The sequence below is a fragment of the Astatotilapia calliptera genome, chromosome 14 (genome assembly GCF_964374335.1).
Source record: "Astatotilapia calliptera chromosome 14, fAstCal68.1, whole genome shotgun sequence".
Lineage (NCBI taxonomy): Eukaryota > Metazoa > Chordata > Actinopteri > Cichliformes > Cichlidae > Astatotilapia > Astatotilapia calliptera.
Window position 1 is genome coordinate 29,584,357 of NC_137435.1, and position 72,089 is coordinate 29,656,445.

The 72,089-nt window shown below is 40.0% G+C and overlaps 1 protein-coding gene and 4 pseudogenes across 6 annotated transcripts; 2 read left to right on the plus strand and 3 right to left on the minus strand.

Annotated features, from left to right (window-relative positions):
* Positions 1-1,624: 1,624 nt before the first annotated feature.
* LOC145419981 (spastin pseudogene) lies at positions 1,625-3,241 on the minus strand (annotated as a pseudogene). The gene has a single exon (XR_013901256.1). The product of XR_013901256.1 is annotated as a spastin pseudogene (transcript).
* A 3,619-nt stretch (positions 3,242-6,860) lies between these two features.
* On the plus strand, positions 6,861-16,638 carry LOC145420126 (uncharacterized). 2 transcript variants are annotated; one of them, XM_080288916.1, is made up of 3 exons: positions 6,861-7,469; positions 13,650-13,790; positions 13,933-16,638. In XM_080288916.1, exon 3 carries the CDS (start codon positions 13,978-13,980, stop codon positions 14,767-14,769), a length of 792 nt encoding a protein of 263 aa, XP_080145042.1. In that variant the 5' UTR covers positions 6,861-7,469; positions 13,650-13,790; positions 13,933-13,977; the 3' UTR covers positions 14,770-16,638. The 2 variants fall into 2 exon arrangements, with proteins under 2 accessions (XP_080145042.1, XP_080145041.1); XM_080288915.1 differs by lacking the exon at positions 6,861-7,469 and adding an exon at positions 10,153-10,242.
* Positions 16,639-19,178: 2,540 nt separating this feature from the next.
* On the plus strand, positions 19,179-49,084 carry LOC145419933 (polypeptide N-acetylgalactosaminyltransferase 17-like; annotated as a pseudogene). The gene is made up of 10 exons (XR_013901191.1): positions 19,179-19,195; positions 20,248-20,406; positions 23,925-24,099; positions 37,543-37,740; positions 38,240-38,357; positions 42,102-42,287; positions 42,457-42,594; positions 42,939-43,034; positions 46,531-46,692; positions 47,682-49,084. The product of XR_013901191.1 is annotated as a polypeptide N-acetylgalactosaminyltransferase 17-like (transcript).
* Positions 49,085-55,450: 6,366 nt separating this feature from the next.
* On the minus strand, positions 55,451-60,260 carry LOC145420128 (spastin pseudogene; annotated as a pseudogene). The gene has a single exon (XR_013901426.1). The product of XR_013901426.1 is annotated as a spastin pseudogene (transcript).
* A 6,207-nt stretch (positions 60,261-66,467) lies between these two features.
* Positions 66,468-71,643, minus strand: LOC145420127 (spastin pseudogene; annotated as a pseudogene). The gene has a single exon (XR_013901425.1). The product of XR_013901425.1 is annotated as a spastin pseudogene (transcript).
* Positions 71,644-72,089: the final 446 nt, after the last annotated feature.

Here is a 72,089-nt window from a genome sequence, read left to right on the forward strand (position 1 = left end):
TAACATCAGTGGGGAAGTAGACGATATCAGATTATCACCTGGTGACTGCACACACACTTCAGCCTCTGGCAATAGGAGACTGGCATGGTGACGTAATCGGCCTTAAAATGCGGCCTTTAAGGCTGCAGACCCTGAATTGGGATACAGCCTCTGAATCGCTGCATCTTGTAGCTGTGTCGTCTTAAATTGGTCATGTGATTTTGACGCGCCGGCGCGTCCGGCAACCCCAGAGGTTTAACTTAATATTTAAGTGTCTCTTGGTTTTAGACTAGTTGTTTAGTCTAATTTGATGTTTTAAACCAGAAAAGGAAGAAGAGGGCTTAGAATTACAGGTAAGAACTGCTCAGTGGTATGTGATAAACTGTAAATGTAAAGCTTACAGGTCAGTCCTCATGTTTTTAAATCAGATTTTGAGTCTATACATGGCACATTATGCTTTTGCATGTTGTGAAATGTGCTGCAAAACAAACTGAGGTAAACTAACTGGTTTACTGTGATGGATTTAAAGTGCGTGTGACTGGTGCGCAGTGGCTGTGGTGCTCACGGTCAGAGTTCAGTCACAAAGAGGGTAACAGAGATGAATTTAAAGTTAAGGTGATGGTGCTTAGATTCATTCACAGACTGAAACCTTCACACCAACTTTATCCTGTGTCTCTTAGTTTTAGACTAGTTGTTTAGTCTATTTTGATGTTTTAAACCATATCACAGGGTTTTTACTTCACCATTTACGGGGTTTTAACAAGCAAACAAAAGACAGATCGTGATGTTTGAAAATGTTTTGGAAATATTCTTTAAAGATTAGATGTAAAATACGCAGAGGACAAATTCAATTGGTTTATTAGTTTATTACATAAGTTGAAAAAAAGTTAAACAAGTAAATAAAGAAACAACGTAAAAGAAAAGTAAACAAAACAAATCGGTAAATAAAGGAAAATGGTAATAAGAAGGGAAAAAAAAAGAAAAGAGAAAACCCCAACAATCCCCTCTGAGCAAGCACTAGGCGACAGTGGGGAAGAAAAACTGCCTTTAAACGGGCAGAAACTTCCGGCAGAACCAGGCTCACGAGGGGCAGTCAACTGCCGGGACTGGTTGGGGTGAAAAAAGATGAAGGAGAGAGGGAAGAAGTGTTAGGAGAGAAGGGGAGAGGAGAGGTGAAAATTAAGATGGAACAGAGGTGGAGGGAGACGAGGTGACGTCAGCAGTAGAAAAAATAGAAAGAGTAGAAAAAGCAGGAGTGTCCCTCCTCCAGAAGAAGCGGAAACGTTTTTTCTTCTTTTCCATGAGCTTTTCCACGACCACTTTTTTCTCTAGGATGAGGGTTCTCAACTGATCGGTTGTTTCTTCAACTTCCTTCTCAAGTTTCTGGCATCTTTGCTCCATTTCTTTTAATAGATTGCACTTGTCTGTATTTTGCTGTTGTTTTTCCTTGTGCATCTTTTCTAACTGCTCATTTCTTCTTGTGATTTCTTGAAGCTTACGCTGCAGGTCTTCATTTATTTTCTCTTGTTGCTGCTTTTGTGCAAGCATTTCAGCGTTTTCACACTTCAAGTTGTCTGAGTTCAACAACATCTCATTAATGACCTCTGAGTGTTTTTTCGCCATTTCATTGATCCTCTTTGAACATCGTTTTTCCAATACTTCTCCTTCCAGTTCAGGTGTTCTGTCCTTCATTGTATTAATTTGTTCAGTTGTAGATTTCTTCTCTCCAAGTCCTGGAGAATACGTTTTTTTTCTTTTTCCTGTTGCTCTTTCTCTTGAAGAAGCTCTTTATTTTTGCACTCTGTTTCATCCAGCCTGACTGGATTTGGATTTATTGAAGAAGGACCACCAAAATCTTTGTTCTATTTGGTGTACATGTTAAGAGTTGCTGGACTAACAGTTGGTTTGATTTGCTTCAGAGAATCCTCAAAGTCTTTTATCTTAATGTTGCGCACCTCAGCAGCAGCTATAACACGGACTTGTTCTGGTGCCAACTCTCTTATTGGGCCAAGTGCAGCATCTTTGGCTAATGCTGTCAAATCGCTCCCTGAATATCCTTCAGTCACTTTTGCAAGACAGGACAGTTCGTCTTGGCTCAGTGGACTCCCGTGCGTTCCCAAAAGATTTTTCAGCAGCGTAAATCTTGTCTTCTCATCGGGTAAGGTCACATATACTCTTTTTGCAAAGCGCCTTAATATTGCTTCATCGAGCTCCTGGGGCCTGTTCGTTGCTCCCATTACAAGTACTCTGTCATCCTTTCCTGACTGCAACCCGTCAAACTCAATGAGGAACTCAGTTTTTAAACGGCGAGAGGCGTCGTGCTCCCCCTCCCTCCTTTGACAGAGCAAGCTGTCCACTTCATCGATGAAGATTACTGAGGGCTGTCTCTCTCTTGCAACTGCAAAGAGTGCTCGTACGAGCTTCTCGCCTTCTCCCACATATTTGGAGGTCAAACTAGCAGCACTGATGTTGAAGAATGTTGCATTAGACTCTGCAGCAACTGCTTTGGCGAGCATGGTCTTCCCATTTCCTGGTGGGCCAAATAAAAGCAAGCCACGTGCAGGAGCTCTCAGACCAGTAAAGAGATCAGGTCTTAAGGCAGGAAGGATGACAATTTCTTGAAGTGCTTGCTTTGCCAGATCCTGCCCTGCGATGTCATCAAATGACACAGTCGCTCCACTGTATACAATTTCATTTGTAATTAAGCTGACCAGTTTACTGTCCACATTCTTTTTCATATCCCTCTTCGGGGGCTGTTTCACAGCTGCCGGTCTTCCATTCTGAGTTTTTCCCACCCGAGCGGTTTTCTTTGCATCAGTTATTCTTAATGGAGGTCTTACAGAAGTGGAGGGTCTGATGGTGGTGGAAACACCTGCGGGTTGACTTTTAGGAACTGACTTTGGCTTACTTGCAATTGTTTTGGTCGACATTTCTCTTGCGCGACTTCCCCCCTGTTCACAGTCATAACACGGTAAACTAGTCATAAACGAAAACGTTTAGGCTATTTATCGCATTTAAAGGTCTTTCTTTGGGACAACGTCACAGAACACAGAAACGTCACAGGGCTTTGGAGCGTGATGTTACAGAGGTTTACAAATACTTTCAAATATAGCTCTGGTCGAACGTTTGAAGGCTGCGAACAAACTGACTAAAACTTGCTGCTCCTGACCCCTATTTATAGAAAAACTTCAAAGGCTCAAAGGCATGTGCTTGTGACATCATCACATGTCCTTGTGACATCATCACATGTCCTTGTGACATCATCACTCTTCATGAATCAGATTGTCACATGACATTTTAGAATGGGGATGTTTTTTTTTAAACCGTTTTCAAATTTAACCCTCTGTGGTCCAGGGTATAATTGGCCGTTCTTGACTATTTTTGATTTTACCTCTATATTTCACCTTTAAAATACGTTTTTCTTGCCTTATTTGGCACCATTATTTTCAGCACAACCTCAAATATCTGAAATTTGAGTTATTGTTTTCATTTTGGTATACTATATTAGCACAGTTGATCTAAATTAATAACACAATAAATTGTGTGTGCATCTCCTGTTTTGTCATGGTTGTATGTCCCGGTTCGTGACAGGCTGCATGAGCTCATCTGGTGGGAGTGTAGTACTGTAGTATTTCAGGCATAAAAACGTGGTTTTCACAGACCTTGTCACAGGGTCTGAGTCTAAGATTCAAATTGTAAACACACAAACACTCAGGCTTGCTGCAAACCTTAGCTGATCCCCCGTGGGCTTAATTTACTGCCATTGTTTACGCACCATTGTAATTGCTTCTCTAGTTTGGCATTACACTTTAATTATGGAATGTAATTATATTTTGTCTATTTTTAGTTGTGGCATTGTGTTGTAATTAATGAAGGGCCTGCACACTCCAATATCAATTTACAATTTAAATTCTCCACAGCATGTTTAACTACATTATGTTGTGCCTTTCCAGAATCCCAGATTTACTTACACATCTCCCTTTATGATACATTAGTACTACATTTGACCTAAACCTTTTCCATCCTTTTTCCAAACTCTCATTCATTTTTTACCTGATAACCAAAAACTGTGATAGTGAAAGGCTGAAATATTTCTAGGGGTATGAGATTTCTGTGTGTTTTCTGTAGGTGAGCAGCTGCGAGAAGTTTGGCTACGGGGTGATGGTGACACAGGTGGCAGCAACTGCTCCGGGAGTTGTGGCTCTGCACAGTTCAGGTACTATTGCAGTTATTTGGACACAACAAACACTTGTCAGCTGTGATGCTTAAGGCTTATATTATAAGTTGTTGTTGTTGTTTTTGTGTTGTCGGTATAAAGGAGACTTAAGGCAGCTTAGGGAGAAATGTATTTGTCAAACCGTTTTTGTTTGGGTAAGAAAGAGTAAGAAGAGGCGTTCTTTTTTGATAAATGGATTCACATATCAGTTGTATACTGATACTAGGTTTATCCATATGCAAAAGGCTCCAGGAAATACCGTACTCTTGTCAAAAGAGGTCAAAAAATGAAGCTAGTGAACAAATATTTTAATCCTGCATTCTTTCTATTGGCTAGAAGGGGCGACTCAACTGGTTATGGGAAAAGAAGTCTGATTACTTATCAGCCCTTCGCTTATAACAGCACCGCTGCGTTCTGAAACCTATTCTCTCCTATGACTTTACCCACGCAAGAACAGTTCCCTGCTGTGTTGAGCAGCGCTGGCTGTGGAGCACTCATGTGTTCCATGATGTGACATATGTTTGTGCCATCGATAAAAAGGCAGACTGACAGAAAGAAGGATGACCTCAAAAAGTGATATAGTCCAGACAGAGCTTACAAATGATGGGCCATTTGCTAAACCTGCAGCACACACTGCTTTCTATGTGAAAGAACCATTCTGTGAGAAAAACTCTACTGCTCATTTGATCTATGACCTCTGAAAAACAGTTCATGATTTCCATTACTATTCAATTATAAAAAAAAAAAAAAGTACATTCCCTGGGTTATACAGCACTGATATGCAAAGCTTAATTGTATATCTGTAACTCTAGAACTGCAGTATTTATAGTTTTCTTAGTTTAATATTTCAATTTCATATTCTTCTTCTAAGTATAAAATCCCTTTTGTTATATTTGTCTCATTAATTTAACTGAAATACACTGAAAATTGCTCACAAATTAAGGTTTATGTGTCAATACAAATGCAGGTTTTATTGCTGGGAGCTTCCCGTGATGCACTGACTATTTCTTCTTCCATGACACTAATGTTTTGTCTTTGCTTCATCATTTATGTACTGTACTGTATCCCCAGTTTTCCAGCGAGGGCTGCGTACATTTTGATTGCATTAACGTTTTTATCCAGCCTTTATGTGCAAGCTTGAGCTGCAAAATTCAAATGTAGTTACTGACAGGCCAAAGTGCAACAGGGAAGAGATTAAATGGGATCAAAGGGAGTGGCATTATAAATTCCTTCCTTCCTGAGATTCAAATCCTCCAATCAAAACGGTGCCAGCAATGCAAAGACAGATTTCTTTAAAAGATTGGACACAATAACAAAGTCAGTCGTTTATTTATTAAAGCACTGTTAATAATTTTAGTTGCTGCTATTTCAAATAAATGTTTGGTACAACAAATTTCTCCGTGTTCTGTCTCAGGCTTTATTCGGGCCCTGGTACTAGAGCTATGGTCTGTTCTTGAGTGCAGCAGTGACGACATCAGAGTGGTCCGTCCCAAACCAACTCCCATTGACCCCACAGATAGGAGTTGCATTAAGGTATTGTATGTATGTGCGTGCGTGTGTGTGTGAGAGAGAGAGGGAGAAGGAGAAACTTCCTGGAGCCCACAATGCCCCAATTTTTAGATATCTACATAATAGTACAGACACAGATCTCTTAGAAGTTTTGCTTTTCCATCATGTTTTTAGCTCACTGGTTACAAAGGTGTTTAAATTGATTAAAATTAAATTGATTCCAATTATTATTAACCCAGGACTCAGAATAGTGGTCCATGTGTTGCTGTGATACCAGCAGCCATGTAGAAAATTCACTTGTGAATATTCATATTTAAGAAACTGGCAATAGTGATTTTGTTAACAAGAAAGGCTTTTTGCTGATTGGTTTATGGGTGTCTGGGCAAATAAGCCTTACTTTCATAAGACTGCATTTTTAGTTATGTTTTTGGCAGAATTTCTCTCAGGAAAGCTTCAACAAGCTCCAGCGTGAGCCTGTCTGTGTGTGTCTGATGCTTGGCCTCTGACAGCAGCCAAGTCATCTCTCTCAGAGAGACTAGCCAAGTGAATACGGACAGCCAGTGATGTGTAAACTGTGTCCTGCCACAGGCGACTTTAAAGTCTGCCTTATCAGTGGGTTATACATATATGCTGAGGTCAAAGGAAAACTAAATATACACACACCAGCACTTTGGTGAATTAACTCGAGTCTTTGCTTTAATCTGTGCTAAGTACAGTAGGAGGTTTGGTAGTACATATGAAGATAAGTTCACACATGCACAGAAACATCAGAAGACACATGAAAGTATAGATATTTCTATTTTAGAAAAAAAAATCCATCGTATCTTGTTTTTTTCTTTACGTTTCTTTGAAGCTGTTTAATATAATCTAAGTTGTAGCTCGTTTGTGCAAGTGTCTCTCTTTTTTTCCTTTGATGCTTTTGATGATATGTTTTCCCTGTTCTACCAGACCCAGTGAAAAATGCAGGGAGCTTTCCTGTAGTTTAATATTCTTCAGGCTGCAATAGGTTTCTGCTCAACCACTCTGCTCAGAATATATGTCTTATTCAGTTTTGAGAGTGTGGTAAACCATGTTTTACCTTTGCAATCATAAATTCTTTTTTTACATTTTGTTTTGCTTTGAATACTACAGATATTATTTGTCATATTATCGGTAGTGTTTGTAGTTGAATAGTGTTATATTATTATTATGTGTTAGGATTTGATCAATCCATGACGTGCACAAATGCATTCACAATGGTCTTTAAAAGCAAATACATTTTTTCTCTCTAACAGCTGCTGTATTTACTTTCCTCTTCAGTCCTTCCTGTACTTGGTCAACCTCCTCTCCTCTTCCCAGTCGGTGTGGCAACTGCTGGGCCGACAGTCTTTGGCCAACAAAAGCGAATACACCCTGAGGGAGATGCCAACCTCCATACCTGTAAGTGTTTTTCTTCTTCTTCTTTTCCACACACTGCAGTTTTTTTTTGTCATCCATCTGAGGGCATGTTTGCACTTTTTATTTGGCCTCCAAACACCACCCACCCATTTGTTTTACTTCAAACGCATTCAAATAAACCCTCTCACACTGAGACTGATATACGTTCTCCACCTTACCCATTGTAAATTTCCACACAGTTTTCGTTTTGCACCCTATCCGGTGCATTCTTGTTCAAAGCCTCTCATTTTACTCCACAGGATTTGATTGACAGACTGATTGCCGTGAATTCGGATGGGAAGATTCATTCTCTCTTCCACTACGAAGAGAGTCACACATTCGGCCTAAGGTGGGATTCATTTTTTTTTTCATATTACTTAACATCAGTGGGGAAGTAGACGATATCAGATTATCACCTGGTGACTGCACACACACTTCAGCCTCTGGCAATAGGAGACTGGCATGGTGACGTAATCGGCCTTAAAATGCGGCCTTTAAGGCTGCAGACCCTGAATTGGGATACAGCCTCTGAATCGCTGCATCTTGTAGCTGTGTCGTCTTAAATTGGTCATGTGATTTTGACGCGCCGGCGCGTCCGGCAACCCCAGAGGTTTAACTTAATATTTAAGTGTCTCTTGGTTTTAGACTAGTTGTTTAGTCTAATTTGATGTTTTAAACCAGAAAAGGAAGAAGAGGGCTTAGAATTACAGGTAAGAACTGCTCAGTGGTATGTGATAAACTGTAAATGTAAAGCTTACAGGTCAGTCCTCATGTTTTTAAATTAGATTTTGAGTCTATACATGGCACATTATGCTTTTGCATGTTGTGAAATGTGCTGCAAAACAAACTGAGGTAAACTAACTGGTTTACTGTGATGGATTTAAAGTGCGTGTGACTGGTGCGCAGTGGCTGTGGTGCTCACGGTCAGAGTTCAGTCACAAAGAGGGTAACAGAGATGAATTTAAAGTTAAGGTGATGGTGCTTAGATTCATTCACAGACTGAAACCTTCACACCAACTTTATCCTGTGTCTCTTAGTTTTAGACTAGTTGTTTAGTCTATTTTGATGTTTTAAACCATATCACAGGGTTTTTACTCCACCATTTACGGGGTTTTAACAAGCAAACAAAAGACAGATCGTGATGTTTGAAAATGTTTTGGAAATATTCTTTAAAGATTAGATGTAAAATACGCAGAGGATAAATTCAATTGGTTTATTAGTTTATTACATAAGTTGAAAAAAAGTTAAACAAGTAAATAAAGAAACAACATAAAAGAAAAGTAAACAAAACAAATCGGTAAATAAAGGAAAATGGTAATAAGAAGGGAAAAAAAAAGAAAAGAGAAAACCCCAACAATCCCCTCTGAGCAAGCACTAGGCGACAGTGGGGAAGAAAAACTGCCTTTAAACGGGCAGAAACTTCCGGCAGAACCAGGCTCACGAGGGGCAGTCAACTGCCGGGACTGGTTGGGGTGAAAAAAGATGAAGGAGAGAGGGAAGAAGTGTTAGGAGAGAAGGGGAGAGGAGAGGTGAAAATTAAGATGGAACAGAGGTGGAGGGAGACGAGGTGACGTCAGCAGTAGAAAAAATAGAAAAAGTAGAAAAAGCAGGAGTGTCCCTCCTCCAGAAGAAGCGGAAACGTTTTTTCTTCTTTTCCATGAGCTTTTCCACGACCACTTTTTTCTCTAGGATGAGGGTTCTCAACTGATCGGTTGTTTCTTCAACTTCCTTCTCAAGTTTCTGGCATCTTTGCTCCATTTCTTTTAATAGATTGCACTTGTCTGTATTTTGCTGTTGTTTTTCCTTGTGCATCTTTTCTAACTGCTCATTTCTTCTTGTGATTTCTTGAAGCTTACGCTGCAGGTCTTCATTTATTTTCTCTTGTTGCTGCTTTTGTGCAAGCATTTCAGCGTTTTCACACTTCAAGTTGTCTGAGTCCTGGAGAATACGTTTTTTTTCTTCTTCCTGTTGCTCTTTCTCTTGAAGAAGCTCTTTTTTTTTGCACTCTGTTTCATCCAGCCTGACTTTCAGCACTTCGTATTTTTTCTTTATGCCTTTGAGTTGGTCCTGCATTTGTGTGACCCCTTCCTTTTTCTGTCCGAGGATTTGTGCAGTTTGTTCCATAGCTTCATCAAGCGTTCCTTGGAGCGCCTGATTCTTTTGCTCCATGTTTTGGAGATCCCTTTGCATCTCCCCAATAGTAGCATTCGCGCGTTGAAGCTGGGCAGACGTTTCTTTTAATTCAGCACTCTTTGTCTTGTTTTCCTTCATCAGGAACAAAATCTTCTGTCGTGCTTCACCAAACTTTCCTTCCCAGGCCTCACTAATAATTTTTGTGTAAGGCTGGCGTTGCTGTTGTTTTTCCAGCTCTTGATTTCGTGCTTCCAATTGTCTGCACTTCTCCTCCAGTTGAAGCTTCTCTTCTTCAATTTGTTTAATTTTTGCATGTAGGTCGGAGTTTTCCTGTAATGTCCTTTGGACTGATGAGGCACCAATGGATCGTGTCATATCAGGCTTCCCTCTTGAAGTGAGTGGCCGGCCAGACCTCGAAGGAGAGGCAGCAAGATTGTTTATTCTTTGTTGGCATTTTCGTGGATACATTTTTAATCCTGTGCACAGTGACTCTGAAGAGGTTTACAAATACTTTCAAATATAGCTCTGGTCGAACGTTTGAAGGCTGCGAACAAACTGACTAAAACTTGCTGCTCCTGACCCCTATTTATAGAAAAGGCTCAAAGGCATGTGCTTGTGACATCATCACATGTCCTTGTGACATCATCACATGTCCTTGTGACATCATCACTCTTCATGAATCAGATTGTCACATGACATTTTAGAATGCGCCCCCTGCCGCCATCACAGTAGGCCAGACAAAGGATACAGCTTCAGCTATGGTGGTACGTGTGTAGTCGGTTGCAATGTTAGATCTCACGATCGTGAAGGCAAGAAACTGGATTAATCTTTTAATCGTTTTCCATCCTGGCGGCAACGTGAGGGATCCCATGTATCCGATATCACCAAACAAAGATGCCAGGCATGGATTGCAGCGGTGAGACGAGCGGATATCGAGTTCCGTGCAATCCCCAGCTTTTTGTTGGTTTGCTCGCGGCATTTTCTCTCCGGTGAGTTCTAAAGTAATTCATATCACTATCCGATTGTTGAGTCTGACGTCACTAGCCGTGTCTGGGCCTAAACTCTGCTGCAGGTCCATATATCAAATGATCACTGTGGCATTACTGAGAGTTAAAACACTGTCTTAAGTCTTTCATCTTTAATAAAATTATCAGCGTTCTGCTCTACCAGGTGTAACAACTGAGTTAAACATCCAGGCATCCATGACAATGGAATTTATGACATATGAGTTAGAAGTTAGCAGCAAGTTAGCTCGCTAGCTTCTATCTAAATACAATATAGCATGTCCTGACTGCGGGGTTTTGGAAACAAATTAAAACGTACAGCTTTCTTATCACTTCCAACATAAATGAAGACAGAAAACTAAACAGCAGTGACAGTGGCTGCAAATTTTACCAGGGTTTTAGTCAAATGCCCCCCTGTGATTTTACCTGCACCCTGCGATTTGATTTTTAGTTATTTTAACAGCAAACTGAAGAAAAGCCTTGACTCCGTTGCTCCACTCACCACCAAAAAGATTAACGTAAAACATGCATCACCCTGGAGAAACGAAGAAGTCAAAAAACTCAAAAGAAATTGCAGGGCAGCAGAAAGGAGATGGAGGAAAAATAAAAATAATATCAACCATCAAATATTTTCCGAGCAATTTAAAATGTACAATAATACATTAAGGAAGTCAAGAAATTCATACTTCGCCAAAATAATCAGTATTAACAAAAATAATCCCAAGGTCCTCTTTTCCACCATAGATCATTTATTTAACCCTGATTTTAACAGCTCCCAAAGAACCCCCACAGACTCGCTCTGTGAGCAGTTTGCAGACCACTTCAGGGGAAAGATCAGCGCCATCAGATCTGATATTTTATCTAATCGCGATATGATTGTAAACACATCTGAGGGCTCGATTGTACCTGAGGAGACACTGGACAGCTTTGTCCTGGTTAATGCTGAGAACTTTCAGAAGGTTTTCTCCACAGTGAGACCCACCACATGTCTTTTAGATCCAATCCCCTCTTCACTCTTTAAAACACTTTATGGATTTTTTGAGGCTGAGCTTTTATACATGATGAATTGCTCTCTTCAGTTGGGTGTCTTCCCTGCTGCCTTTAAAACGGCGGTGGTGAGGCCCCTTCTGAAGAAGAGCAATTTGGATTGTAATGATTTTAATAACTACAGACCTGTATCCAACTTACCATTTTTAAGTAAAGTCTTAGAAAAACTTGTTTTTACTCAGATTACTGATTTTCTCAATGATAGACAGATCCTGGAGATATTCCAGTCTGGATTTAGGGTGAACCACAGCACAGAGACGGCTCTCCTAAAGGTTTTAAATGATCTTAGATGTAACTGGGACGCCCAAAAGCTCTCAGTCCTGGTGCTGCTGGATCTAAGCGCAGCCTTTGATACAGTAGACCACGCTATTCTTTTAAACAGACTAAAACACATGGTGGGCCTCTCTGGTGCTGTACACAACTGGTTCACTTCCTATCTCTCTGACAGATCTTTTATGGTGAGTATGGATACATGCTCCTCTAAGATCCATAAAATGACATGTGGTGTGCCTCAAGGGTCGGTTCTAGGCCCTGTACTTTTTAATTTGTATATGTTGCCTCTCGGCAGTGTCATCAGGAGGCATGGAGTGAACTTCCACAGTTACGCTGATGACACGCAGCTGTACATCTCCGTGTCTCCTGATGACACCAGACCAATGGATGCCCTTTTTAACTGTATCTTGGATATAAGATCTTGGATGGCAGAAAACTTTTTACAGCTTAACCAGGACAAAACTGAAGTTTTAATTGTCGGTCCTGAAGCTCAGAGAGAGAAACTCTTGTCTAAATTAGAGGCATTTTCACTATGTCCTTCGCTACAAGTGAAAAACCTGGGTGTTATTTTTGACTCTGAGCTTGGTTTTATCCCACATGTTAAACATGTAACCAAAATTGGATTTTATCATCTAAAAAATATAGCCAGAGTCCGCCCTATTCTCTCTCGGGCCAACACGGAGATGCTGATGCATGCTTTTATTGCCAGTCGCATTGATTACTGTAATGCCCTGCTCTCTGGTCTTCCTAAGAAGAATATTTCAACTTTACAACTCTTGCAAAACTCGGCAGCTCGTGTGCTGACGAAGACCAGAGGGCGGGCCCACATTACACCGGTTTTAGAATCGCTGCATTGGCTCCCCGTGTGTTTCAGGATCGATTTTAAAGTTCTTTTATTGGTTTTTAAATGTCTTAATGGTCTTGGGCCTTCTTATCTCTCAGATCTGCTTTTACCATACGAACCCTCGCGGACCCTGAGGTCCTCTGGTACTGGCCTTTTGATTGTCCCTAAAGTCAGGACACATACTCACGGAGAGGCAGCTTTTCAGTGGTATGGTCCTCGTCTGTGGAACAGCCTGCCGGAGGAGCTCAGGGCCGCAGAGAACGTACATGTTTTTAAGAACAGGCTCAAGACCCACCTTTTTAATTTAGCTTTTACTTAGCGTTTATTTATTTTTTATGCTTATTTATTCTATCCTGTTATTCTATTATTAATTTAGGATTTACCTAATATTTTTTGATTTTATTCTTATTCATTTTTTAATCTTCTTACTCTATTTATATTTATATTTATATTGTATCCTGTTCTTATTTATTTTATCATTTTACCCTGTATATATCGTATTGCGTCATATCTCCAGTGTTTCCTCGGAGGGCGCTCTCTGCACCGGGGCTGTTATTGACCGTGGCTGCTGGTCTCTGGGGTCCTCTCAGCCTGGTTGGGGGGCTCCTTGGCCTCCCTCCGGCTGTGTGCCCAGCCCGGAGGCTGCGGTCTGTGACCGGCTCCCGGTGCAGACGGCTCTCTGTTATAATGTTTCCTCACTTGGCTCATGCGAGCCCAGCCCAATTTTTACTCTTTAAGTGTGCGCGTGTGTGTATGTGTGTGTGTGGGTGGGGGTGGGGGGATATATGTGTATTGAGAGTGTGGGGAGTGAGTTGGAGGGTGGGGTGGGCTGCTTTTAACTATGTAAAGCACTTTGTGCTACATTTTTTCTGTATGAAAAGTGCTTTATAAATAAAGCTTGATTGATTGATTTGTAGGGTTACTGAAGTTGGGCTAGCTGGTATATAATGATGTGCTACGTGACCGCTAGTAACACAGCTATGTTAGCACAATATAAACACGCTAACTTTTTTTCCACTCGATAAAAGTTAACGTGAGTGTTCTCGGTGGTCAGGAACAAATGTAATCGCATGGCAGGATGCTGTAAAAGGACCAAACCAAAAGGCTTTTAGTGGGTTTTTTTTTCAATGCGCCGCGGTCATAGATAATGAGATAAAACATGCTAATGTGTGATGCTGCAGAACCACGTCATGTCGACTGAGTAGCTTTTGATTTGGCATTATTGCAGGCAAACCAGCATATGAAATGGATGTAACAAATCCAGACTGGGCACCAACACTGCACATGGGGCACGACGACAAACCTGTGTCAGACTCGGACCGGCACGCAAGGCGTATGCAACGGAAGCGAAAAAGAGCACCCATTGCAGGTAAACACCCCCCTCTGAAAACATACTAAATTGCTCTTATGGTACACTAATCCGCACATAACTTAAAGATGAATCACACACCTGTCATTGGAATATTGGTGTACATTAACCTTAAGTCTATGCACTATTTTTTATCTTACAGGCTTGATGATCGATGAAGGTCTGACAGAAGAACAACAACCATGTCATGGAGGCAGTGGACAGCAGTTGTGTGTCCAACACACAAGTGGAGGTTGACGTACCAGCTGCAAATGTGGACAGTGGTGATGGGAGTGACAGCGTCACGGAAGCTGAAGGGCAGACGAAGGACTGTGTGTGCAGTCAACAGGGCAGAGCAGAAATAAACCGGCTGTTGGAGGAGAACAGACTGCTTCGAGCACAGTTGCAAAAGACAGAGCTGAATGAAACTTTCTTAAAGGACGATACCGAAAAAGTAAGATATTACACTGGACTATATTGTTATGCTGTCTTAATGTCCCTCTTCAACACTGTCAAAGATTTCCTGCCAATACCGAAGAAACTGACAGGTTTCCAAATGCTCTTACTCACACTAATGCGTCTGAGACTTGATCTTCCAGTCCAGCATCTTTGTCATCTATTCCATGTGTCGCACAAAACACTGTCTTCTGTCTTCACCGATACCATTGATGTTTTGTATGCCCACTTAGGAGCACTGGTGCACTGGCCTGAGAGGCACTGTCTGCAGGCGACAATGCCTCCACAGTTTACTGAAACTTTTGGAAAACGAGTAGCAATCATTGTTGACTGTTTTGAGATTCGAACAGAAAGACCATCTAATTTAAAGGCACGCGCACAAACATACTCTCATTACAAGGGTACACAGACCATAAAATACCTCATCGGGATTACACCCCATGGAGCTATTTCTTTCATTTCCAGGGGATGGGGGGTCGTGCATAGAGCAGGGCGATATGGCCAAAAATATTTATCACGATATATATTTGAAAATTTGCGATAACGATATAACCGACGATATAATTGATGCGAGACAAAATACAACTCCACAACATTACTAGCGCAAAAAGACAACCTTCCATTTATTTTCACTTAAACAAGAAGCTGGTTTTTATGTACATTAAAGCTTTATAAAAATGTAACAGTGCAAATGCAAATTCCTTGCTGAAAGTTTAACCAAAAGGCATTTCCAGTAGAAATGGGCTGACATATCCTGAGCATAACCATGTATAATATCCACTGAAGTTAAAAAGAGGTGCTTTGCAACATTAAACTGCAGTGTGCAGTACGCATTTTTCGGACCATAAGGTGCACGGGATTATAAGGCACATTAAGCGAAACAAAGCAGTCAGATAAATCAAACTTTATTAAACTCATTCTTCTTGCTTCCTCCACTTCTGTACCATTGATTCATTAATGTTGAATTCTCTGGCAGCTGCTCTATTCCCATGTTGTTGCAGTATATTAATGACTAACCTGGTATTGTGGATAGATTATCTCAGTTGTTCTCCTGACTGAAGTTTGGTCCGTTTACAGCATCCTGCCATGCGATTGCATTTGTCTCTAACCATGAAGAACCTTCACGTTAACTTTTATAAGTGGAAAAGTGTTAGTGTTCGTCCTCCAGCTTCACTGTTTATGTTATGCTAACATAGCTGTGTCGCTAGCGATCACGTAGCACATCATTATATACCAGCTAGCCCAACTTCAGTAACCCTACAAACGTCACTGCTGTTTAGTTTCCTGTCTTCATTTATGTTGGAAGTGATAGCAGAGCTGTACGTTTTAATTTGTTCAGAAATCTCTCAGTCAGAACATGCTATATCATGCTTAGGTAACTAGCGAAACTAGCGAGCTAACTTCCGCTAGCTTCCTGCTAACTTCTAACTCCATTAAATGTAATAACTTTTTGTTTTCATGGAAGTTAAACTTTATAGTTACACCTGGTAAAGCAGCAATGCTGATCGTTTTACTAAAGATGAAAGAATTTAGACAGTTTTTAACTCTCAGTGATGCTGCAGTGTTGTTTGACCTGAAGCATACGGAGTTTAGGACCCAGATTACTCCCAGATTTAAGAGCATCTTAGTCCGACAAATACGACAATTAACGACGACCGCTTTCATGTTCTGCAAAAAAATGTGCTTTGTCGTGTATCTGACAGACAAACACCAAACCAGTTCCACATCACGGAAGTTGCACCATTTTTACAAACCAATTCTGGTTCATCTGTTTCACTCAACAATCGGCCATGTGCGTATGAAAACAAAGGCACTGCGCATGCGCGTTTTACTCCCATTCTATCGCGATATTTCATTTTCCTATCGTTGCCTAACATTATACCGGTATTACCGTGAATGGTATAATATGGCCCAGCCCTAGTCGTGCATCAGATAAACACATCATAGAGAGATGTGGCATTCTTCAAAAGCTGTTACCAGGGGACGTAGTATTGGCTGACAGAGGCTTTGACATCAGAGATGCTGTAGGAATGATGTGTGCGGAGGTCAAGATTCCAGCTTTCACAAAAGGCTACTGTCAACTTGATGCAAGGGACGTTGAACAAACGAGAGCAATTGCCCACCTGAGAATTCATGTTGAGCGAGTAATAGGTAGTTTGCGCAACAAGTTCAAAATGTTACACACAGTCTGATTACTCTTATCATGTGAGGCTGAAGACACAACACTTCTTGATAAGATCGTTAAGGTTTGCTGTGTTTTTGTTAATATGTGCCCCAGTGTTGTTGTCAAACCAGGGCCAAATGACACTTGCTCCTGTTGAGTATTCTTAAAGCTGTTCTTTTGGATGTACTGTACATTGTAAATAGTTGTACTTTGTGTGAAGTTGTTTTAATAAAACAAAAAAGAATAGTATATTTGTTTGTTTTTCTTTATTATAGATCTATTCACATGTACACAGCAATCACATAAAAATGAAATGCAAACTATTTACATCGCACCACACAGCTGTCATCAATCTTTAACCACAACATGAAACATTACAGGCTATTTAGAGCAGCACGTTGTTTCGAGAAGTATTTCCCAACAAGTTCAGGAAGGCACATTTTACGAAAGAAGTCTTGTGCTTTCTTTAAGCGCGGTTTCCAGAAATCCACAGCAGGGAAGACGCGAGTCACAGCAAGGTCTCTCTGTGTCCACACAACGAGGCCACAGTGGCTGGCGCCCGTAACAAAGACTCAGCGTCTCTGTTGTGTAAACACGCCAGTGATTGGGGTAATGTGGGTGACTGTGTAGTGTAGTTGGTGTAATAGTTTTCGACTCCACACAGTCACTGCTTTGCTGTGCTTCTGCAGCGTATCCAGTAATGGTGACAAATCCTCCAGCGTTGCAATAGGAAGCTGCTCTTAAGCGCAGAAAGAATTGTTTCCAGGGATTTCTATTTGTATCCAGCTTGGCGTGCAGGATCCTTTGTGTAATCTATGCTTACATATGTATTTTACACACAGACAATGTGAAAAATACAACACATTGCTATGGATTGATGCTGAAAGTGCTAATTGCACTAAAAAATTTAGCTGAAAAAAATAACACCAACTAAATAGATAAGCATGTCTGTTAACAAAAACCCCCAAACGCTTTACCCAACTGGGGTTTTTCAACTACCTCACTGACAGAATGAGCCCAGGTATTGCCAGTGCCACTGATGGAAATGAGCCACAGCAGCTCTTCAGCACCTACAAATGAGACCTGCCCACACCAACAAGCAAGAAGGGAGACCAGGTGGCGAGCATCGCCACACTTTCCAATCCAATAAACTACCATTGCAGTTAGTAGTAAGTGGTTGATTAGTGCAGCAACAACAAAAACACACTGAATGTCATTTTAAAATACACAAAATGTTTTATTTTACATTCTATCGAAGTTCCTGCTGGAAAGTGCTGTACTGTACAAGATGCTTCCCTCACCGCAAACTCAGGTTTACTGCTGGATAAATTTTATTTCCACATTAGTCAACTCAACAACCAAGACAGAGCACAATAGAGACAATAAGGGGGTGGCTGTAGCTCAGGCGGTAGAGCAGGTCATCTGCTGATCGGAAGATTGGTGGTTCGATTCCTGGCTTCCCCCAGTCTGCATGCCAAATATCCTTGGGCAAGATATTAACCCCAAATTGCTCTCCGATGCATCCATCGGAGTATGAATGTGTGTGAATGTTACTTAGAAAGCACCTAGAACAATGTGCTTGTGCGAATGGGTGTGAATGGGTGAATGCACAAGTTGTGTAAAGCGCTTTGAGTGCTCAGAAGAGTAGAAAAGCGCTATATAAGAACCAGTCCATTTACCAATATGTGCACTGGTCTAATGATGTTTATGGCTCCCAAAGTATCGAGTATTGAGGTCTATTGCACTGTTGACTATTTACAAAAGTATTGCACAAAAGGTATTGCACAGTGAGGTGAAGAGGCACTACAGCTTAGTTGTTCCCCCCTCCTTTGTCCTCCTGTTTCCCCTCCCTCTCCCCTCCAGAGAGGAGTTAAACAGTCTGATGGCGTGTGGGACAAAGGAGTTTTTAAGTCTGTTAGTTCTTGTCTTGGGGAGAAGCAACCTGTCACTGAACAGACTCTTCTGGTTGTTAATGGCCGTGTGCAGAGGATGCCTGGCATTGTCCATAATGTCCATCAGTTTCTTTAGTGTCCTTTTCTCTGCCACTGTCACCAGGGTGTCCAGCTTCATGCCGACCACAGAGCTAGCCTTCCTGATCAGTTTTTCCAGCCTGGATGAGTCCTTCTTTGCTGTGCTGCTCCCCCAGCACACCACAGCATAGCACTTTAAGAATCTAAAAGATAACAAAATCTGATAGGTAAAAATAACATTTTGAACCAACTAGGTGGTTCCCAAAAATCTGGCGTGCTGTGAGTCCTTAAAAAAATTGAGGAAACCGGAAAAGTAGCAGGACTAAATAACTCTGTACAGCAGATGAACTGTATCTGGAAATCATGTCCTTAAGATGTAGAAAAATATAAAGAAAAGCAAAGACTTGAAGTACCTGAGAGATGCACTGGCCCTTTAATGGATCCATCTGCTGTTTGCTGAAGCCTCATCAGAAACGGTCTCAGTGGAAGGCTGTCAGGAAGCCATTTTTAGTGAAGAGAAACAGGGAGAAAAGGCTGAGGTATGGTAAATTACACGAGAACTGGACTATATCAGTGGCAACAGGTCTTACAGCATTATGAATTCATATTTGACATTTTTGGTTCAAATAATTGTTGATATGACTCCAACAGAGGGTGTTTACATCCATCTGTAAAACACGATGAAGGCTCTGCCAGTGGTGTTGGGAATCTTGAGAAAGCTGATGGAAATATGAACCAGATATTAAGATTTTCATTAATCATGCAGTCCCAGCTGAAAAGCATCTAGTTGGAAAAGGCATATTTTTATTCATTACGACAATGATCCCAAACACACGGTGAATACAATAAACGTATACCTAGATCAGTCATGGATTGGCCTCCCCAGAGCCCAGACCTCAACATTTATTAAAGCAGTGTGTTCCGGAAAGAGAGAGTCCAGGCTATGTTCGATAGTAAAGGTGGCCATACCAAATATTGACTTTCAAGTACATTTTTGCCTTATGTACTGTATTTCCATTTATGTTTGCACGTTTCAGTGAATTGCTCTGCCTATTTCCCATTTTCCCAGCAGAATATAATGAAATGAGGATGCCTCAAGACTTTTGCAATATTGTATCAGAAGGAGAAAAAAGGTGACAAATGTCCCAGTTCTTCGTGGTTAATCTTGTTAATGTTGCCTTCTGTTTTCTAATGGTTTCCTGCCAAAAACCCTAAAAAAGTGTTCTCCAACCTCGTGAATTGAAAACACTGGATTTGTTATAGAATAACTTCTAATTAGCTATTATTTCACAGAGGAAATAAGATAATCGATAAAAGAAAAAAAGACGTGAAAAGGAGACAATAAAAGAAGCCCCTTCCTTTCCCACATGTGCTAAACTTAGAGCCAAAGCCTCACCCTGCCGCTTTCCGCTTCATTAGAGCTGTTTAAACAAAACAAGTTTAAAATAGGGTTTCTATCTGAAACAGCACATGCAGTTAAAAGGCCAATGTGGAAAATAAATCCTTGTGATTATAGTTGAACAGGAAGCAGCACTTGCTCTGCCTTTCAGCCCCATTGAACAAGACGTCAGCAGCTCTATGGAGGTAGTTTAGTCTTTTTTACAAATTCAAAATTAAATATGCGAGCACTCAAAAATTAAGGTTCACTGAGAAATGTCCTCATTTTTTAAAAAGAAAGGCATATTCCTTGTTATTTAATACAACATTCAATTGATCAGAAATGTTAGAAATCATGGTAAATGGGCTCATCAATACAAAATCATGATTGTCTTTTTAATTGTATAACTTTGTAGACTACTTTTCCCAAACCATCACTCTAGTGCTCCACTGGCACCTCGTATTACTTAATGCAAGTAGTTTACAGGTGTTGTGTCGTGTCTTTCTACAGATGTAGAAAGGTCAGCTACTCAAGAGACCTTCCCCAAATCTCCCTCATCTTCATCTTCGTCAACGAGGCTCTGTCGGTGATCCTGCGCTCAGTCCACTCAGCTGTCAATCACACACTTGCTCAAGGAGGTCATCCTGGTGGACGACAACAGCGATGACGGTCAGTATAGATTAAATATTTTCTTCAGCTAATACCAAATAAGAAGAGTGGCTTTTTCGCCCTCTGATTAGAAGATGGTTTATAGTGAGTGAAACACAGAATTTCCATCTAAAATCCACTGAGTCATCAGCAGGATTTCTACTGAAAGCAACAAAATACACATCAAATTGTCATTCAGCATCCCAGAAATAATTATCTTATACAATAAGTGTCATGTAACCTGAATATAATTATATAATTAAGTTTTATATTATTATAAAACTGAAACTAGTGAATAACCTTTGCACTGTCCTCTTCCTGCTGTGACAAAACAAATTTCCCACGTGTGGGACTAATAAAGGTTATCTTATCTTATCTTATCTTATCTTATCTTAAAAAGGTGGCGCGGTCGTTGATGCTCAGGAAGCAGTAGACCCCCGTTGGTGTTGTTTAGAGTGAGTTGGAGCTTAAAACAGCACCGCAGGGAGCTGAGTGAGAACTTTTATGTCATCTCTCTATTTGCATGTGTGCTTCTGTATTTCTTTATTTATCAACTGTGTTGTTGTGGTGATGAATTTGTATGTTTTTTATGTTTGTTTTCAGCTTTTGATAGTGTAGCAGTGACAATAGTTGGCATACATTAGTGGTTATTTAGGATAGGATGAGCTAATAAGCCATCATGTCTTTGTATTTTGCTAGGAAAATGGGAAATAGATGCAGCAGTTTACTGAAACTTGCAAACATAAGATGCCAGATGCATCTCTCAGGTTGTGTGTCAGTTTTGTGTTATTTCTTAAGGACATAACTTTCAAATTCTGTTCGTCTGCTGTAGATGTTTTTATTTAAGCTGCCAGTTCTTTTGTCCTCTACTTGTTTAGTTTCTTGACATATGTCAAGTTTTTGGCTAATAGCTCTTTGGTAATCACCTTGCTGGTGTGTTATCGTTGTCATTTTTTGTGCAGGAAACAAATTGTGTATTTGTGACAAGCTGCTGGTAATGTGCCAGTAACGAATTTGTCCCTTGAGTTAGGTGCCTTTATTATGTGTGAATGATTCATAGGAACAAACAAATAAAGGACTGCACTGAAAATTATGATAAAATGATGTCCAAAGAAAAATTTGAAGGACCTTCAGAAAGCCTGAAGAACGTGAAATAAATTACAGAATTAAAAGACAGTTCGGTTCCTTGGAAGCAAAATGTAAAGACAAAATGTTCACACATGGCTCTATGCAACTAAATAAGAGCTTTAGGATTGTCTGAAAGTATTTGTTTGGGTTTTTGCTCGTAATTATCTGCTCCACTCTATGTTCACCTGTTCCTTATTACCCGGCTGCTCTAAAGTGATTTCTGCCAATCTTTGTCAGCTCATCTGTGAGCTTGTTTCACTCATGCGCTCTGCAACAGTCCCTCATGTTATTCTCTGCTTCACAGGTTTTTTACTCATTTTCCACCCCTTGGGCTTTGTTCTCCCAATATCAGCTTTATTTAAATAAGCTTTCTTTATGGTGGTTTTGCTGATTTTCTGTATTCATTTGGAAAAGCTTACAAACCTAACACAAATAATTGGGGTATAACCCTCAATCTCATTGGGCCTGTTTGAGTGCACATATGTCAATGAACTTAAAAAGGGCTAGTATGTGCACTTTGCTAAAGAAATGCTTTGATTATATATATATACAGTGAGTATATTTTCATAGGTACAGTGGGGCAAAAAAGTATTTAGTCAACCACCGATTGTGCAAGTTCCCCCACCTAAAATGATGACAGAGGTCAGTAATTTGCACCAGAGGTACACTTCAACTGTGAGAGACAGAATGTGAAAAAAAAATCCATGAATTCACATGGTTGGATTTGTAAAGAATTTATTCGTAAATCAGGGTGGAAAATAAGTATTTGCTTGGTGTGCAAAAATCAACTGTGGGAGCAATCATCAGAAAATGGAAGACATACAAGACCACTGATAATCTCCCTCGATCTGGGGCTCCACGCAAGATCTCATCCCGTGGGGTCAAAATGATCATGAGAACGGTGAGCAAAGATCCCAGAACCACACGGGGGGACCTGGTGAATGACCTGCAGAGAGCTGGGACCAAAGTAACAAAGGTCACCATCAGTAACACACTACAACGGCAGGGAATCAAATCCCGCAGTGCCAGACGTGTTCCGCTGCTGAAGCCAGTGCATGTCCAGGCCCGTCTGAAGTTTGCCAGAGAGCACATGGATGATACAGCAGAGGATTGGGAGAATGTCATGTGGTCAGATGAAACCAAAGTAGAACTTTTTGGTATAAACTCAACTCGTTGTGTTTGGAGGAAGAAGAATACTGAGTTGCATCCCAAGAACACCATACCTACTGTGAAGCATGGGGGTGGAAACATCATGCTATGGGGCTGTTTTTCTGCCAAGGGGACAGGACGACTGATCCGTGTTAAGGACGGAATGAATGGGGCCATGTATCGTGAGATTTTGAGCCAAAACCTCCTTCCATCAGTGAGAACTTTGAAGATGAAACGAGGCTGGGTCTTCCAACATGACAATGATCCAAAACACACCACCCGGGCAACAAAGGAGTGGCTCCGTAAGAAGCATTTGAAAGTCCTGGAGTGGCCTAGCCAGTCTCCAGACCTCAACCCCATAGAAAATCTGTGGCGGGAGTTGAAAGTCCGTGTTGCTCGGCGACAGCCCCAAAACATCACTGCTCTCGAGAAGATCTGCATGGAGGAATGGGCCAAAATACCAGCTACTGTGTGTGCAAACCTGGTAAAGACCTATAGTAAACGTTTGACCTCTGTTATTGCCAACAAAGGTTATGTTACAAAGTATTGAGTTGTATTTTTGTTATTGACCAAATACTTATTATGTAGTGTGAAGCGCTTTGGGGTCCTTAGGGACTAGAAAAGCGCTATACAAATGCAGGCCATTTACCATTTAGTGCTTAGTGGGTTGCCCTTTGTGTTCTTATCATGTTGTTTCACACAACCAATACTAAGGCTTGATGTGAGGTTTATAAAGGAGTGCAGGCTGCCAGTGAGAGAAGTGAGACAAAAGAGTTGTCATACTGGGAATGGTTGCTTAAGCTCACTCTGCTGTCCTTTCATATTTATCGACATGAATTCCAATTATTGTGATTGCATGAAAATAATTATGCAAGCTAGGCATAATGTGTCAGGCTTTGATTGTTGCTGCCAGAGGGGACTCTGGAACAGCATTTTTCTTTTTTTCCTCCTTTCTTCAGTAAAGAGGGCTGCAATGGATCTGATGTTAGAGAAGCTAAGAAAAAAATACAAGCACTTTCTTTAGCATGTAGGGATTCTTCTTAAACTCGCCAACTTAGCTGCAATGGTGATATATTCTTTTCAGGCTTTATTAGTCCTGACATCAGATCAAATACTGGAAAACTCCAGCTGGCAGACTGTTCAAGGATAGATGTGCAGATTATAAGCTAAACTGCAGATTCAAAGATCAACTAAAGATCAGTCTTTATAAGCATTTCTGACTTGTTTTGTTTGATGTGTTATCTTCATTTTCTGAACTGTAGAGCAACTGAAAGGTCCACTGGAGGAGTATGTGAACAAACGCTATCCCGGCCTGGTGAAGATTGTAAGGAACCAAAAGAGAGAGGGATTGATCAGGGCCAGGATCGAGGGTTGGAAGGTAGCCACTGCTGAGGTGACAGGATTTTTTGATGCCCATGTGGAGTTCACCCCATCATGGTGAGTGGGTCCTATCATCTAGCGGGAAGCACGGTGTTATTAACAGTCAGGAGTGAATTTTTGGTATTTGGAAAAAGGCTTATTTTAGTGTAAATTAAAGTGAAACACAGCATTCAAAAACAAAAATGACATGTACTCAAAATTAAATCTGGAAAAAAACATATCTTTGCCAAATGTATGAACATTGGAATAACTTATAGAGAGATACTCCCATACGGTTTATGACAAAATTTAATCCAAAGTGATTGATGGCCCTAATCATGACCTTTTGACCTCCCCCCTCCCCCCCGGAAGCGAGTAATGACCGTGACGAATTGCATCCGGAGAAGGGGGGGGGGGCGGGGAACCCCCCGACATCCGGAGAAGGGGGGGCGAACCCCGGAAGCGCGCCATCTGTCGCTAAGCGTGTCGAATTGCATCCTGAGAAGGGAGGGGGGGTAAACCTCCGGAAGCGCGCCATCTGTTGTTGGGAAAAAAAAAGAAAAAAGTTTTTAGAGGGAGGAGAATAAAAGCAGAGAGGAGGAGTTCACAATTTCTAAGCCTCAGACACACAAGATGGATTTCATTCTGCAGCCCAGCAGCTCTCCTGTGTCCGATGAGATCTGCTCTCCCAAAGAAGAAGGCTTTGAATATGCCATATTCAATTACAGCATATTTACTAAGGAAGGCCTCGATCCGGACCTTATGACACTTCCGGAAATACTCCGGAATTGTCTAGTCATTTTCAGACCTGATGCGTCATGTTCCATATACATGAGGGGAGGGGTTTGGTTCCTGAAGCACAGCGGTGATGCAGCAGCTGATTTTGTGCTGTATAGAGAGACAGAGCGGCAGCTAGTTTTCCGCAAACTCATAGTCTGAATTCTGTTTCAATATTATGACGATTTTCTCTGTATTTCTTAATGGGAATAAAGAGTGACTTCCTGTAGAGATTTCAATAGTATTTTATTTTCCTATAATACAGACGCAGTAAAAAAAACCTTTAAGATGATCTGCCTAGCAACAAATTGCATTTTTAGGCTACACCATAGCTTGTGATGAAAAGAAGAACTTTCTATCCGCTTGTAACCTACAGGCTGCCTACCCCGTATGTGTAAAAATGAATAAATATCCCTTAGTGAATACTTTTCTTTGAATACTACTTTTCCTTTTGAGAATCCCTTTTACAAGGGACTGAAAAAACAAACCATAATTGCCGTGACAGGCGATCTTGTTTCACACACACACACACACACACACACACACACACACACACACACACACACACACACACACACACACACACACACACACACACACACACCGCGGGTCAAGGAGGAGTGAGATATCAGATATCAGTTTTTTCTCAATGCTTATAACCTATAACGCGCCCCCCAAAACAATATTATTATTATTAAAACATCTATAAGGTAGGTTTTGCGCAGCCTGCTCCTTGTCAGACCAAAGTTTTTTTCTTCATTACTTTTAGCTACTTTTACACTGGGTTTTCTCAATAGACAGAAAATGAAAATGAGGAGTCAACAGCCGATATTATCATTGCTTGTAACCCGGTAAATAATTTCGTACATCTCCCCATAAAATAAGCCTTAGTGGAAAAAAGCTCATATTCGAATAAGTTTATTCCCCTCTGTGGGAAAGAGTTTTTTTCTCAGAGTCAACCATGAGGCGAGTTTTGTCAACAGCAATTGTCCATTTGGTAAAACAAATATCCGCCTCTAAGTCGTATTTTACCGTTGCAGAATGTGGAAAACAGACAGCCCTCACAGGAGGCACCCAGGGGCCCACCTCACACACCATAGTTAAAATATTTAAATTTCAACTAAATTTGTAGTAATGATCGGATTTCCTCACTTATCTACACCACACTCCTTGATTTCTTATCGTTTCTTATCGTTCCTCTGTCCCTTAATAGAAACTATCCTCCCTTTCAGTTGTCTTTTGCACTTCCATATCGCAAAGCAGTTACTGTAGGTTATTTTCTGCTTATGCATTAATGTAATTAATTAACTTATTTATCCTTAAGTACGGTAATGACTTGAGTTCTAATGCTTTTTGTCTCTTGAGTTAGCCGTCAATGTGGGATTTTTTTACCCTTTTGTTCAGTTAAAGCTGCCTTTCATTCTTCAACGCAGCTTAAACTCTAATAGGTAAGCTTTCTTGTAATTTCTTAGTTCTGCAGGCTTCTTGAAAGACATCCGAGACTCTTCTTTGGATGCTGGATGCCTTTTGTTTTGTTTTCTGTCAAGATGATCCCACACTGCTTCGATTATCTTGAGGTTCGAACCCTGGAGAGATCAATCCATGACTGATGCGTTGTTTCATCCAGGCATACTTTGACTACAATGGCAGTATGTTTGCGATCATTGTCGTACTGAAAGTTGCTGCCAATCAGACATTACTTGGTATTACATGGTCGATCAAAATCTGGTGGAACTTTTCTACATTCATAATTTGATTAATTTGGATAAGAGCTCCAACAACACTGGCTGAAATCCAGCCTCAAAGCACGGTAGAGTATCCACGCTGTGTTAAAGACGGCTATAGACATTCACTGTTGTATCTCTCTTCGGACCTCTTCCATGCATATTTCAAATTTGGATTCATTACTCCATAAGACATATTACAGCTGATTTCTTTTTCCAGTCAATTTCTTGTGTAATTTGGCACACCTCAGCCTTATTTTTCTCTGTTCTCCTTCCTTAAGAATGGCTTATTAACAGCCACCCTTCCAACTCAGATAACTTTTGATGAAATGTTTACAGCACTTGAGTTACTCGCCACGGCCATCCTAAATGCTAAGAACACTAAACTTTAATTCTAAATTACGTTAACCAGAAAAAACAAGCCAAAGTCGAGATGTTGCTGAGCTGACCTGTGCTATGCTATGCCTTCTAAAGCACGTATAATGTAAACAGAACTGGTCTTTGCACAGAAGCCTGTGGAGCTTCATAATTAACCTCAGTGTGTGAAGAGCACTCTCCATTTAATAATAGCTGTAATAAAATGTTATGGCCGACGGTGTTAAACGCTGCACTTGGGTCTAGCAGGGAAGATTTCAACTTTTCAATACGAATGAAGGCTGAAAACTGATTAGATTAATGTCTGATGATCTTTTCTGTGCTTCTTCAAGTTTGTAACACCAAACATATTAAAGGATGATGTAAGGCTCACAGGAAGAGTTTAATTAGACACACATTTACTATTTTCTTTATACTCTTTCTTTCTTGACATGTTTAATATGATTACTATCAGAGGAGAAAATGACCCTTGTGTAGTTTAAAAAAGTTTTATTTAATCAAACTGTAATGTTGTTGAACTCTGACGGACGTGTCTTTTAATCTTGTCAACAAATCCTTAATCATCTAAATCTGCCATTTATCATCTAGTAAAATGTTCCCTCTGCTTCTGCTGCACATCTCCCCGGACACTCTCCGCTTCACCTGTCCTGTGCAGGTGGTCCAACCCCTGCCTGCCTCCTTAAACTGGGGTGTTTAAATCTCTTTACCTCTGTTGTGAACTTCACACAAAGTTTGTGGTAACAAAATCAAACTGACGAGGATCTCGTTTGAAAAACACACACTCACGAGACAAAATAAAAACAGACTGCTCAAAGCAAAAGCAGAGCCCTCACAGCTGGTAGTACAAAACACAGCGACAACATGCGTATTAGATACCCTCAGTGCCAGAAGCATAAATATGAAAAAATGTGATCACCAAGAGTATCCTAACAACGGCGTTGAGGTGGGTGTTACAGTAAAAAAAAAAAGTAGCCAAATTTTCATCTGAAAATGTTGAATTTTAGTAAAAACAATGCTCTGTAGTTTGATACTGTCGTTACAGACTAAGCAGATGTTTAAAGCCTTCGGACGCTCATTTGAAACGCACTCATTCTCCTTATCAGCTGGAAACATTAAAGCCGTAAAATGACTTTTTCAAACGGATAAAAACTATTGAACAACAGCAATGTTGAGCCTGTTCCAAAATTTGGATGTACATGTGTTGAAGGTGTGGGTCTTGTTGAATTATTAAACATACATTCTTTAATTTTTCGAGCCACAAAAACAACAACTTTTAATTTTCTTCTGCTTGAGTATCGGCCTCGGGTAGCTCTACTTATCATTGCTCAGTCAGTTGTCTGTTTGTGCTACTTTTTTAAGGAGCAGCGTATTATTGGTAAGGGTGACTTTATGTGTTTAGCTACTTAAGTGGAAGTACTGTGGATAGTTTTACCTTACATACATAGATCTACCAATACAGCTTCTGAGGTAACTGTTTACAAAATGTTATAATCTATTCAAAGGTTCTTTGCAATTTTACATTGATAAACATTATCCTTAACACATTTGGCCCACATAAAGTACTATGGCCATCACACTGTCATTTAGAATTGTTTAAATAACTCCTGTCTTAAGTCCTTCCATCAAAAAAAAAAAAAAAAAAAAAAAAACATGGTTCACTTTTACATCACAAAATGTTAGAAATATAAGTCGTTCATAACAAACTGAAAGGTTGGGAGTTTAAAAATCCAAACCGATGGAAGAATCAGAATCAGAATACTTTATTGATCCCTGGGGGAAATTATTTTTTGTTACAGTGCTCCATTATAAACCAACATTAAGACAAGACAGACAATACACTAACTAAGAATAGTACAATATATACATATATATACATACATACATACATACATACATAAGTCACTCATAAATAAATAGCTGGAAAAGAAACATGTGTAGCTGTAGCAGCAAACAGTGTGTTAAGTGGATGCGTTGTACAGGGAGATGGCCACAGGCAGGAAAGATTTCCTGTGTCGTTCAGTGGTGCTTTTCGGTAATCTCAGTCTCTCACTGAACGTGCTCCTGTGACTGACCAGCATGTCATGGAGTGGGTGGGAGGTGTTATCCAACATTGTCTTTATCTTGGACAGCATCCGCCTCTCCGACACCACCTTGAGGGTGTCCAGCTCCATCCCCACAACATTGCTGGCCTTACGGATCAGTTTATCGAGTCTGTTGGCATCTGCGACCCTCAGCCTGCTCCCCCAGCATGCAACAGCATAGAGGATCGCACTGGCCACAACAGACTCATAGAAAACTCATAGAAAATAGGAAGCAGAAGTAGAAGACTATAACGTCTCAGAGCACACGGTGTCTATTATTGTGTAGACATGTATAAATAAGAGCTTAATAAAGATGCTTAATTTCTTAAGAAATAAACAGGTGGAGTGATCTTTATCAAAAGTGGATGTTGCATCTGTGGCTAAACCACTGTACCCAAAAAAACTTTAAAAATCTACTGTGTGTGAGGCTGTGTAAGTAAAGCTTGCCCTTCACACCCGCGTGTAATAAACCATTTGTTGGGGGGTTGTGGATTTGGCACCTCAGCATTGTGAAAGTGGGGAAACATGTTTCTGGCTGTGCATAAGATTTCTGCTTACAACTTAGAATCTCAGTTCTAAATGAAATTCAGATGTTTTTTTTAAGTATGGCTAATGTATTATTTGACTTCTAAGACACACACACACACACACACACACACACACACACACACACACACACACAAGAACAACACAGAGAAGAAGAAGAGGGGGTCGTTTTACTACGCATCATAAAAACGCAATCATTCATAACATGGACAGTGAGAAGTAAAACTCGTCGTCTTACCACATGTTATATTCTGTAAACTTAAAATAATCCGCAGAAATTAGAGTTTAGTGTTTTAATTCATCTATTAAAAAACACGAGTCAACATTACTGAAGTGACGCTTTAACGATGCGTCTTATCATCGTGTTTATGATGATAAAACATGTTCTCTCGTTAGTAGATGTCTGCGCTGTCACTTGTCACGAAAATGTTCAGAGCCAGGGTTCCTCTTTAATTACCATTGATCGTTAATAGGGTCACAAAAGATTTGTCGCATTATCCCCATAAACAAAATGCTTTTATAGAAATCATTGTGATACAAATATTTAGATTCTTGATTCACAATGTGCACGAACTCAAAATCTTTAGAGGTTCATATTTATAAAGTATCGCAAATAATACATTTATACCATTGTATGAGCTACACTTCTTGTAAAAACTGATTGAAAAAAGCTCCTGTCGTGACCTTCCTTCTGTGAGGACACACACACACACACACACACACACACACACACACACACACACACACACACACACACACACAGAGAGAGGGAGAGGGGGGGGGGGAGATCATTAGGATTGGAGGCGTTTTTTGGATTTTCACTTATTGTCGGCTTTACAGTCACATAAAATTCATTCCAATTTTTTGCCTTTGCTTCAATTAAGGTGTTTCTTTAAATCTACAGCAGCTCCCTTTTCAAAAGGTTTACTGACAACTGACAACGATCAATAGCAGCATACGTGGGGGGAAGAGTATGAGTCTTACGGTGACAGCGGGGCCGTGGGAGCCGGAGGGAGGGGTGAGGGTCCGCGCTAAATTTGCAAAGTTACTGATTTAAAAATTATATTTTTGAATTTTTAATTGCATGACAAACATACGATAGACTCTTGAGCATATTTATATAGCTAAATACACAACGGTATAACCGTGCTAAATAAAAGAGGTCCAAGTACCAAAGCACTCTAATGCAAGCCTCTAAACTGCATGTTGATAAGTACGTGAAGCGTACCTCTACAGCTGAAAACAGATTGTATCCATACTTTGAGGATCTGCTGAATTGTTTTTTTTTTTTGATGAACTGCAGATGATGATGAATTCCTCTTTATTGTAGAAACAGTCCCTAAGCTGTTGTTGCTCATACTTACCGAGTTCCCTAGCTACTTCCTTACTATGTCAGTAAACCTTTTGAAAAGGGAGCTGCTGTAGATTTAAAGAAACACCTTAATTGAAGCAAAGGCAAAAAATTGGAATGAATTTTATGTGACTGTAAAGCCGACAATAAGTGAAAATCCAATCACAGAAGGAAGGTCACGACAGTATCAGTAAATATGAACCTCTAAAGATTTTGAGTTCGTGCACATTGTGAATCAAGAATCTAAATATTTGTATCACAATGATTTCTATAAAAGCATTTTGTTTATGGGGATAATGCGACAAATCTTTTGTGACCCTATTAACGATCAATGGTAATTAAAGAGGAACCCTGGCTCTGAACATTTTCGTGACAAGTGACAGCGCAGACATCTACTAACGAGAGAACATGTTTTATCATCATAAACACGATGATAAGACGCATCGTTAAAGCGTCACTTCAGTAATGTTGACTCGTGTTTTTTAATAGATGAATTAAAACACTAAACTCTAATTTCTGCGGATTATTTTAAGTTTACAGAATATAACATGTGGTAAGACGACGAGTTTTACTTCTCACTGTCCATGTTATGAATGATTGCGTTTTTATGATGCGTAGTAAAACGACCCCCTCTTCTTCTTCTCTGTGTTGTTCTTGTGTGTGTGTGTGTGTGTGTGTGTGTCTTAGAAGTCAAATAATACATTAGCCATACTTAAAAAAAACATCTGAATTTCATTTAGAACTGAGATTCTAAGTTGTAAGCAGAAATCTTATGCACAGCCAGAAACATGTTTCCCCACTTTCACAATGCTGAGGTGCCAAATCCACAACCCCCCAACAAATGGTTTATTACACGCGGGTGTGAAGGGCAAGCTTTACTTACACAGCCTCACACACAGTAGATTTTTAAAGTTTTTTTGGGTACAGTGGTTTAGCCACAGATGCAACATCCACTTTTGATAAAGATCACTCCACCTGTTTATTTCTTAAGAAATTAAGCATCTTTATTAAGCTCTTATTTATACATGTCTACACAATAATAGACACCGTGTGCTCTGAGACGTTATAGTCTTCTACTTCTGCTTCCTATTTTCTATGAGTTTTCTATGAGTCTGTTGTGGCCAGTGCGATCCTCTATGCTGTTGCATGCTGGGGGAGCAGGCTGAGGGTCGCAGATGCCAACAGACTCGATAAACTGATCCGTAAGGCCAGCAATGTTGTGGGGATGGAGCTGGACACCCTCAAGGTGGTGTCGGAGAGGCGGATGCTGTCCAAGATAAAGACAATGTTGGATAACACCTCCCACCCACTCCATGACATGCTGGTCAGTCACAGGAGCACGTTCAGTGAGAGACTGAGATTACCGAAAAGCACCACTGAACGACACAGGAAATCTTTCCTGCCTGTGGCCATCTCCCTGTACAACGCATCCACTTAACACACTGTTTGCTGCTACAGCTACACATGTTTCTTTTCCAGCTATTTATTTATGAGTGACTTATGTATGTATGTATGTATGTATGTATATATATGTATATATTGTACTATTCTTAGTTAGTGTATTGTCTGTCTTGTCTTAATGTTGGTTTATAATGGAGCACTGTAACAAAAAATAATTTCCCCCAGGGATCAATAAAGTATTCTGATTCTGATTCTTCCATCGGTTTGGATTTTTAAACTCCCAACCTTTCAGTTTGTTATGAACGACTTATATTTCTAACATTTTGTGATGTAAAAGTGAACCATGTTTTTTTTTTTTTTTTTTTTTTTTTTTGATGGAAGGACTTAAGACAGGAGTTATTTAAACAATTCTAAATGACAGTGTGATGGCCATAGTACTTTATGTGGGCCAAATGTGTTAAGGATAATGTTTATCAATGTAAAATTGCAAAGAACCTTTGAATAGATTATAACATTTTGTAAACAGTTACCTCAGAAGCTGTATTGGTAGATCTATGTATGTAAGGTAAAACTATCCACAGTACTTCCACTTAAGTAGCTAAACACATAAAGTCACCCTTACCAATAATACGCTGCTCCTTAAAAAAGTAGCACAAACAGACAACTGACTGAGCAATGATAAGTAGAGCTACCCGAGGCCGATACTCAAGCAGAAGAAAATTAAAAGTTGTTGTTTTTGTGGCTCGAAAAATTAAAGAATGTATGTTTAATAATTCAACAAGACCCACACCTTCAACACATGTACATCCAAATTTTGGAACAGGCTCAACATTGCTGTTGTTCAATAGTTTTTATCCGTTTGAAAAAGTCATTTTACGGCTTTAATGTTTCCAGCTGATAAGGAGAATGAGTGCGTTTCAAATGAGCGTCCGAAGGCTTTAAACATCTGCTTAGTCTGTAACGACAGTATCAAACTACAGAGCATTGTTTTTACTAAAATTCAACATTTTCAGATGAAAATTTGGCTACTTTTTTTTTTTACTGTAACACCCACCTCAACGCCGTTGTTAGGATACTCTTGGTGATCACATTTTTTCATATTTATGCTTCTGGCACTGAGGGTATCTAATACGCATGTTGTCGCTGTGTTTTGTACTACCAGCTGTGAGGGCTCTGCTTTTGCTTTGAGCAGTCTGTTTTTATTTTGTCTCGTGAGTGTGTGTTTTTCAAACGAGATCCTCGTCAGTTTGATTTTGTTACCACAAACTTTGTGTGAAGTTCACAACAGAGGTAAAGAGATTTAAACACCCCAGTTTAAGGAGGCAGGCAGGGGTTGGACCACCTGCACAGGACAGGTGAAGCGGAGAGTGTCCGGGGAGATGTGCAGCAGAAGCAGAGGGAACATTTTACTAGATGATAAATGGCAGATTTAGATGATTAAGGATTTGTTGACAAGATTAAAAGACACGTCCGTCAGAGTTCAACAACATTACAGTTTGATTAAATAAAACTTTTTTAAACTACACAAGGGTCATTTTCTCCTCTGATAGTAATCATATTAAACATGTCAAGAAAGAAAGAGTATAAAGAAAATAGTAAATGTGTGTCTAATTAAACTCTTCCTGTGAGCCTTACATCATCCTTTAATATGTTTGGTGTTACAAACTTGAAGAAGCACAGAAAAGATCATCAGACATTAATCTAATCAGTTTTCAGCCTTCATTCGTATTGAAAAGTTGAAATCTTCCCTGCTAGACCCAAGTGCAGCGTTTAACACCGTCGGCCATAACATTTTATTACAGCTATTATTAAATGGAGAGTGCTCTTCACACACTGAGGTTAATTATGAAGCTCCACAGGCTTCTGTGCAAAGACCAGTTCTGTTTACATTATACGTGCTTTAGAAGGCATAGCATAGCACAGGTCAGCTCAGCAACATCTCGACTTTGGCTTGTTTTTTCTGGTTAACGTAATTTAGAATTAAAGTTTAGTGTTCTTAGCATTTAGGATGGCCGTGGCGAGTAACTCAAGTGCTGTAAACATTTCATCAAAAGTTATCTGAGTTGGAAGGGTGGCTGTTAATAAGCCATTCTTAAGGAAGGAGAACAGAGAAAAATAAGGCTGAGGTGTGCCAAATTACACAAGAAATTGACTGGAAAAAGAAATCAGCTGTAATATGTCTTATGGAGTAATGAATCCAAATTTGAAATATGCATGGAAGAGGTCCGAAGAGAGATACAACAGTGAATGTCTATAGCCGTCTTTAACACAGCGTGGATACTCTACCGTGCTTTGAGGCTGGATTTCAGCCAGTGTTGTTGGAGCTCTTATCCAAATTAATCAAATTATGAATGTAGAAAAGTTCCACCAGATTTTGATCGACCATGTAATACCAAGTAATGTCTGATTGGCAGCAACTTTCAGTACGACAATGATCGCAAACATACTGCCATTGTAGTCAAAGTATGCCTGGATGAAACAACGCATCAGTCATGGATTGATCTCTCCAGGGTTCGAACCTCAAGATAATCGAAGCAGTGTGGGATCATCTTGACAGAAAACAAAACAAAAGGCATCCAGCATCCAAAGAAGAGTCTCGGATGTCTTTCAAGAAGCCTGCAGAACTAAGAAATTACAAGAAAGCTTACCTATTAGAGTTTAAGCTGCGTTGAAGAATGAAAGGCAGCTTTAACTGAACAAAAGGGTAAAAAAATCCCACATTGACGGCTAACTCAAGAGACAAAAAGCATTAGAACTCAAGTCATTACCGTACTTAAGGATAAATAAGTTAATTAATTACATTAATGCATAAGCAGAAAATAACCTACAGTAACTGCTTTGCGATATGGAAGTGCAAAAGACAACTGAAAGGGAGGATAGTTTCTATTAAGGGACAGAGGAACGATAAGAAACGATAAGAAATCAAGGAGTGTGGTGTAGATAAGTGAGGAAATCCGATCATTACTACAAATTTAGTTGAAATTTAAATATTTTAACTATGGTGTGTGAGGTGGGCCCCTGGGTGCCTCCTGTGAGGGCTGTCTGTTTTCCACATTCTGCAACGGTAAAATACGACTTAGAGGCGGATATTTGTTTTACCAAATGGACAATTGCTGTTGACAAAACTCGCCTCATGGTTGACTCTGAGAAAAAAACTCTTTCCCACAGAGGGGAATAAACTTATTCGAATATGAGCTTTTTTCCACTAAGGCTTATTTTATGGGGAGATGTACGAAATTATTTACCGGGTTACAAGCAATGATAATATCGGCTGTTGACTCCTCATTTTCATTTTCTGTCTATTGAGAAAACCCAGTGTAAAAGTAGCTAAAAGTAATGAAGAAAAAAACTTTGGTCTGACAAGGAGCAGGCTGCGCAAAACCTACCTTATAGATGTTTTAATAATAATAATATTGTTTTGGGGGGCGCGTTATAGGTTATAAGCATTGAGAAAAAACTGATATCTGATATCTCACTCCTCCTTGACCCGCGGTGTGTGTGTGTGTGTGTGTGTGTGTGTGTGTGTGTGTGTGTGTGTGTGTGTGTGTGTGTGTGTGTGAAACAAGATCGCCTGTCACGGCAATTATGGTTTGTTTTTTCAGTCCCTTGTAAAAGGGATTCTCAAAAGGAAAAGTAGTATTCAAAGAAAAGTATTCACTAAGGGATATTTATTCATTTTTACACATACGGGGTAGGCAGCCTGTAGGTTACAAGCGGATAGAAAGTTCTTCTTTTCATCACAAGCTATGGTGTAGCCTAAAAATGCAATTTGTTGCTAGGCAGATCATCTTAAAGGTTTTTTTTACTGCGTCTGTATTATAGGAAAATAAAATACTATTGAAATCTCTACAGGAAGTCACTCTTTATTCCCATTAAGAAATACAGAGAAAATCGTCATAATATTGAAACAGAATTCAGACTATGAGTTTGCGGAAAACTAGCTGCCGCTCTGTCTCTCTATACAGCACAAAATCAGCTGCTGCATCACCGCTGTGCTTCAGGAACCAAACCCCTCCCCTCATGTATATGGAACATGACGCATCAGGTCTGAAAATGACTAGACAATTCCGGAGTATTTCCGGAAGTGTCATAAGGTCCGGATCGAGGCCTTCCTTAGTAAATATGCTGTATTTGAATATGGCATATTCAAAGCCTTCTTCTTTGGGAGAGCAGATCTCATCGGACACAGGAGAGCTGCTGGGCTGCAGAATGAAATCCATCTTGTGTGTCTGAGGCTTAGAAATTGTGAACTCCTCCTCTCTGCTTTTATTCTCCTCCCTCTAAAAACTTTTTTCTTTTTTTTTCCCAACAACAGATGGCGCGCTTCCGGAGGTTTACCCCCCCTCCCTTCTCAGGATGCAATTCGACACGCTTAGCGACAGATGGCGCGCTTCCGGGGTTCGCCCCCCCTTCTCCGGATGTCGGGGGGTTCCCGCCCCCCCCTTCTCCGGATGCAATTCGTCACGGTCATTACTCGCTTCCGGGGGGGAGGGGCGAGGTCAAAAGGTCATGATTAGGGCCATCAATCACTTCGGATTAAATTTTGTCATAAACCGTATGGGAGTATCTCTCTACTTATTCATGATAACAACAATGACAATAATAGAGCTTTGGGTATCAGTGTTAAAAGAGTGCTACAAAGTGCAAAGAAACCATGGAAAGAGAAGACAAAGGATAGCTGAAGCTGCATAAAAGGAAGAGCCAAGCTATTTCACGCCTGAGAAGTTTTAAAATGAGACACTTGAGGCTGTGGGATCAGGTTGAACGGATTTTATTTAAAAAAAAACATCACAAGCACACATAAAACACACACCAAAACAGGACCCCTCTTGGAGAACTTGTCGTAAAAGTAAATTTTTAGTAACCATAAAAAATGAAGGTTTTGTACTAATTCAAAAAAGCTGAGCGCTTGGTGGTGAACTGAATCAAAGGCTAAATACTGTCAAGAAATTAGCATGCAATGAGGGACCTTATTAACCCCGCTAAGACAACTGCCACATCCTGTTGATGTCTTTTTGTGGATCTCATTTTCGAGCTCAGTGCATAACTTAAGGTATACCGTGCAGTTCTCTCACTGCCCCCTGCAGAGCTCAACTCGGCTGAATCAAACAGAATTAGTGATAAAACTGGGACGACACAAGGAACTTTCTATTTGACTGAAGTGGATGAAAAAAGTGGTGCTCTTAAAAGATGTTATAAACTTTGTTTCTGCACAAAGTAAAGTCAACTAAATGTGTGAGTGTGTGTGTGTTTGCACTTTTTTCAGGTCAGAACCAGTTCTAGCTAGAATAAAAGAAAACCACAAGAGGATTATCTTGCCGTCAATCGACAACATCAAGCACGATACCTTTGAGGTGGAGCGCTATGAGAACTCTGGCCATGGCTACAACTGGGAACTGTGGTGCATGTACATTAATCCACCCAAAGAGTGGTGGGAGGAGGGAGACATGTCTGCACCAATAAGGTATGCCAGCTTCTCCCATTTAAACGTGAACACAGATCTCACACTTCTGAGATGTATTTTTTTCCACTTCTTTAAGATTTTCAATAAAACTGCCACCAAGTTCTTTTTTTAGTTTTGGGGAAGATTAGGGGAAAACAAGAAAAAAAGCTCCTGATGGGAAACCAGACTTCATTAAAGCAATAAAAAAATTACAGCCTAAATTAGAGAGTGGTGAAAATAGGATTTTAATTATCTGATTATCACCCATATATTTGTGTTAAATTGGATTTCCTTCCATTCTTTAATTAAAAATAAGAATAAATTGCATGAGTATGCACAAAAATGTTTAGATTTACCCTCCACATAATAGGCTGAAATATAAAGTGTGAAACTTTGCATAGTGGAGATTTGGGTTGTAGAAAAGTACTCCAAAATAAACATCAGATAAAGCCACAAAAAAACACATTCTGGTGTTTGCAAACGCTCAGTGTCACATGATAGTGTGTTTTCCTGGCTGCAGGACGCCTGCCATGATTGGATGCTCCTTTGTGGCCAATCGGGACTACTTTGGAGAACTCGGTCTACTCGACTCAGGCATGGACGTCTACGGAGGGGAGAACATCGAACTAGGCATCAGGGTTTGTGTGTCACCCAGTTTCCTCTTGTTCCTGCTCCCTCTTTACCCCTGTAGGTTTTAAGTGGAGCAGTGGCCACCGTAGCGTGGCACCACTGATGAGGCCCCATTAAGAGTCCTGGAGGACCAGTCCTGTGTGAGCAGCTCACAGCAGGGCAATGGAGATAAATAGGTCACGTAGAGCAGAGCAGGAAGGTTGGAGTTTGTTTCTGTACATTTTGAGAGATTGGAGAGTCTTTTGTTTTTCTGCAAGGTTATTAGATTTTTCCTGAAAAAATAACGTCAAACATTTTCACAACCCGAGTGTGTTGGCTTTTATCCAGCAAGCTAAACAATCAAATATTTTTAGAAAGACAAAAACGGTTGCCTTGTCTTTGAGTTGACTTGGTCATAACTTGAATCTGAAATGGAAAGTTCTTATATCTTGTCATCAAAAATATCAAGATTCCCCCCAAAATTAAGTCTAGATAAGTAAACGTGTACAGATGCAATAAAACAGCTAAAATTCAGCTTCAACGCACCTATAAATATATTACAACTGCTGGAGATGAAGTATTAGCAAAGACATGAATCTAGCCCACAATGTCACATCTCAAGAACCACATTTCTTTCTGTTCCTCTTTTACTACAAAGCAGTGGGACACATATCCAGAGTTGCCCTGCGACAACAACATTTCTACATTTCACTACAACCCTTACAAGAGGATTGTTTGGATGTGTCCAGGGAGAAGGCCCTCATTCAGAGAAACTCTTTCATAACAAGCACTTGAATCAATGACTGTTTGGGTTTTAACAGGATTCTTGGGATAATGAATGTTAAGCGGTAGATATCAGCACCTCTATGGGGCAATTTTGCATGGTTGTTGTCCAACATCTTTTACATGAAATCATAGTACTGCTTATTTATCTTAGAGTGTGGCAGAGAGCAGTAAAATGTTTTTTTTTGGCATACCCTCTGTTGGTTAGCACCCGTGTCCTTGGGTAACAGAAACACATAGGTTATCTTTAAAACCTATGTGCCCATTTTCTGTTTGTAGTGCTCCTTATCTGTGGATGGAACATGTTTCATATTGTTCCCAGTGTGAAGAAAGACTGACGGACCTACTTTTTATCCAGTAGGAATGTTTGTCAGGAGTGAAATAGGTTGCATCTGTGCAATTGTTTGGCGACCTGTCAGTTTGAAGTTTCTGTTACGCTCACATCACTTTGACGTGGGTTCAGATAGCTTGGATATCCATGTCTTCATTATGTTCACAGCAGAAGGCTCGTGGGTTGGACACACTCAGCAGATACTTTATTAGATACACCTTGTCAGTATTAGGTTGGACACTCTTTTGCCTTCAGAGCTGTTTTAATTCTTCATGGCATAGATTCAACAAAGTACTGGAAACATTCCTCAAAGATTGATCGTGGCATGATGGCCTCATGCAGTTGATGCAGATTTGTCAGCTGTGCATTCACGATGGGAATCTCGTGATCTATCTGATTGAGATCCCCTGACTGTGGAGACTTTCCTGTTAGCTCACAAGAGTAGCACCTGATATGGTCCTCTGCTGCTCTAGCCCAAATTCTTCAAGGTTCACGGTTCAAAGTAATGCAAAAGTGGTTTTTAAGAAGAAGTTATCTGTTTTACTGTTGCCTTCTTGTCAGCTCAAAGCAGTCTCTGGTCGGGTCTGGTATCAACAAGATATTTTCACCCAGAGAACTGTCTCTCATTGGATATTTCCTCTTTTTTGGACCATCCCTTGGGATAACCCTAGAGATGGTAATACAGAAATATCCTAGTAGATCAGGAGTTTCCAAAATACTCAGACCAGTCCTTCTGTCAACAACAACCATGCCTAACGTGTCTTAAATCTTCTTTCTTTTCCATTTTGATGCTCAGTTCTTCTGTGAGTACCCTGCCGAGATCCACTTTCTGGGTAAATTATTCATTATGAGAGCAGTTAATCTCCTTTTGAAGCTTGTGGATGTGCACAACAATTCTACCTAACAGTGAGAGGTCAATTCAGGGTCCAGTGGTTTGATCTCACTCACAGTCCTGCATGAATGAATTCACAGCACCATGTCCTGTTCTCATCTGTTCTTCAAGGGGTTTTCCTCTGAAGCCTCTGTGTTTGTTTAAGGGCTGTGTTTTTCTGTGGCTGGGATAGTTCCTAATTGGTCAGTTGCTGGCTTTGCACATTTGTTCTCCAAACCTGCAGAGGATACCTCAGTCTTGACCTGCTGATTTTGATGGCTATCATTGTGAATGAAGTAAGGATTACAGCTAGGTCATTGGATTCCACCACTGATCAACTTAGAGATTGTAGCTACATGATGCCCTTATTTGGGCATGTCCATTTTTCCTGAGGTTGTGTAGAAGCTTTTGGAAAAAGGGATGAGTACCACTGGCTGTTTCCAGAGAGGATCCTGGGAGGAAGTTATCTTGTTCAGCTTCCTATTTCTTCAATAGCAAGTCTGCTAGGTCAAAAAGCTCTTTTTTAAAGTTTTGCATTAAGAGCTGTTTCAGTAGCTCTAGATGCACCATAACATTGTTCTAGCCATTCTGATATCATTTTCAGCTCAGCTGCTGGGTGGTTTGTATGAGGAGATAATTGATTCAACCTTCATGCTCTGAGGTTTCTTTTCTAAACCACTTCACAAGCAGGTGAAGCTCTTCTGCTGCAGTTAATTCTTAAACCTTTAGCACCAAAAATGAATGATGTCCAGTAGTTCTCCACTTTATCATTATACTTTCTTTGACCTCTGTTAATGAGAAGCAACAAAAGGAACGAATCTTGGTCAGGAAGAAGAAATACTCTTGTACACATTTAAGGCTATTCATCATCTCTCTCCTCCATATCTCTCTGATCTGGTTCAGATCACTGCCCCATCTCGATGTCTTAGATCTTCTTCTTCCCTTTCTCTCTCCGTCCCTTCCCCCCGTCTTGCCACCATGGGGAGCAGGGCTTTCAGCTGCTCTGCTCCACGACTCTGGAATTCCCTACCTCCTGATTTAAGAAATATCTCTTCCATCTCTCTCTTTAAGTCCCAACTCAAAACTCACTTGTTGTCTTATGCTTTTATGATTGTGTAAACTGCTTGCTTTTATGCTTCTTTTTTTATTCTGTTGTTGTGTAGCTCTTGGGGCTATGCTAGCATTCATGTCTTATTGTTCTGGCCCGCTGTCCTACATCAAAGCTGGGAAATAGCATGGTGAACTGTAGAAGATGTTTTGGCCACATCTTCAAGCATGACTTGTGCTTCTGACCGTCTCTTCTTGTTGATCTTTAATGACATGCCTGGAATCATCATGGTGTATTCGCTGACTGGGAGAGTGCTCTGGATGATACGTTGTCACAGCAAACAATATAAGTAAAAAAACATGCATTTATGTATGTATACTCACAGTTGGAGCTTAAAAGTTAACCCAGTGCTGAAGTGCCGAAAACCTCAGCTCCTCTTGATGCCCCTTAAGGTTGGCTAGAAAAAAATGAATAAAAGCAACAATTAGATATTTTTTATATAACAGAAAACAAGAAGAAAAACCGAGAAGGACTTCTAAATGTACAGATTTAGCTTTCATTAGTTCCAGCACAAAGAAAACACGTCCTTCCAGGTGCTCTATGCTCCAGCTGTTAGCTGTAATTGACTTTATAAATCAGGACATCGCGGCGACTGTGCATCTGCCTATTTATATTTCCTGCTGCCCAGCAGCCAGCAGTATATTATTGTGAGCTTTAATTCATACTCCTACTACCCACAGGTGTGGCTGTGTGGAGGCAGTATGGAGGTGCTGCCTTGCTCCAGAGTGGCTCATATTGCACGAATGAAGAAACCTTACCACAGTAACATAGCTTTCCACACACGCCTTAATGCCCTGCGTGTGGCAGAGGTCTGGATGGATGAGTACAAGTCCAATGTCTACCTGGCCTGGAACATCCCCATGGAGGTGAGAACGGCATTTTTCTGCACCAAGACCTCTCTTAGAGAGGATGCTGTCAGTCATGCTTGTCTGTTTGTGACTATCAGATGTCCATGTTCAGAGCCAAACAGTTTTTCTTTTGGTTCCACAATTTATGTAGAGACTTTAGGCATAATAACTTCCTTTGCTCTTGCAGAACCACGGTATTGATTACGGAGACATATCACAGAGGGTTGCACTGAGGAAGAGTCTGCAATGTAAGAGCTTTCACTGGTACCTAGACAACGTTTACCCAGAGATGAGGAGGTACAACGATACGCTGTTCTACGGTGAGGTGAGCCATGAAGGACAAAGACACAGGAAAAAGTAAGTTTGTAGATGTAAGATCTGATGTACAAATTAAACCACTGAAATTAAATAAATGATACTTACACAAAGTCCTAAGAAACTTGTATCTCCTCCACAGACCAAAATATAACAAGAAAGCAGGGACTCAGACAGCATGTACATCCACATCTTCTCAGCTGTTAATAGAAAATAAATGAGATTTAGAACTTTGTCTGATCCACACTGACACATCCTTGTTTTTAGCCTTTATACATTTTTAATCGGTAATTATTTTGGGGAATATTCATATTTTATGAATTAAGTCTGACTCTTTTTTTTTGTGTATTTAAGGTCCGCAATTCTAAAGCAAGCCACCTGTGTATGGATCAGGGTGTGAAGGAGAACCACACAGCCACCCTGCACCCATGCCATGGGTGGGGTCCTCAGGTACAACACTCTTCCTCACCACCATACTAAAGAGTATACTCCATCTTTTTCCAGTTGCTTTGCTTTCTCATGAAAACATACAGTGAGCTTCTCCGGTGATGTGATTTGCAGCTGTGTCTCAATCACAGGCTCAGCTGAAATCCTCCAAGGAGCGAGTTCTGCTGTCAGAATAAAATTGTGTCTTGCACTTTTTGTGTTGAAGCCCTGAGTCAGCCAGTGTCAGCTCTTCATCCCTTCAGCCCTAAGGGCCTCTCTTTTTAGCTCACAGTGGTAAACAGGTGCTTTAGGCAGAAAGTCAAGGCTTCAGTGGTAAAATGCTAAAGGAGCTAAAATTTCAATTCAATTCTGGAAAAATGAGTGCCGCTGATAGGTTTGTAGCTTGAACCCATCCGCTGGAACGTTAAAGGCAATATAATTACACTGCAAAGCAAGACACGAAGTAGGCAAGCTTCATGTTACTCGTGCACGGGAGAGAACCGGACAATCGCCGTTCCTTCGCTTGGCCCCAGTTGCTCTCGTCCGTCCTCCCGTACCACTGTCCTTTTATTGAGGTTACATGAATATGCATAAGTTCGTTAACATATGACGTCTACATACACACAAAGAGTAATAAATTCAAATTCAAATTTTATTTGTCACATACACAGTCATACACAGTACGATATGTAGTGAAATGCTTGGACAACTGCTCGTGACCTAAAGAAAACAAAAAAGGAAAGGCTATGAATAAGGTAGGAAATAAATATGAAAAATTAAAAAGGGGTAAATTTAACTAGGAAGGAATAAAATATAAATTAAGGTTAAAAATGAAATAACTGTACAACACAAATTAGAATGAAGGGTAAATTTAACTGGGAAGAATAAGATAAAATATATAAATTAAAGTTGAAAATAAAATAACTGTACAACAAAATACACCAATACACAGTATAGAACTATATAAGAATGTATGAAGAAATCTAAATATAAATAAATATATACACAATAACAGCAGCTGTACAAGTATTAACCGGAAATGAAGAATATAGTGACCAGTGTTGTGCAAAAACAAAGTCCAGAAAGTCCAGTGTGTGTGTAAGAACTGTATGTGTGGGTCAGTACTGTGTGGTGGTGTGATTGAGAGACCGTATCGCCTGCGGGAAGAAGCTCCTCCTCAGTCTCTCTGTGTTGGTCTTCAGGGAGCGGAATCGCTTTCCTGACCTCAACAGAGAGAACAGTCTGTTGTTGGGATGGCTGAGGTCCTTCACGATCTTCCTGGCCTTGGTCCAGCACCGCCTGCTGTAGATTGAGTGCAGGTCAGGGAGCTCGGAGCGGATGGTGCGCTCAGCTGACCGCACAACCCTCTGTAGAGCTCGTCTGTCCTGCATGGTGCTGTTCCCGAACCAGGTTAAGATGTTTCCCGCCAGGATGCTCTCTATGGTGCACGAGTAAAAGTTCCTGAGCACTTTGGAGGGCAGTTGGAAGTCTCTCAAGCGTCTGAGGTGGTAGAGACGCTGACGGGCCTTTTTCACCACGGTGTTGATGTGACAGGACCATGACAGGTCCTGCGTGATGTGAACTCCGAGGTATTTGAAGCTGTCCACTCTCTCCACTGGGCACTCGTTGATGACGGGGGTCTGGTAGTTCCTCTCCTGCTTAGTGCTGAAGTCCACTATCAGCTCCTTTGTCTTACTGACGTTTAGAAGGAGGTTGTTCCTCTGGCACCAGTTCTCCAGATTCCTAATCTCCTTCAGGTAGGCCGTCTCGTTGTTATCAGAGATCAGGCCCACCACGACGGTGTCGTCAGCAAACTTGATGATGGTGGTGGAGCTGGTAGTGGCCACACAGTCATATGTGTACAAAGAGTACAGCAGGGGGCTCAGAACACACCCCTGGGGGGCTTCAGTGCTGAGAGTGGTGGAGGCTGAGACATGTCCGCCCATCCTTACTGCGTGCGTGTGTGTGTGTGTGTGTGTGTGTGTGTGTGTGTGTGTGTGTGTGTGTGTGTGTGTGTGTGTGTGTGTGTGTGGACTGCTGATCAAAGGGTCAAACATCCTTGGTCAGGAAGAGGGTAGCCTCCCCCTCACCCTAGATGGTTCATCCTAGATAACACGGTGAGGAAGTCCTGCAGTTCATCTAAACAAAGACTAGACTAGAACAGACGCAACTACGTTAATCCTACCATAAAACAATAAAACACGGTATGACCTCTCATGCTCCCAAAGTGCTGTCTAATACACACACAGTTTGCAGACTATCAAGGATCAAAACCTCTACCAATCTACAATTAATTACAAAACTCTAAGCATATATAAGTAAATATTTCTAAGCATAAATGACAATCAACAATACAAATCGAACAGCCGCATCACACTTTCTTCACAAGACATGCTTCAGTTGCATTTTTTAAAGTTATCCTTTTGATGGAACAAAAAGTCTTCAGTTTTTATTAGACCACCAGTTTTTCACACTTGCACTTCCACGGAGATAAAAGCGACCCCATGGTGTCTTAGCGTGGGTTCTCTCCAGGTAGTCCGGCTTCCTCCCACAGTCCGATGACATGCACGTTAGGTTAAATGGTGACTGGCTGTAGGTGTGTATGCAAAACAGATAAAGCACATAAGTGCATAAAATAAAGTGCGATATGAATATCTGTGAAAAGATGAATGTAACTTGTAGTGGTCAAAGATACTAGAAAAACATTTTAATAAATACTCTGTTCTTAAGAAGAAGCAGTGACATCTAGGGACCACAAGTGGGATTTTTTAAGATTTTGAGTCCAAACGCTGTTAAATCACCTAACTTTTGTATGATGTACTGCAAACAGGATGCAGTTACTCTGCAAAAAGACCCAAACTGGGCTGACTGGGTGGTTGATGGAAAGCTTTATCTTTATATCTTTTGCAAGGCATTGCAACCACTATTCATGCTTTGTTAGGAACAGAATGCGATATAAACAATTTCCCAATCAGTCTTTATCGTCAGCACACTCAAAGCCTCAGAGCTAGATGCAACCAAAGGAACTGTTTTATCTGCACTGCTAAAGTGGAAATTACTATTAATCTGAACGAAAAAGCTGAAGTGAAAGACACAAAGGTTAGAAAACAGAGCGGGAAGAATCTGACTCACTTCTGCTTTTTCTTTCTGTCAAGTTGAGAAAACTGCAGAATTTGGTGTTTATAAAATGTTAGGGCTATATGTGGGTTAGAACTCTGCTGAAACAACACTGTGATTAGCAGTGATGTACAGGAAAATCTTTGTGTTTAGCACTCAGTGAAGAACAAAGACATGTTTTGCCTCTCAGCAGTATTGGGAACAACACCATCCTCTTGTTCAAAGCAGCAAAAAAAAAACCCAACAGCTTGCATAATCAAGGAAAATTCCTGCCAGGTTACCTTCAACTTGTACATCATCACATACTTATTTCATCGTTAGCTAATAAAGAGAAGAGTATTCACTCAGCCAGTTCAGTAACTTTCCGTTTACTGTATGTGTGACGTATCTGTTTTCCTCTTAGTTAGGACGCTACACTAAAGAAGGTCAGCTGTTTCTGGGACCCCTAGGCAGCACTGGTGAGGACACTCGTTGTGTGGTGTACGATCAGATGAGCAACTTTCCTCAGCTCCTCAATTGTGAAAAGGTGACCAACGTGAAACAGAAGACATGGCATTTCTCTCAGGTCAGAAGTGTAAAGAAATCTCTTTTTCAATGATATAACTGAGTGTTTATAAGAGAAACTAAAATTTACTGGCATAGAGTTGAGAGGAAAAGTATCTATATGTCAGATTTTAAAAGGGACCTATTGAGCTCATGTCTGGGTCCATTCTTTTTTCTCTTGGACTCTAATATGAGAGTAGCTTTGCATGAATCTTCATTTCTCTCATACTCAGCATTGCTGCAGCCCCGTAGTTCATGCTTTATCTGACAGAACCGCCTTTATATTCCGAATACCTCCGTTGAAGCCACCTTTCTTTGTGTTAAAACCCTCACAAACAGAAGGTTTTAACACCAGTAGGACAGATCTGTCTGTTTGTGATGACTATATTAGGATATCATCTCTGCTATTACTGAAATCAAAGCAGTCTGGTTAACGGGGATTATTTGCACATAAATTGAGACTTTGGCTATGATTAATATGAACAATAACTGTTGTAAAATTATATTTATGCTAGAAAATAAGGGGTCCTCTTAAGACAACTAAACCCAGACTGCTTAAAGGGTAACAAGCGACTCAATATACCTTTTACTTTGGCATTGATTCTCTTTTTCTTTTAATGTGAAAAACCTTTTGTAAGTCAATTTTCTGTTGGTCTTTTAGTTCTGTTTGGGTAACCTTTAAAAACTAAAGAGTTACAGCCTGTAGCACGGGAAGAGGAGAGCTTGAACAGTGATGCTGCAGACCTTCTGCCACATCGATTCTTTGTCACACAGCAGGACAAGCAGTGAAGAGTCCTGCAGACGTAGAAGTCTTAGGGAAATAGGGAGACCTTACTTATTTTATATAGATGTAAGGTAAAAAGTTAGTGCCATTTGTTTAAGAAAGAGGTTGCAACAGTTCACATAAGGCCCGGTCTGGTTACATACTGTTCTGTCACCATCACGCATTGTTCACAGACCATCTGTGAAATCTGTTAAAACCAAAGTATTGTATCTCCTTCTGCCTTGCAGAACGAATCGATCATAAATCGGGCTACTGGACGCTGTCTGGAGGTGGTGCCGGCTAATGTTTACTCCGGCCACCTGCTGGTCCTGCAGCCCTGCTCGGGGCAGAGGTGGACCATCAAGAACACTATGAAGCAGTGATCGCCTGGCCAGTTTCATTGGGACCAATTACAAAGGCTATTTCCAAGAGCTGTCACCTGACGTTACCTTGGCCAGTGGACAATCAATGATGCGGGGGCTCCTTAGCTTTTGAAATAAGACTCAAAAATAGATGGCTTTAAGGAGACGAGTGATGAGGTGGTTTGGAAACAATTGATGTTTTTTTGTTTTTGTTAGTTTTTTTTTAAAAACATGGACATTCAACGTGGTGAAAGTTTAGCATGAGGACCATTTCTCTATATGAATTTTACAAACTTTCAATGTGATGTTGCCATAATTCCTGTGTGCCACTTCTTTACAGTGTTTAAGTTTTAGTAGACATTTAATCGACCAAAAGCGTGTTCTTTCTTATGTGAAGGGGAAAAAAAGTTTCCATCTTCCATCAGTCTTTCTGCAATATTTCATTCATTTTGTGCCACGGACCGGCCCTAAATAACTAAAATGTGTTCATAACACACGGGAAAAGACACAGGGGAACTGAGGTAACGATAAAAACAATAAATATGAACGATAAAACGAAGAAAAAAACCCCCGGTAAACCATAAATTGCACACCTGAACCTCAACACTCGCGGCCCGGTACCAAACGACTCACGGACCGGTACCAGTGCATGGCTCGGGGGTTGGGGACCGCTGGTCTATGGTACTTAGAAATTAAGGAATGGCTACTCGTGACAGGAGAAAATTTTACACAGTTTAGCAAAAATGCCTGAAAAGTGATTCTTATGTTTTTCAGAAAATTCAAATCCTTGTAAATATTTATAATTTGAAGAAAAATATGCTAAAAATATTACTTGGTGTACTTTTTTTTTCAAATCACCCCAACAAGGACTCTGGGCTAAATCTCACTTCTATGTTTTATGGATTCTGACTTTTATTGCTATTTTTCCACCAAGCATTCTGTAGCATCAGATGCAATATATCTCGTAGCATGAAGTACTGTAAGCAGTTGGGTACAAAGTTTCTTTGCGCTAAGTTAATTTATTTGGTTAACTGCTGTGTGCCATAACTACTGAAAACCTAGTCAAACATAGGAAGCACTTTTTTGGACAAAGGGTTGGAACATGAACGAGAGAGGAGGATTGAATCAGGAATGCACAAAAGTACCAATAGTGGAAATGCAGGAGGCCTTAAAGGCTGAAATTATTAACGTACTGAGATGTATATGATGTCATATATTAAATTGCATAAGTGTGATCAGCTGGATTTTTGCTCCCAAGATTGTCTTCCAATAAACAACTGGTTTCCTGGGTTGTGCTTTGTTACTGTGTTTTAGGATACATCTGCAGTCTTTAAATTTGTCATACTTTAATTAGTATGCTTATTTTTTTCAGTTTAATTTTATTTTCAAGCTTGTTTGTAATTTTTTGCTGCTAAACTCATGCTTTATTTTGCTTTTCTGGACTATAAATAAGGTAGAGACAGCAAAGATGAGCTACCATGCTGGCCTGCTCTCCTTTTAACTGCTCCATCCATTTTCATGGTTGTGGTCAAAATATTTTCGGCATGCTGTGAGATTAGTCCTCAAAATCATCCCCCAAAATAGACTACTTCAAAAGAGATTTCACCCTCAGCTTCCAGCTGCATGGCATCTGCTGTAACTTACACCAACTCGACTTAAGAGTACTTTCATCACATTTTTTATAAAAGCGCTTCTACACAATATTACCCAGCCACAAATAAAGCAGCCAGGTGGCCGAACATTAAAGGGACTGTTCTATAAATGACAAGTTATGGGTTCAATCCTGAAGCAACCATATGTCCTGTAAATAGTGTCCTTGAATCAGACACTGACCTCCTACTGCTTACTCTCGCTAAACTGCTCTGGATGAAGCATCAGCTTAAATGCTTAAGATGTAAATAAAACAGGAGGAGACTGCTGGGAGCACAAGGGCCTGTTTCTAGCAGAGAGGGGGAGAGAGGAGTGAGGCGGCTCTGAGGGACAGAGCCTGCATGCTAACATAACACTGAATGCTGATCAGACTCTTAACGAAGAGACTGCTCATCGTTCTCTGGCGTGAAATAGGATTACCATATGTTGGTTAAAGTCCTGCTAAATGTAAGCCAGCAGTAAATGCTAACAAGGACAAACTGATCAAATAAACTCACTGCGTTACTTAGATAAGGTTGTATTTATGGGGATGGAAATTTGTATAATTTGTAGATTTTAGCATGTAAAAAAATGGAGCTATTTTTAAAGGATGACAAAAAATCTAGAAAATGAATGTAATTCATTGACATTATTGTATCATAGTTTGCATTGTTCTGACCAGCAGTGTCCTGCAGCTCCCTGTGAGCACTTAATGAAAGAGGTTATGGTTTAATGTCAGAGCAGAGAACTCACAGTTGTCAAATATGATTTTGCTCTAATATGCACCATGTGGCGCTGTATGTTTTCTGTGATTGGAGGGTAGTGTCACTGCAGCTGTCACCCCAGCCTGCTCTCTGCTCTGCCTCGGGAAAAAAGCAGCAGAGATACAGATGTAATTACTTGACAGAACAGCAACACTGTATGAAAATGTGACAATTTCATAAAACCCACTGCAGCAAGGGTAACAGATGATACAACACACAATACTGTGCACAACTCTTTAGGCACAGATGTTGGCAGCGAAGCATGGTGAAGCATCCCGCTGTTTTAGTTTTTGTTGTTTTGGGGGTTTTTTTGCAGAGAGCATGTCAAAACTAGAGACTAGAACTACAATTAGATCTTTTATCATGCAAAATAATCAGATCGCTTAAGTTCATTCTGTAGCGTGACAATGACCCCAAACAGAGCCAGAGTAATAGCTTCAGAACATGTACTGAATGTGCTTTATTAAAGGGTTTTTATCAGACTGTGATTTACGTTTACTTCACCTTATGTGTTCATTGTTGAGTAAAAGCTATTGATACCAATTATTTTTATACTATATCCTCACTTCACAGTGAGAATCAAAATCTGTTTCTTCTTTCTTTTGTACTAAACATGTTCTCACACTCTGGAGCCATTTTGGTAACATCTCCAGGCACTTATTTGTCCAATTATTTTTAAGCTATATCTATATTAACTTTAATTTCAGTGATCATAAAAGTTATATACTAGAATAAAAACAGTTTTAAAGTTTTAGAATAGAATAGGATAAACCTTTAATACTGCACAGATGAGAAATTTGGGTGTTACCCAGCTCTTATGGCAAGGGGAATATAAAATATAAAATTGAAAAATTTATAAATTATAAAATTTGCTGACTTTGCACCAAAATGGCTCCAGAGTGTGAGAACATGTTTAGTACAAAAGAAAGAAGAAACAGATTTTGGTTCTCACTGTGAAGTGAGGATATAGTATAAAAATAATTGGTATCAATAGCTTTTACTTTTACTTTTACTGTTAGCGCCGGTGTCCTTCTATTATAGTGATACTAAACAAGGCAGGAAATTATATTTTTATTCTACAAAATGAAATGAATGTATCTACTCTGCAGAAGTGTTTGTGAATTTCAACAGATCGATTAGCTTGCTGCATTATATGTATGAACTGCATTTTTATCAGTTGCAGTTTCACCATCTCAGTGCCTAATGCTTCCCTCTTGTGGTGTCATGGTGGTTAGAAATAAATATGATATGTTATATGAAGTATATAATAAAAGCAAAGGCTTCACGTAAAGAGGGATTGGGACAGCTTTTAAGCAGGGTGACCTGCAGTATCCCACTGATTAACAGCCTCAACTGACACGTTCATGATGACTTTTGCTTTGTTCCCATTCCTCAGATCGATTTTCCCTTTATAAGGTTTGCTAAACCAGATGCTATATTTATGCTAAAAGTGGCCATAAAGAGTAAGGTCAGAAGGAGGAAAGGTAATACAGCAATGAAGAATAAAGGCAAAGTCAAAGACCGATTCCAGCTTTAAAAGCTATCTATGTATTTTTTTGTACATAGATTTATATGAAAAAGATGATCTGATTTCTAGCAGCAAAGGGCACATGCAAAAAAGCATTGGCAGGATAAATTCAGTTAAAGCAGTTAAATCAGTGCAAAGGTACAGAAAAATACTTATATTAGTTTGGAAATCAACAAGCAAAGAAATCCAGATAGATGTGATTTTTCCCATTCAATAGTACTTTTAATGTTCATAATTAAAAATGCTTTTGATTAATTTTGTCAGTAGGAGTAAAAGTTTGATGATTTTTTTCTCAGTGTTACTGCTCCATTAATAATAAGTGTTTAATAATTAATAATAAGTGAATCCAAGTTTTACCCCAATGTTTCCACCATTCCTCTCACCTAACCCTCATTTCCTCTTCAGGCCTTGCCTTTCAACCACACACACCCTCTACAGCAAATTAACAATATCTGAAAGTCATGTCCTTAAGAAATAAGAGGGGAAAATCGAGTTAAGACCCAACACAGGACCTGAAAGGTGCATCTAGCCCTTCAGCTGATTCATCTACCGTTTGCTGAACCCTTGTCAGAAATTGTTAGAAGAAGAAGAAGCTATTCTTAAGGATGGGAAACTCTTGATTGATGGAATCTTGAATATAGAAAAGTAACAATGGATTTTAATCCACAATGTAATGCCATTGGGAAAGCATGTGATTGGCAAATGCATCATTTTTCAGGATAGCAATGATCCCCAAAATACTGTCAGTACAGTAAAAGCATACCTGGATAGAAAAACATACAATAGAACAGCATCAGTCATGGCTTGGCCTCCCCAGAGCCCAGACCTCAATATTACTGAAGCAGTGTGGGATCATTGTGACACGAGAACGGAACAACAAGACGTGCTCTGAATATCCTTCAAGAAGCCTGGAAAACTGTTCCTGTGGAAATGACAAGAAAACTAGAACTGAAGAATAACAGTTACAATGCCAAATATTGACTTTCAAGCTTGTTATATTGTTATAAACTCTATTTTACGTATATTTCCATTTATGTTTGCACATGTTCAATAAAATCATTGCTCCTGAGGCAACGAGGAATGGCTAAAGATTTCTGCCACTACTCCATAACAAACATCAACTAAAAGTGTTTGATAAATGCATTCTATTTGCTTTTTTAAAAATCACAAAGTGAGAGATTTTTTTTCAATTTAAGTGAGCATTATGTTAATGTTTTAAATGTCATGGCATAGGATCAGATCGCTTCAAAGTAAATTATATTTTGAAATGTACAATCCCTTAAACACTGTGTCCTGATCTTGAACTAATAACTACTGAGATCTCAAGTCTACTGCATAATAAGACAAACAGCACCATTTAGAAAATTTCTTTTTATTGCAAGTATTCTTAATGCTTTGATGTTTTGTACAGATTTTCATATTTACAGTGATAATTAGTATTCGTCTAATAAATAATACAACTGAAAGTCATTCTCTAGCCTACATGTTTAAATATTGCACGTGCAAAGTATGTATAATATGTGCTTGTCCAATAGATATGCTGTCTTAGCAGCTATTTACAATGTTACATAAGAAACAAATGTGGGATCCAACCACCATGCTACTAAAGAGACACTGTGCGTTTCCCCTCCAAAACAAACCCTCCACTTCAGTGATGGAGTCATGCAATTATTCTACTGGGGTGAAGACAGTTTAATTACAGCATCACTGCAATAACAGTATCCATCCAAAAAAAAAAAAAAATCAAATAAAATTTTAATTATTTCTAAATAAGAAATTCGTGATAAAACAGTTTTCCAATTAACCACTACATAACAGTAGTGTCTAGTTCTTATTTGGTAGGAAATGTCCACCAGTGCTGTAACGTTTTCAAAAATAATAGTAAAAGAAAAAAAGCATTTTGATGAAAAACTAAACCAGCGTGACCTACTGTACAAGTTTGTTTAGGCTGCTTTTGCAGCAGTGCTCTTTATAAAGTCTCCAGGGTGTGATAGTAATAAATCATCTGTGAATGAAACCTTTTACACGTTTAAAATCACTTTGTCTGCCATAGGCAAGAAATCTGTTCCTATAAATACACCGTTTAATTATGTGTTCGCATTGCAACTGCTGCTCTGCCAGAAGTGTAGGTAGAGCAAAGTCAACCTATACATTATACATATCCTCATATTTGAACATTCAATATCAATATATTTTCCACATATTGTGAATATAACGCTGAGTGTGCAGAGAGGGAGAAACACGCAAACACCGTGACGAGACAAGAGCACGGGCAGTGTGATGTTACTTCACCTCTAGATGGCACTATTGCACAACCTACAACCTTCTGCATCGTTTCACTGGAATGGATGACAAGTACAGTGCAAAAACAATAACAGGAACAAACTGAGTCCGATATGATATACATATTTATGCCAAAAAAAAAAGCCCGTTTGATCTTGTGTTTCCATGTAGGAACAGGGAAAAATGTCTATATTGTGTTGTCTGGTTCACCTCGGCAGAGTTCTATGGCTTTGGCAGGAGGGTTGAGAGGAAACAGAAAGGGCCTTTACCGCCTGCACCTGGCATGTTTGTGATGAAGCAGCTGCCTCTACTCCTGCTGAGCCTCCTCCCTGTACCTCTGAACCCGAGTGAGCAGAGAGCACCGACGGTCATGCACACACACAGATACTGTACACTTCAACAGACACTGGAGATACAAATGATGGGCCATTTGCTAAACCTGCAGCACACACTGCTTTCTATGTGAAAGAACCATTCTGTGAGAAAAACTCTACTGCTCATTTGATCTATGACCTCTGAAAAACAGTTCATGATTTCCATTACTATTCAATTATAAAAAAAAAAAAAGTACATTCCCTGGGTTATACAGCACTGATATGCAAAGCTTAATTGTATATCTGTAACTCTAGAACTGCAGTATTTATAGTTTTCTTAGTTTAATATTTCAATTTCATATTCTTCTTCTAAGTATAAAATCCCTTTTGTTATATTTGTCTCGTTAATTTAACTGAAATACACTGAAAATTGCTCACAAATTAAGGTTTATGTGTCAATACAAATGCAGGTTTTATTGCTGGGAGCTTCCCGTGATGCACTGACTATTTCTTCTTCCATGACACTAATGTTTTGTCTTTGCTTCATCATTTATGTACTGTACTGTATCCCCAGTTTTCCAGCGAGGGCTGCGTACATTTTGATTGCATTAACGTTTTTATCCAGCCTTTATGTGCAAGCTTGAGCTGCAAAATTCAAATGTAGTTACTGACAGGCCAAAGTGCAACAGGGAAGAGATTAAATGGGATCAAAGGGAGTGGCATTATAAATTCCTTCCTTCCTGAGATTCAAATCCTCCAATCAAAACGGTGCCAGCAATGCAAAGACAGATTTCTTTAAAAGATTGCACACAATAACAAAGTCAGTCGTTTATTTATTAAAGCACTGTTAATAATTTTAGTTGCTGCTATTTCAAATAAATGTTTGGTACAACAAATTTCTCCGTGTTCTGTCTCAGGCTTTATTCGGGCCCTGGTACTAGAGCTATGGTCTGTTCTTGAGTGCAGCAGTGACGACATCAGAGTGGTCCGTCCCAAACCAACTCCCATTGACCCCACAGATAGGAGTTGCATTAAGGTATTGTATGTATGTGCGTGCGTGTGTGTGTGAGAGAGAGAGGGAGAAGGAGAAACTTCCTGGAGCCCACAGTGCCCCAATTTTTAGATATCTACATAATAGTACAGACACAGATCTCTTAGAAGTTTTGCTTTTCCATCATGTTTTTAGCTCACTGGTTACAAAGGTGTTTAAATTGATTAAAATTAAATTGATTCCAATTATTATTAACCCAGGACTCAGAATAGTGGTCCATGTGTTGCTGTGATACCAGCAGCCATGTAGAAAATTCACTTGTGAATATTCATATTTAAGAAACTGGCAATAGTGATTTTGTTAACAAGAAAGGCTTTTTGCTGATTGGTTTATGGGTGTCTGGGCAAATAAGCCTTACTTTCATAAGACTGCATTTTTAGTTATGTTTTTGGCAGAATTTCTCTCAGGAAAGCTTCAACAAGCTCCAGCGTGAGCCTGTCTGTGTGTGTCTGATGCTTGGCCTCTGACAGCAGCCAAGTCATCTCTCTCAGAGAGACTAGCCAAGTGAATACGGACAGCCAGTGATGTGTAAACTGTGTCCTGCCACAGGCGACTTTAAAGTCTGCCTTATCAGTGGGTTATACATATATGCTGAGGTCAAAGGAAAACTAAATATACACACACCAGCACTTTGGTGAATTAACTCGAGTCTTTGCTTTAATCTGTGCTAAGTACAGTAGGAGGTTTGGTAGTACATATGAAGATAAGTTCACACATGCACAGAAACATCAGAAGACACATGAAAGTATAGATATTTCTATTTTAGAAAAAAAAATCCATCGTATCTTGTTTTTTTCTTTACGTTTCTTTGAAGCTGTTTAATATAATCTAAGTTGTAGCTCGTTTGTGCAAGTGTCTCTCTTTTTTTCCTTTGATGCTTTTGATGATATATTTTCCCTGTTCTACCAGACCCAGTGAAAAATGCAGGGAGCTTTCCTGTAGTTTAATATTCTTCAGGCTGCAATAGGTTTCTGCTCAACCACTCTGCTCAGAATATATGTCTTATTCAGTTTTGAGAGTGTGGTAAACCATGTTTTATCTTTGCAATCATAAATTCTTTTTACATTTTGTTTTGCTTTGAATACTACAGATATTATTTGTCATATTATCGGTAGTGTTTGTAGTTGAATAGTGTTATATTATTATTATGTGTTAGGATTTGATCAATCCATGACGTGCACAAATGCATTCACAATGGTCTTTAAAAGCAAATACATTTTTTCTCTCTAACAGCTGCTGTATTTACTTTCCTCTTCAGTCCTTCCTGTACTTGGTCAACCTCCTCTCCTCTTCCCAGTCGGTGTGGCAACTGCTGGGCCGACAGTCTTTGGCCAACAAAAGCGAATACACCCTGAGGGAGATGCCAACCTCCATACCTGTAAGTGTTTTTCTTCTTCTTCTTTTCCACACACTGCAGTTTTTTTTGTCATCCATCTGAGGGCATGTTTGCACTTTTTATTTGGCCTCCAAACACCACCCACCCATTTGTTTTACTTCAAACGCATTCAAATAAACCCTCTCACACTGAGACTGATATACGTTCTCCACCTTACCCATTGTAAATTTCCACACAGTTTTCGTTTTGCACCCTATCCGGTGCATTCTTGTTCAAAGCCTCTCATTTTACTCCACAGGATTTGATTGACAGACTGATTGCCGTGAATTCGGATGGGAAGATTCATTCTCTCTTCCACTACGAAGAGAGTCACACATTCGGCCTAAGGTGGGATTCATTATTTTTTTCATATTACTTAACATCAGTGGGGAAGTAGACGATATCAGATTATCACCTGGTGACTGCACACACACTTCAGCCTCTGGCAATAGGAGACTGGCATGGTGACGTAATCGGCCTTAAAATGCGGCCTTTAAGGCTGCAGACCCTGAATTGGGATACAGCCTCTGAATCGCTGCATCTTGTAGCTGTGTCGTCTTAAATTGGTCATGTGATTTTGACGCGCCGGCGCGTCCGGCAACCCCAGAGGTTTAACTTAATATTTAAGTGTCTCTTGGTTTTAGACTAGTTGTTTAGTCTAATTTGATGTTTTAAACCAGAAAAGGAAGAAGAGGGCTTAGAATTACAGGTAAGAACTGCTCAGTGGTATGTGATAAACTGTAAATGTAAAGCTTACAGGTCAGTCCTCATGTTTTTAAATCAGATTTTGAGTCTATACATGGCACATTATGCTTTTGCATGTTGTGAAATGTGCTGCAAAACAAACTGAGGTAAACTAACTGGTTTACTGTGATGGATTTAAAGTGCGTGTGACTGGTGCGCAGTGGCTGTGGTGCTCACGGTCAGAGTTCAGTCACAAAGAGGGTAACAGAGATGAATTTAAAGTTAAGGTGATGGTGCTTAGATTCATTCACAGACTGAAACCTTCACACCAACTTTATCCTGTGTCTCTTAGTTTTAGACTAGTTGTTTAGTCTATTTTGATGTTTTAAACCATATCACAGGGTTTTTACTTCACCATTTACGGGGTTTTAACAAGCAAACAAAAGACAGATCGTGATGTTTGAAAATGTTTTGGAAATATTCTTTAAAGATTAGATGTAAAATACGCAGAGGACAAATTCAATTGGTTTATTAGTTTATTACATAAGTTGAAAAAAAGTTAAACAAGTAAATAAAGAAACAACGTAAAAGAAAAGTAAACAAAACAAATCGGTAAATAAAGGAAAATGGTAATAAGAAGGGAAAAAAAAAGAAAAGAGAAAACCCCAACAATCCCCTCTGAGCAAGCACTAGGCGACAGTGGGGAAGAAAAACTGCCTTTAAACGGGCAGAAACTTCCGGCAGAACCAGGCTCACGAGGGGCAGTCAACTGCCGGGACTGGTTGGGGTGAAAAAAGATGAAGGAGAGAGGGAAGAAGTGTTAGGAGAGAAGGGGAGAGGAGAGGTGAAAATTAAGATGGAACAGAGGTGGAGGGAGACGAGGTGACGTCAGCAGTAGAAAAAATAGAAAGAGTAGAAAAAGCAGGAGTGTCCCTCCTCCAGAAGAAGCGGAAACGTTTTTTCTTCTTTTCCATGAGCTTTTCCACGACCACTTTTTTCTCTAGGATGAGGGTTCTCAACTGATCGGTTGTTTCTTCAACTTCCTTCTCAAGTTTCTGGCATCTTTGCTCCATTTCTTTTAATAGATTGCACTTGTCTGTATTTTGCTGTTGTTTTTCCTTGTGCATCTTTTCTAACTGCTCATTTCTTCTTGTGATTTCTTGAAGCTTACGCTGCAGGTCTTCATTTATTTTCTCTTGTTGCTGCTTTTGTGCAAGCATTTCAGCGTTTTCACACTTCAAGTTGTCTGAGTTCAACAACATCTCATTAATGACCTCTGAGTGTTTTTTCGCCATTTCATTGATCCTACGCTGCATCTTTGAACATCGTTTTTCCAATACTTCTCCTTCCAGTTCAGGTGTTCTGTCCTTCATTGTATTAATTTGTTCAGTTGTAGATTTCTTCTCTCCAAGTCCTGGAGAATACGTTTTTTTTCTTTTTCCTGTTGCTCTTTCTCTTGAAGAAGCTCTTTATTTTTGCACTCTGTTTCATCCAGCCTGACTGGATTTGGATTTATTGAAGAAGGACCACCAAAATCTTTGTTCTATTTGGTGTACATGTTAAGAGTTGCTGGACTAACAGTTGGTTTGATTTGCTTCAGAGAATCCTCAAAGTCTTTTATCTTAATGTTGCGCACCTCAGCAGCAGCTATAACACGGACTTGTTCTGGTGCCAACTCTCTTATTGGGCCAAGTGCAGCATCTTTGGCTAATGCTGTCAAATCGCTCCCTGAATATCCTTCAGTCACTTTTGCAAGACAGGACAGTTCGTCTTGGCTCAGTGGACTCCCGTGCGTTCCCAAAAGATTTTTCAGCAGCGTAAATCTTGTCTTCTCATCGGGTAAGGTCACATATACTCTTTTTGCAAAGCGCCTTAATATTGCTTCATCGAGCTCCTGGGGCCTGTTCGTTGCTCCCATTACAAGTACTCTGTCATCCTTTCCTGACTGCAACCCGTCAAACTCAATGAGGAACTCAGTTTTTAAACGGCGAGAGGCGTCGTGCTCCCCCTCCCTCCTTTGACAGAGCAAGCCGTCCACTTCATCGATGAAGATTACTGAGGGCTGTCTCTCTCTTGCAACTGCAAAGAGTGCTCGTACGAGCTTCTCGCCTTCTCCCACATATTTGGAGGTCAAACTAGCAGCACTGATGTTGAAGAATGTTGCATTAGACTCTGCAGCAACTGCTTTGGCGAGCATGGTCTTCCCATTTCCTGGTGGGCCAAATAAAAGCAAGCCACGTGCAGGAGCTCTCAGACCAGTAAAGAGATCAGGTCTTAAGGCAGGAAGGATGACAATTTCTTGAAGTGCTTGCTTTGCCAGATCCTGCCCTGCGATGTCATCAAATGACACAGTCGCTCCACTGTATACAATTTCATTTGTAATTAAGCTGACCAGTTTACTGTCCACATTCTTTTTCATATCCCTCTTCGGGGGCTGTTTCACAGCTGCCGGTCTTCCATTCTGAGTTTTTCCCACCCGAGCGGTTTTCTTTGCATCAGTTATTCTTAATGGAGGTCTTACAGAAGTGGAGGGTCTGATGGTGGTGGAAACACCTGCGGGTTGACTTTTAGGAACTGACTTTGGCTTACTTGCAATTGTTTTGGTCGACATTTCTCTTGCGCGACTTCCCCCCTGTTCACAGTCATAACACGGTAAACTAGTCATAAACGAAAACGTTTAGGCTATTTATCGCATTTAAAGGTCTTTCTTTGGGACAACGTCACAGAACACAGAAACGTCACAGGGCTTTGGAGCGTGATGTTACAGAGGTTTACAAATACTTTCAAATATAGCTCTGGTCGAACGTTTGAAGGCTGCGAACAAACTGACTAAAACTTGCTGCTCCTGACCCCTATTTATAGAAAAACTTCAAAGGCTCAAAGGCATGTGCTTGTGACATCATCACATGTCCTTGTGACATCATCACATGTCCTTGTGACATCATCACTCTTCATGAATCAGATTGTCACATGACATTTTAGAATGGGGATGTTTTTTTTTAAACCGTTTTCAAATTTAACCCTCTGTGGTCCAGGGTATAATTGGCCGTTCTTGACTATTTTTGATTTTACCTCTATATTTCACCTTTAAAATATGTTTTTCTTGCCTTATTTGGCACCATTATTTTCAGCACAACCTCAAATATCTGAAATTTGAGTTATTGTTTTCATTTTGGTATACTATATTAGCACAGTTGATCTAAATTAATAACACAATAAATTGTGTGTGCATCTCCTGTTTTGTCATGGTTGTATGTCCCGGTTCGTGACAGGCTGCATGAGCTCATCTGGTGGGAGTGTAGTACTGTAGTATTTCAGGCATAAAAACGTGGTTTTCACAGACCTTGTCACAGGGTCTGAGTCTAAGATTCAAATTGTAAACACACAAACACTCAGGCTTGCTGCAAACCTTAGCTGATCCCCCGTGGGCTTAATTTACTGCCATTGTTTACGCACCATTGTAATTGCTTCTCTAGTTTGGCATTACACTTTAATTATGGAATGTAATTATATTTTGTCTATTTTTAGTTGTGGCATTGTGTTGTAATTAATGAAGGGCCTGCACACTCCAATATCAATTTACAATTTAAATTCTCCACAGCATGTTTAACTACATTATGTTGTGCCTTTCCAGAATCCCAGATTTACTTACACATCTCCCTTTATGATACATTAGTACTACATTTGACCTAAACCTTTTCCATCCTTTTTCCAAACTCTCATTCATTTTTTACCTGATAACCAAAAACTGTGATAGTGAAAGGCTGAAATATTTCTAGGGGTATGAGATTTCTGTGTGTTTTCTGTAGGTGAGCAGCTGCGAGAAGTTTGGCTACGGGGTGATGGTGACACAGGTGGCAGCAACTGCTCCGGGAGTTGTGGCTCTGCACAGTTCAGGTACTATTGCAGTTATTTGGACACAACAAACACTTGTCAGCTGTGATGCTTAAGGCTTATATTATAAGTTGTTGTTGTTGTTTTTGTGTTGTCGGTATAAAGGAGACTTAAGGCAGCTTAGGGAGAAATGTATTTGTCAAACCGTTTTTGTTTGGGTAAGAAAGAGTAAGAAGAGGCGTTCTTTTTTGATAAATGGATTCACATATCAGTTGTATACTGATACTAGGTTTATCCATATGCAAAAGGCTCCAGGAAATACCGTACTCTTGTCAAAAGAGGTCAAAAAATGAAGCTAGTGAACAAATATTTTAATCCTGCATTCTTTCTATTGGCTAGAAGGGGCGACTCAACTGGTTATGGGAAAAGAAGTCTGATTACTTATCAGCCCTTCGCTTATAACAGCACCGCTGCGTTCTGAAACCTATTCTCTCCTATGACTTTACCCACGCAAGAACAGTTCCCTGCTGTGTTGAGCAGCGCTGGCTGTGGAGCACTCATGTGTTCCATGATGTGACATATGTTTGTGCCATCGATAAAAAGGCAGACTGACAGAAAGAAGGATGACCTCAAAAAGTGATATAGTCCAGACAGAGCTTACAAATGATGGGCCATTTGCTAAACCTGCAGCACACACTGCTTTCTATGTGAAAGAACCATTCTGTGAGAAAAACTCTACTGCTCATTTGATCTATGACCTCTGAAAAACAGTTCATGATTTCCATTACTATTCAATTATATAAAAAAAGTACATTCCCTGGGTTATACAGCACTGATATGCAAAGCTTAATTGTATATCTGTAACTCTAGAACTGCAGTATTTATAGTTTTCTTAGTTTAATATTTCAATTTCATATTCTTCTTCTAAGTATAAAATCCCTTTTGTTATATTTGTCTCATTAATTTAACTGAAATACACTGAAAATTGCTCACAAATTAAGGTTTATGTGTCAATACAAATGCAGGTTTTATTGCTGGGAGCTTCCCGTGATGCACTGACTATTTCTTCTTCCATGACACTAATGTTTTGTCTTTGCTTCATCATTTATGTACTGTACTGTATCCCCAGTTTTCCAGCGAGGGCTGCGTACATTTTGATTGCATTAACGTTTTTATCCAGCCTTTATGTGCAAGCTTGAGCTGCAAAATTCAAATGTAGTTACTGACAGGCCAAAGTGCAACAGGGAAGAGATTAAATGGGATCAAAGGGAGTGGCATTATAAATTCCTTCCTTCCTGAGATTCAAATCCTCCAATCAAAACGGTGCCAGCAATGCAAAGACAGATTTCTTTAAAAGATTGGACACAATAACAAAGTCAGTCGTTTATTTATTAAAGCACTGTTAATAATTTTAGTTGCTGCTATTTCAAATAAATGTTTGGTACAACAAATTTCTCCGTGTTCTGTCTCAGGCTTTATTCGGGCCCTGGTACTAGAGCTATGGTCTGTTCTTGAGTGCAGCAGTGACGACATCAGAGTGGTCCGTCCCAAACCAACTCCCATTGACCCCACAGATAGGAGTTGCATTAAGGTATTGTATGTATGTGCGTGCGTGTGTGTGTGAGAGAGAGAGGGAGAAGGAGAAACTTCCTGGAGCCCACAATGCCCCAATTTTTAGATATCTACATAATAGTACAGACACAGATCTCTTAGAAGTTTTGCTTTTCCATCATGTTTTTAGCTCACTGGTTACAAAGGTGTTTAAATTGATTAAAATTAAATTGATTCCAATTATTATTAACCCAGGACTCAGAATAGTGGTCCATGTGTTGCTGTGATACCAGCAGCCATGTAGAAAATTCACTTGTGAATATTCATATTTAAGAAACTGGCAATAGTGATTTTGTTAACAAGAAAGGCTTTTTGCTGATTGGTTTATGGGTGTCTGGGCAAATAAGCCTTACTTTCATAAGACTGCATTTTTAGTTATGTTTTTGGCAGAATTTCTCTCAGGAAAGCTTCAACAAGCTCCAGCGTGAGCCTGTCTGTGTGTGTCTGATGCTTGGCCTCTGACAGCAGCCAAGTCATCTCTCTCAGAGAGACTAGCCAAGTGAATACGGACAGCCAGTGATGTGTAAACTGTGTCCTGCCACAGGCGACTTTAAAGTCTGCCTTATCAGTGGGTTATACATATATGCTGAGGTCAAAGGAAAACTAAATATACACACACCAGCACTTTGGTGAATTAACTCGAGTCTTTGCTTTAATCTGTGCTAAGTACAGTAGGAGGTTTGGTAGTACATATGAAGATAAGTTCACACATGCACAGAAACATCAGAAGACACATGAAAGTATAGATATTTCTATTTTAGAAAAAAAAATCCATCGTATCTTGTTTTTTTCTTTACGTTTCTTTGAAGCTGTTTAATATAATCTAAGTTGTAGCTCGTTTGTGCAAGTGTCTCTCTTTTTTTCCTTTGATGCTTTTGATGATATATTTTCCCTGTTCTACCAGACCCAGTGAAAAATGCAGGGAGCTTTCCTGTAGTTTAATATTCTTCAGGCTGCAATAGGTTTCTGCTCAACCACTCTGCTCAGAATATATGTCTTATTCAGTTTTGAGAGTGTGGTAAACCATGTTTTATCTTTGCAATCATAAATTCTTTTTACATTTTGTTTTGCTTTGAATACTACAGATATTATTTGTCATATTATCGGTAGTGTTTGTAGTTGAATAGTGTTATATTATTATTATGTGTTAGGATTTGATCAATCCATGACGTGCACAAATGCATTCACAATGGTCTTTAAAAGCAAATACATTTTTTTCTCTCTAACAGCTGCTGTATTTACTTTCCTCTTCAGTCCTTCCTGTACTTGGTCAACCTCCTCTCCTCTTCCCAGTCGGTGTGGCAACTGCTGGGCCGACAGTCTTTGGCCAACAAAAGCGAATACACCCTGAGGGAGATGCCAACCTCCATACCTGTAAGTGTTTTTCTTCTTCTTCTTTTCCACACACTGCAGTTTTTTTTTGTCATCCATCTGAGGGCATGTTTGCACTTTTTATTTGGCCTCCAAACACCACCCACCCATTTGTTTTACTTCAAACGCATTCAAATAAACCCTCTCACACTGAGACTGATATACGTTCTCCACCTTACCCATTGTAAATTTCCACACAGTTTTCGTTTTGCACCCTATCCGGTGCATTCTTGTTCAAAGCCTCTCATTTTACTCCACAGGATTTGATTGACAGACTGATTGCCGTGAATTCGGATGGGAAGATTCATTCTCTCTTCCACTACGAAGAGAGTCACACATTCGGCCTAAGGTGGGATTCATTATTTTTTTCATATTACTTAACATCAGTGGGGAAGTAGACGATATCAGATTATCACCTGGTGACTGCACACACACTTCAGCCTCTGGCAATAGGAGACTGGCATGGTGACGTAATCGGCCTTAAAATGCGGCCTTTAAGGCTGCAGACCCTGAATTGGGATACAGCCTCTGAATCGCTGCATCTTGTAGCTGTGTCGTCTTAAATTGGTCATGTGATTTTGACGCGCCGGCGCGTCCGGCAACCCCAGAGGTTTAACTTAATATTTAAGTGTCTCTTGGTTTTAGACTAGTTGTTTAGTCTAATTTGATGTTTTAAACCAGAAAAGGAAGAAGAGGGCTTAGAATTACAGGTAAGAACTGCTCAGTGGTATGTGATAAACTGTAAATGTAAAGCTTACAGGTCAGTCCTCATGTTTTTAAATCAGATTTTGAGTCTGTACATGGCACATTATGCTTTTGCATGTTGTGAAATGTGCTGCAAAACAAACTGAGGTAAACTAACTGGTTTACTGTGATGGATTTAAAGTGCGTGTGACTGGTGCGCAGTGGCTGTGGTGCTCACGGTCAGAGTTCAGTCACAAAGAGGGTAACAGAGATGAATTTAAAGTTAAGGTGATGGTGCTTAGATTCATTCACAGACTGAAACCTTCACACCAACTTTATCCTGTGTCTCTTAGTTTTAGACTAGTTGTTTAGTCTATTTTGATGTTTTAAACCATATCACAGGGTTTTTACTTCACCATTTACGGGGTTTTAACAAGCAAACAAAAGACAGATCGTGATGTTTGAAAATGTTTTGGAAATATTCTTTAAAGATTAGATGTAAAATACGCAGAGGATAAATTCAATTGGTTTATTAGTTTATTACATAAGTTGAAAAAAAGTTAAACAAGTAAATAAAGAAACAACGTAAAAGAAAAGTAAACAAAACAAATCGGTAAATAAAGGAAAATGGTAATAAGAAGGGGAAAAAAAAGAAAAGAGAAAACCCCAACAATCCCCTCTGAGCAAGCACTAGGCGACAGTGGGGAAGAAAAACTGCCTTTAAACGGGCAGAAACTTCCGGCAGAACCAGGCTCACGAGGGGCAGTCAACTGCCGGGACTGGTTGGGGTGAAAAAAGATGAAGGAGAGAGGGAAGAAGTGTTAGGAGAGAAGGGGAGAGGAGAGGTGAAAATTAAGATGGAACAGAGGTGGAGGGAGACGAGGTGACGTCAGCAGTAGAAAAAATAGAAAGAGTAGAAAAAGCAGGAGTGTCCCTCCTCCAGAAGAAGCGGAAACGTTTTTTCTTCTTTTCCATGAGCTTTTCCACGACCACTTTTTTCTCTAGGATGAGGGTTCTCAACTGATCGGTTGTTTCTTCAACTTCCTTCTCAAGTTTCTGGCATCTTTGCTCCATTTCTTTTAATAGATTGCACTTGTCTGTATTTTGCTGTTGTTTTTCCTTGTGCATCTTTTCTAACTGCTCATTTCTTCTTGTGATTTCTTGAAGCTTACGCTGCAGGTCTTCATTTATTTTCTCTTGTTGCTGCTTTTGTGCAAGCATTTCAGCGTTTTCACACTTCAAGTTGTCTGAGTTCAACAACATCTCATTAATGACCTCTGAGTGTTTTTTCGCCATTTCATTGATCCTACGCTGCATCTTTGAACGTCGTTTTTCCAATACTTCTCCTTCCAGTTCAGGTGTTCTGTCCTTCATTGTATTAATTTGTTCAGTTGTAGATTTCTTCTCTCCAAGTCCTGGAGAATACGTTTTTTTTCTTTTTCCTGTTGCTCTTTCTCTTGAAGAAGCTCTTTATTTTTGCACTCTGTTTCATCCAGCCTGACTGGATTTGGATTTATTGAAGAAGGACCACCAAAATCTTTGTTCTATTTGGTGTACATGTTAAGAGTTGCTGGACTAACAGTTGGTTTGATTTGCTTCAGAGAATCCTCAAAGTCTTTCATCTTAATGTTGCGCACCTCAGCAGCAGCTATAACACGGACTTGTTCTGGTGCCAACTCTCTTATTGGGCCAAGTGCAGCATCTTTGGCTAATGCTGTCAAATCGCTCCCTGAATATCCTTCAGTCACTTTTGCAAGACAGGACAGTTCGTCTTGGCTCAGTGGACTCCCGTGCGTTCCCAAAAGATTTTTCAGCAGCGTAAATCTTGTCTTCTCATCGGGTAAGGTCACATATACTCTTTTTGCAAAGCGCCTTAATATTGCTTCATCGAGCTCCTGGGGCCTGTTCGTTGCTCCCATTACAAGTACTCTGTCATCCTTTCCTGACTGCAACCCGTCAAACTCAATGAGGAACTCAGTTTTTAAACGGCGAGAGGCGTCGTGCTCCCCCTCCCTCCTTTGACAGAGCAAGCCGTCCACTTCATCGATGAAGATTACTGAGGGCTGTCTCTCTCTTGCAACTGCAAAGAGTGCTCGTACGAGCTTCTCGCCTTCTCCCACATATTTGGAGGTCAAACTAGCAGCACTGATGTTGAAGAATGTTGCATTAGACTCTGCAGCAACTGCTTTGGCGAGCATGGTCTTCCCATTTCCTGGTGGGCCAAATAAAAGCAAGCCACGTGCAGGAGCTCTCAGACCAGTAAAGAGATCAGGTCTTAAGGCAGGAAGGATGACAATTTCTTGAAGTGCTTGCTTTGCCAGATCCTGCCCTGCGATGTCATCAAATGACACAGTCGCTCCACTGTATACAATTTCATTTGTAATTAAGCTGACCAGTTTACTGTCCACATTCTTTTTCATATCCCTCTTCGGGGGCTGTTTCACAGCTGCCGGTCTTCCATTCTGAGTTTTTCCCACCCGAGCGGTTTTCTTTGCATCAGTTATTCTTAATGGAGGTCTTACAGAAGTGGAGGGTCTGATGGTGGTGGAAACACCTGCGGGTTGACTTTTAGGAACTGACTTTGGCTTACTTGCAATTGTTTTGGTCGACATTTCTCTTGCGCGACTTCCCCCCTGTTCACAGTCATAACACGGTAAACTAGTCATAAACGAAAACGTTTAGGCTATTTATCGCATTTAAAGGTCTTTCTTTGGGACAACGTCACAGAACACAGAAACGTCACAGGGCTTTGGAGCGTGATGTTACAGAGGTTTACAAATACTTTCAAATATAGCTCTGGTCGAACGTTTGAAGGCTGCGAACAAACTGACTAAAACTTGCTGCTCCTGACCCCTATTTATAGAAAAACTTCAAAGGCTCAAAGGCATGTGCTTGTGACATCATCACATGTCCTTGTGACATCATCACATGTCCTTGTGACATCATCACTCTTCATGAATCAGATTGTCACATGACATTTTAGAATGGGGATGTTTTTTTTTAAACCGTTTTCAAATTTAACCCTCTGTGGTCCAGGGTATAATTGGCCGTTCTTGACTATTTTTGATTTTACCTCTATATTTCACCTTTAAAATATGTTTTTCTTGCCTTATTTGGCACCATTATTTTCAGCACAACCTCAAATATCTGAAATTTGAGTTATTGTTTTCATTTTGGTATACTATATTAGCACAGTTGATCTAAATTAATAACACAATAAATTGTGTGTGCATCTCCTGTTTTGTCATGGTTGTATGTCCCGGTTCGTGACAGGCTGCATGAGCTCATCTGGTGGGAGTGTAGTACTGTAGTATTTCAGGCATAAAAACGTGGTTTTCACAGACCTTGTCACAGGGTCTGAGTCTAAGATTCAAATTGTAAACACACAAACACTCAGGCTTGCTGCAAACCTTAGCTGATCCCCCGTGGGCTTAATTTACTGCCATTGTTTACGCACCATTGTAATTGCTTCTCTAGTTTGGCATTACACTTTAATTATGGAATGTAATTATATTTTGTCTATTTTTAGTTGTGGCATTGTGTTGTAATTAATGAAGGGCCTGCACACTCCAATATCAATTTACAATTTAAATTCTCCACAGCATGTTTAACTACATTATGTTGTGCCTTTCCAGAATCCCAGATTTACTTACACATCTCCCTTTATGATACATTAGTACTACATTTGACCTAAACCTTTTCCATCCTTTTTCCAAACTCTCATTCATTTTTTACCTGATAACCAAAAACTGTGATAGTGAAAGGCTGAAATATTTCTAGGGGTATGAGATTTCTGTGTGTTTTCTGTAGGTGAGCAGCTGCGAGAAGTTTGGCTACGGGGTGATGGTGACACAGGTGGCAGCAACTGCTCCGGGAGTTGTGGCTCTGCACAGTTCAGGTACTATTGCAGTTATTTGGACACAACAAACACTTGTCAGCTGTGATGCTTAAGGCTTATATTATAAGTTGTTGTTGTTGTTTTTGTGTTGTCGGTATAAAGGAGACTTAAGGCAGCTTAGGGAGAAATGTATTTGTCAAACCGTTTTTGTTTGGGTAAGAAAGAGTAAGAAGAGGCGTTCTTTTTTGATAAATGGATTCACATATCAGTTGTATACTGATACTAGGTTTATCCATATGCAAAAGGCTCCAGGAAATACCGTACTCTTGTCAAAAGAGGTCAAAAAATGAAGCTAGTGAACAAATATTTTAATCCTGCATTCTTTCTATTGGCTAGAAGGGGCGACTCAACTGGTTATGGGAAAAGAAGTCTGATTACTTATCAGCCCTTCGCTTATAACAGCACCGCTGCGTTCTGAAACCTATTCTCTCCTATGACTTTACCCACGCAAGAACAGTTCCCTGCTGTGTTGAGCAGCGCTGGCTGTGGAGCACTCATGTGTTCCATGATGTGACATATGTTTGTGCCATCGATAAAAAGGCAGACTGACAGAAAGAAGGATGACCTCAAAAAGTGATATAGTCCAGACAGAGCTTACAAATGATGGGCCATTTGCTAAACCTGCAGCACACACTGCTTTCTATTAAATACTGCACGTGCAAAGTATGTATAATATGTGCTTGTCCAATAGATATGCTGTCTTAGCAGCTATTTACAATGTTACATAAGAAACAAATGTGGGATCCAACCACCATGCTACTAAAGAGACACTGTGCGTTTCCCCTCCAAAGCAAACCCTCCACTTCAGTGATGGAGTCATGCAATTATTCTACTGGGGTGAAGACAGTTTAATTACAGCATCACTGCAATAACAGTATCCATCCAAAAAAAAAAAAAACATCAAATAAAATTTTAATTATTTCTAAATAAGAAATTCGTGATAAAACAGTTTTCCAATTAACCACTACATAACAGTAGTGTCTAGTTCTTATTTGGTAGGAAATGTCCACCAGTGCTGTAACGTTTTCAAAAATAATAGTAAAAGAAAAAAAGCATTTTGATGAAAAACTAAACCAGCGTGACCTACTGTACAAGTTTGTTTAGGCTGCTTTTGCAGCAGTGCTCTTTATAAAGTCTCCAGGGTGTGATAGTAATAAATCATCTGTGAATGAAACCTTTTACACGTTTAAAATCACTTTGTCTGCCATAGGCAAGAAATCTGTTCCTATAAATACACCGTTTAATTATGTGTTCGCATTGCAACTGCTGCTCTGCCAGAAGTGTAGGTAGAGCAAAGTCAACCTATACATTATACATATCCTCATATTTGAACATTCAATATCAATATATTTTCCACATATTGTGAATATAACGCTGAGTCCTGCCTGACAGCACATTCCCATGAGTGTGCAGAGAGGGAGAAACACGCAAACACCGTGACGAGACAAGAGCACGGGCAGTGTGATGTTACTTCACCTCTAGATGGCACTATTGCACAACCTACAACCTTCTGCATCGTTTCACTGGAATGGATGACAAGTACAGTGCAAAAACAATAACAGGAACAAACTGAGTCCGATATGATATACATATTTATGCCAAAAAAAAATGCCCGTTTGATCTTGTGTTTCCATGTAGGAACAGGGAAAAATGTCTATATTGTGTTGTCTGGTTCACCTCGGCAGAGTTCTATGGCTTTGGCAGGAGGGTTGAGAGGAAACAGAAAGGGCCTTTACCGCCTGCACCTGGCATGTTTGTGATGAAGCAGCTGCCTCTACTCCTGCTGAGCCTCCTCCCTGTACCTCTGAACCCGAGTGAGCAGAGAGCACCGACGGTCATGCACACACACAGATACTGTACACTTCAACAGACACTGGAGATACAAATGATGGGCCATTTGCTAAACCTGCAGCACACACTGCTTTCTATGTGAAAGAACCATTCTGTGAGAAAAACTCTACTGCTCATTTGATCTATGACCTCTGAAAAACAGTTCATGATTTCCATTACTATTCAATTATAAAAAAAAAAAAAGTACATTCCCTGGGTTATACAGCACTGATATGCAAAGCTTAATTGTATATCTGTAACTCTAGAACTGCAGTATTTATAGTTTTCTTAGTTTAATATTTCAATTTCATATTCTTCTTCTAAGTATAAAATCCCTTTTGTTATATTTGTCTCATTAATTTAACTGAAATACACTGAAAATTGCTCACAAATTAAGGTTTATGTGTCAATACAAATGCAGGTTTTATTGCTGGGAGCTTCCCGTGATGCACTGACTATTTCTTCTTCCATGACACTAATGTTTTGTCTTTGCTTCATCATTTATGTACTGTACTGTATCCCCAGTTTTCCAGCGAGGGCTGCGTACATTTTGATTGCATTAACGTTTTTATCCAGCCTTTATGTGCAAGCTTGAGCTGCAAAATTCAAATGTAGTTACTGACAGGCCAAAGTGCAACAGGGAAGAGATTAAATGGGATCAAAGGGAGTGGCATTATAAATTCCTTCCTTCCTGAGATTCAAATCCTCCAATCAAAACGGTGCCAGCAATGCAAAGACAGATTTCTTTAAAAGATTGGACACAATAACAAAGTCAGTCGTTTATTTATTAAAGCACTGTTAATAATTTTAGTTGCTGCTATTTCAAATAAATGTTTGGTACAACAAATTTCTCCGTGTTCTGTCTCAGGCTTTATTCGGGCCCTGGTACTAGAGCTATGGTCTGTTCTTGAGTGCAGCAGTGACGACATCAGAGTGGTCCGTCCCAAACCAACTCCCATTGACCCCACAGATAGGAGTTGCATTAAGGTATTGTATGTATGTGCGTGCGTGTGTGTGTGAGAGAGAGGGAGAAGGAGAAACTTCCTGGAGCCCACAATGCCCCAATTTTTAGATATCTACATAATAGTACAGACACAGATCTCTTAGAAGTTTTGCTTTTCCATCATGTTTTTAGCTCACTGGTTACAAAGGTGTTTAAATTGATTAAAATTAAATTGATTCCAATTATTATTAACCCAGGACTCAGAATAGTGGTCCATGTGTTGCTGTGATACCAGCAGCCATGTAGAAAATTCACTTGTGAATATTCATATTTAAGAAACTGGCAATAGTGATTTTGTTAACAAGAAAGGCTTTTTGCTGATTGGTTTATGGGTGTCTGGGCAAATAAGCCTTACTTTCATAAGACTGCATTTTTAGTTATGTTTTTGGCAGAATTTCTCTCAGGAAAGCTTCAACAAGCTCCAGCGTGAGCCTG

Bases quoted from the DNA above. Each gene is read 5' to 3' on its own strand.
- LOC145420126 (XM_080288916.1), top strand. From the start codon at position 13,978: ATGGAGGCAGTGGACAGCAGTTGTGTGTCCAACACACAAGTGGAGGTT.